This window comes from Ranitomeya imitator, chromosome 1, assembly GCF_032444005.1.
Source record: "Ranitomeya imitator isolate aRanImi1 chromosome 1, aRanImi1.pri, whole genome shotgun sequence".
Lineage (NCBI taxonomy): Eukaryota > Metazoa > Chordata > Amphibia > Anura > Dendrobatidae > Ranitomeya > Ranitomeya imitator.
This window is the reverse complement of record NC_091282.1, coordinates 804,680,726-804,752,814: the sequence shown is the minus strand read 5'-3', so window position 1 is coordinate 804,752,814 and position 72,089 is coordinate 804,680,726.

Below are 72,089 nucleotides of genomic sequence, written 5' to 3'. Positions count from 1 at the left end.
ATGGGGGTGCTGCCTTATTACAGGGTCTGACTATGGGGGTGCTGCGTCATTACAGGGTCTGACTATGGGGGTGCTGCCTCATTACAGGGTCTGACTATGGAGGTGCTGCCTTTTTACAGGGTCTGACTATGGGGGCTGCCTTATTACAGGGTCTGACTATGGGGGGGCTGCCTTATTACAGGGTCTGACTATGGGGGCTGCCTTATTACAGGGTTTGGCTATGGGGGTGCTGCCTTATTACAGGGTCTGCCGCCTTATTACATGGTCTGCCTATAGGGGTTCTGCCTTATTACGGGGTCTGACTATGGGGGCTGCTTAATTACAGGGTCTGACTATGGGGGTGCTGCCTTATTACAGGGTCTGCCGCCTTATTACAGGGTCTGCCTATGGGGTGCTGCCTTATACTACAGAGACTGCCTATGGGGGTGCTGCCTTATTATAGGGTCTGCCTATATGGGGGTGCTGCCTTATTACAGGGTCTGCCTATGGGGGCTGCCGTATGCTATAGAGTCTGCCTATGGGGAGTGCATTATACTATATTGTGGACTATTTGGTGCATTATGCTACTGTATATGGAGGCTATCTAGGGGGCCATCATACAGTATGGAGATTACAGTGTGGGGGTCATTATACATTGTTGGAGCCATCAAACAGTTTGGGGACTACTAAGGAGTCAGTATACTGTGTTACATAGTTACATAGTTACATAGTTATTAAGGTTGAAGGAAGACTATATGTCCATCTAGTTCAACCCATAGCCTAACCTAACATGCCCTAACATGTTGATCCAGAGGAAGGCAAAAAAAACCCATGTGGCAAAGAGTAAGCTCCACATTGGGGAAAAAAATTCCTTCCCGACTCCACATACGGCAATCAGACTAGTTCCCTGGATCAACGCCCTATCAAGGAATCTAGTGTATATACCCTGTAACATTATACTTTTCCAGAAAGGTATCCAGTCCCCTCTTAAATTTAAGTAATGAATCACTCATTACAACATCATACGGCAGAGAGTTCCATAGTCTCAATGCTCTTACAGTAAAGAATCCGCGTCTGTTATTATGCTTAAACCTTTTTTCCTCCAAACGCAGAGGATGCCCCCTTGTCCCTGTTTCAGGTCTATGATTAAAAAGATCATCAGAAAGGTCTTTGTACTGTCCCCTCATATATTTATACATTAAAATAAGATCACCCCTTAGTCTTCGTTTTTCCAAACTAAATAGCCCCAAGTGTAATAACCTATCTTGGTATTGCAGACCCCCCACTCCTCTAATAACCTTGGTCGCTCTTCTCTGCACCCGCTCCAGTTCAGCTATGTCTTTCTTAAACACCGGAGACCAGAACTGTGCACAGTATTCTAAGTGTGGTCGAACTAGTGACTTGTATAGAGGTAAAATTATATTCTCCTCATGAGCATCTATGCCTCTTTTAATGCATCCCATTATTTTATTTGCCTTTGTAGCAGCTGCTTGACACTGGCCCCTGAATATGAGTTTGTCATCCACCCATACACCCAGGTCTTTTTCATTGACGGTTTTGCCCAGAGTTTTAGAATTAAGCACATAATTATACATCTTATTACTTCTACCCAAGTGCATGACCTTACATTTATCCCCATTAAAGCTCATTTGCCATTTATCAGCCCAAGCTTCTAGTTTACATAAATCATGCTGTAATATAAAATTGTCCTCCTCTGTATTGATTACCCTGCAGAGTTTAGTGTCATCTGCAAATATTGAAATTCTACTCTGAATGCCCCCTACAAGGTCATTAATAAATATGTTAAAAAGAAGAGGGCCCAATACTGACCCCTGTGGTACCCCACTGCTAACCGCTACCCAGTCCGAGTGTGCTCCATTAATAACCACCCTTTGTTTCCTATCCCTGAGCCAGCTCTCAACCCACTTGCACATATTTTCCCCTATCCCCATTATTCTCATTTTATGTATCAACCTTTTGTGGGGCACCGTATCAAAAGCTTTTGAAAAGTCCATATACACTACATCCACTGGGTTCCCTTGGTCCAATCCGGAACTTACCTCTTCATAGAAACTGATCAAATTAGTCTGACATGAACGGTCCCTAGTAAACCCGTGCTGATACTGGGTCATGAGGTTATTCCTCTTCAGATACTCCAGTATAGCGTCCCTTAGAATGCCCTCCAGGATTTTACCCACAGTAGAGGTTAAGCTTACTGGCCTATAATTTCCGAGTTCAGTTTTTGTTCCCTTTTTGAATATTGGCACCACATTTGCTATACGCCAGTCCTGTGGCACAGACCCTGTTATTATGGAGTCTTTAAAGATTAAAAATAATGGTCTATCAATGACTGTACTTAATTCCTGCAGTACTCGATGGTGTATCCCATCCGGGCCCGCAGATTTGTCAATTTTAGTGATTTTTAGCCGCCGCCGCACTTCCTGCTGGGTTAAGCAGGTGACATTTAATTGGGAATTTTTATCACTAGACATTTTGTCTGCCATGGGATTTTCTTGTGTAAATACTGATGAAAAAAAGTCATTTAGCATATTGGCTTTTTCCTCATCCTCATCCACCATCTCACCCAGACTATTTTTAAGGGGGCCAACACTATCATTTTTTAGTTTCTTGCTATTTATGTAGTTAAAGAATATTTTAGGATTATTTTTACTCTCTCTGGCAATGAGTCTCTCTGTCTCAATCTTTGCTGCCTTGATTTGCTTTTTACAGAATTTATTTAATTTTTTGTATTTATTTAATGCCTCCTCACTACATACTTCCTTTAATTCTCTAAATGCTTTCTTTTTGTCACTTATTGCGCCCCTTACAGCTCTATTTAGCCATATTGGTTTCCTCCTATTTCTAGTATGTTTATTCCCATATGGTATATACTGTGCACAGGTCCTATCCAGGATGCTAATAAACGTCTCCCATTTTCTTTGTGTATTTTTGTGTCTCAGGATATCGTCCCAGTTAATTGCACCAAGATCCTCTCTCATCCGTTGGAAATTTGCCCTCCTGAAGTTTAGTGTCCTTGTAACCCCTCTACTACACATCTTTTTAAAGGATACATGAAAACTTATTATTTTGTGATTGCTATTTCCCAAGTAACCCCCAACACTTATATTTGATATGCGGTCTGGCCCGTTGGTTAATATTAGGTCAAGCAGTGCCCCCTTTCTTGTTGGGTCCTGAACCAGTTGTGAAAGGTAATTGTCTCTCATAGTTGTCAAAAACCGATTACCTTTGCTGGAACTGCAGGTTTCTGTTCCCCAATCTATTTCAGGGTAGTTGAAGTCCCCCATAATAATGACTTTTCCTTGAGTCGCAGCTTCATCTATTTGCTTTACAAGGATATTCTCCATTGCTTCCATTATTTTTGGAGATTTATAACAAACCCCTATCAGTAATTTATTATTTTTTCCCCCTCCCCTTATCTCCACCCACAGGGATTCTAAATTTTCATTAAATTCACCTATATTATCGCGCAGGATGGGTTTTAAGGACGATTTTACATATAGACACACCCCTCCCCCTCGCTTATCTGTACGGTCATTTCTGAACAGGCTATAGCCCTGCAAGTTAACAGCCCAGTCATGGCTCTCATCCAGCCACGTTTCAGATATCCCCACCATGTCATAATTATGCTCCAACAACATTAGTTCTAATTCGTCCATTTTGTTGGCGAGGCTTCTGGCATTAGTATACATGCACTTTATGTTCCTCTCTGTACTTTTATTTCTTAAATTATTAACTGTTCTGACCCCACCCCCCATGCCACCGCCACCCCCAACTTCCTTATTTGTGCCCAAGTCTCTGTCTGCACTATCTTCCCCTCCTATAAAATGAATACCCTCCCCCCCAATTCCTAGTTTAAACACTCCTCCAACCTTCTAGCCATTCTCTCCCCCAGCACAGCTGCACCCTCCCCATTGAGGTGCAGCCCGTCCCTAGCGTAGAGCCTGTAGCCAACTGAGAAGTCGGCCCAGTTCTGCAGGAACCCAAACCCCTCTTTCCTACACCAATTCTTGAGCCACTTATTAACCTCCCTAATCTCCCGTTGCCTCTCTGGCGTGGCACGTGGTACCGGCAGTATTTCGGAAAATACCACGTTGGAGGTCCTTGCTTTCAGCTTGCAGCCTAATTCCCTGAAATCATCTTTAAGGACCTTCCACCTACCTCTAACTTTGTCATTAGTGCCAATGTGCACCATGACCGCTGGGTCCTCACCAGCCCCTCCCAATAATCTGTCCACCCGATCAGCGATGTGTCGGACTCGAGCGCCAGGTAGGCAGCACACCGTTCGACGATCCCTGTCTTTGTGACAGATTGCCCTATCTGTTCCCCTAATAATTGAGTTGCCCACTACCAGCACCTGTCTGGCCTGCCCTGCTCTCCTATTTCCCTCCTTACTGGGGCAGTCACTCCTCCGGCTTTCAGAGGACATGCCTGGCTGCAGCAGTGCTACCCCTGTACTGGCACCCCCCTCATCTTCCAACTTAGCAAACTTATTAGGGTGTGCCAGGTCAGGACTAGCCTCCCTGGCACTCTTCCCTCTACCCCGCTTCCTAACTGTCACCCAGCTTGCTACTTCATTGTCCTGCAGCTCCATCCCACCAACCCCCCCTCATCTGTCCCATTGAGCGTCTGCTCCGTGAGCAGAAGACTCCTCTCCATGTTGTCTATGGATCTCAGTGTTGCCAGCTGCACATTTAGAGTCAGAATCTGGGTTTCCAAATGCACATCTCACATCTCGCACAGCAGTAAGCACCCTCGATCGGCTGCTCAAGGATTGCATACATGTGGCAAGATGTGCACTGGATGGCATTAACAAGAGTGGAGCACATTTCCTAATGGGGATTGCACCAGACAGAACAGTTCAATAAAAAAAATAAAAAATAAATACAAAGTATTAATAAAAATCAGACAGCAATTCAGTAATTCCTCCCTTGGAAACTCCCTGACTCCAAAGTCACTGAATCACAAGTCACACTTACCGCCGTCCACACTTACACTCAGGCCACACTCAGCTCGCTCACACTCGCTATGCTGAAGAGTTAAAGATTTTTTTTTTTTTTTTTGGTGCATTATAATGTGTATAAGAGAGCATCATGCTGTGTATAGGGGAGCTGTACAGGGGGAGACTCGGAACTTTATTAAATGTAAAGTGGGCACTTATTGTTATAGGGGAACTCAGGTTATTGTGGCTATCAAAGGGGCACACAGGGCATTATTACTTTCTAGGGGCAAAATATGGGCACTTGCACCTGGCATTACTATATTGTAGAGAGTTGCTTTAGAATTTAGACGGCACAGAGAACCAAACAGCAGGTGCAGTAATAGGGACACATACGGCATCAGCGGCTCAGTATTGGGTTATCAGGGGAAGTAATAGGGACACATGCGGCACCAGAGGCTCAGTATTGGGGTATCGGGCAGTAATAGGGACACATACAGCAGCAGCGGCTCAGTATTGGGGTATCAAAGGCAGTAATAGGGACACATGTGGCACCAGCGGCTAAGTATTGGGGTATCAGGGGCAGTAATAGGGTCACATAAGGCAACAGCGGCTCAGTATTGGGGTATCAGGGGCAGTAATAGAGACACATACGGCAGCAGTGGCTCAGTATTGGGGTATCAGGGGCAGTAATAGGGTCACATACGGCAGCAGCGGCTCAGTATTGGGGTATCAGTGGCAGTAATAGGGACACATAGGGCAGCAGCGGCTCAGTATTGGGGAATCAGGTGCAGTAATAAGGACACATACAGCAGCAGCGGCTCAGTACTGGGGTATCAGGGGCAGTAATAGGGTCACATAGGGCAGCAGCAGCTCAGTATTGGGGTATCAGGTGTAGTAATAGGGACACATACAGCAGCAGCGGCTCAGTATTGGGGTATCAGGGGCAGTAATAGGGACACATGCGGCACCAGCGGCTAAGTATTGGGGTATCAGGGGCAGTAACAGGGACACATGCGGCACCAGCGGCTAAGTATTGGGGTATCAGGGGCAGTAATAGGGACACATACAGCAGCAGCAGCTCAGTATTGGGATATCAGGTGCAGTAATAGGGACACATACGGCAGCAGCGGCTCAGTATTGGGATATCAGGTGCAGTAATAGGGACACATACGGCAGCAGCGGCTCAGTATTGGGATATCAGGGGCAGTAATAGGGACACATGCGGCACCAGCAGCTCAGTATTGGGGTATCGGGGCAGTAATAGGGACACATACGGCAGCGGCGGCTCAGTATTGGGATATCAGGGGCAGCAATGAGGTCACATAAGGCAGCAGCGGCTCAGTATTGGGGTATCAGGGGCAGTAATAGGGACACATACAGCAGCAGCGGCTCAGTATTGGGATATCAGGTGCAGTAATAGGGACACATACGGCAGCTGCGGCTCAGTATTTAGATATCAGGTGCAGTAATAGGGACACATGCGGCACCAGCAGCTAAATATTGGGGTATCAGGGGCAGTAATAGGGTCACATAAGGCAGCAGCGGCTCAGTATTGGGGTATCAGGGGCAGTAGTAGGGTCACATACGGCAGCAGCAGCTCAGTAATGGGGTATCAGGTGCAGTAATAGGGACACATATGGCAGCAGCTCAGTATTGGGGTATCAGGTGCAGTAATAGGGACACATACGGCAGCAGCGGCTCAGTATTGGGATATCAGGTGCAGTAATAGGGACACATACGGCAGCAGCGGCTCAGTATTGGGGTATCAGGTGCAGTAAGAGGGTCACATACGGCAGCAGCGGCTCAGTATTGGGGTATCAAAGGCAGTAATAGGGACACGTGGCACCAGCGGCTAAGTATTGGGGTATGAGGGGCAGTAATAGGGTCACATAAGGCAACAGCGGCTCAGTATTGGGGTATCATGGGCAGTAATAGAGACACATACGGCAGCAGCGGCTCAGTATTGGGGTATCAGGGGCAGTAATAGGGTCACATACGGCAGCAGCGGCTCAGTATTGGGGTATCAGTGGCAGTAATAGGGACACATAGGGCAGCAGCGGCTCAGTATTGGGGAATCAGGTGCAGTAATAAGGACACATACAGCAGCAGCGGCTCAGTACTGGGGTATCAGGGGCAGTAATAGGGTCACATAGGGCAGCAGCAGCTCAGTATTGGGGTATCAGGTGTAGTAATAGGGACACATACAGCAGCAGCGGCTCAGTATTGGGGTATCAGGGGCAGTAATAGGGACACATGCGGCACCAGCGGCTAAGTATTGGGGTATCAGGGGCAGTAATAGGGACACATACAGCAGCAGCGGCTCAGTATTGGGATATCAGGTGCAGTAATAGGGACACATACGGCAGCAGCGGCTCAGTATTGGGATATCAGGTGCAGTAATAGGGACACATACGGCAGCAGCGGCTCAGTATTGGGATATCAGGGGCAGTAATAGGGACACATGCGGCACCAGCAGCTCAGTATTGGGGTATCGGGGCAGTAATAGGGACACATACGGCAGCGGCGGCTCAGTATTGGGATATCAGGGGCAGCAATAAGGTCACATAAGGCAGCAGCGGCTCACTATTGGGGTATCAGGGGCAGTAATAGGGACACATACAGCAGCAGCGGCTCAGTATTGGGATATCAGGTGCAGTAATAGGGACACATACGGCAGCTGCGGCTCAGTATTTAGATATCAGGTGCAGTAATAGGGACACATGCGGCACCAGCAGCTAAATATTGGGGTATCAGGGGCAGTAATAGGGTCACATATGGCAGCAGCGGCTCAGTATTGGGGTGTCAGGGGCAGTAGTAGGGTCACATACGGCAGCAGCAGCTCAGTAATGGGGTATCAGGTGCAGTAATAGGGACACATATGGCAGCAGCTCAGTATTGGGGTATCAGGTGCAGTAATAGGGACACATGCGGCACCAGCGGCTAAGTATTGGGGTATCAGAGGCAGTAATAGGGTCACATAAGGCAGCAGCGGCTCAGTATTGGGGTGTCAGGGGCAGTAGTAGGGTCACATACGGCAGCAGCAGCTCAGTAATGGGGTATCAGGTACCGTAATAGGGACACATACAGCACCAGCGGCTCAGTATTGGGGTATCAGGTGCAGTAATAGGGACACATGCGGCACCAGCGGCTAAGTATTGGGGTATCAGAGGCAGTAATAGGGTCACATAAGGCAGCAGCAGCTCAGTATTAGGGTATCAGGGGCAGTAATAGGGACACATACGGCAGCGGTGGCTCAGTATTGGGGTATCAGGTGCAGTAATAGGGACACATACGGCAGCAGCGGCTCAGTATTGGGGTATCAGGTGCAGTAATAGAGACACATACGGCAGCAGCGGCTCAGTATTGGGGTATCAGGGGCAGTAATAGGGTCACATACGGCAGCAGCAGCTCAGTAATGGGGTATCAGGTGCAGTAATAGGGACACATATGGCAGCAGCTCAGTATTGGGGTATCAGGTGCAGTAATAGGGACACATACGGCACCAGCGGCTCAGTATTGGGGTATTGGGCAGTAATAGGGACACATATGGCAGCAGCGGCTCGGTATTGGGGTATCAGGTGCAGTAATAGGGACACATACAGCAGCAGCGGCTCAGTATTGGGGTATCAGAGGCAGTAATAGGGACACATGCGGCACCAGCGGCTAAGTATTGGGGTATCAGGGGCAGTAATAGGGTCACATAAGGCAACAGCGGCTCAGTATTGGGGTATCAGGGGCAGTAATAGAGACACATACGGCAGCAGCGCTCAGTATTGGGGTATCAGGTGCAGTAATAGGGACACATACGGCACCAGCGGCTCAGTATTGGGGTATCAGGGGCAGTAATAGGGACACATGCGGCACCAGCAGCTCAGTATTGGGGTATCGAGCAGTAATAGGGACACATATGGCACCAGCGGCTCAGTATTGGGGTATCAGGGGCAGTAATAGGGACACATACGGCAGCAGCGGCTCAGTATTGGGGTATCAGGTGCAGTAATAGGGACACATACAGCAGCAGCGGCTCAGTATTGGGATATCAGGTGCAGTAATAGGGAGACATGCGGCACCAGCGGCTAAGTATTGGGGTATCAGAGGCAGTAATAGGGTCACATAAGGCAGCAGCGGCTCAGTATTAGGGTATCAGGGGCAGTAATAGGGACACATACGGCAGCAGCGGCTCAGTATTGGGGTATCAGGTGCAGTAATAGTGTCACATAAGGCAGCGGTGGCTCAGTATTGGGGTATCAGGGGCAGTAATAGGGACACATACAGCAGCAGCGGCTCAGTATTGGGGTATCGGGTGCAGTAATAGGGACACATACGGCAGCAGCGGCTCAGTATTGGGGTATCAGGGGCAGTAATAGGGACACATGCGGCACCAGCAGCTCAGTATTGGGGTATCGGGCAGTAATAGGGACACATATGGCACCAGCGGCTCAGTATTGGGGTATCAGGGGCAGTAATAGGGACACATACGGCAGCAGCGGCTCAGTATTGGGGTATCAGGTGCAGTAATAGGGACACATACAGCAGCAGCGGCTCAGTATTGGGATATCAGGTGCAGTAATAGGGACACATGCGGCACCAGCGGCTAAGTATTGGGGTATCAGGGGCAGTAATAGGGTCACATAAGGCAGCAGCGGCTCAGTATTGCGGTATCAGGGGCAGTAATAGGGACACATACGGCAGCGGCGGCTCAGTATTGGGATATCAGGGGCAGTAATAGGGACACATACAGCAGCAGCGGCTCAGTACTGGGGTATCAGGGGCAGTAATAGGGACACATACGGCAGCAGCGGCTCAGTATTGGGGTATCAGGTGCAGTAATAGGGACACATACGGCACCAGCGGCTCAGTATTGGGGTATCAGGGGCAGTAATAGGGACACATGCGGCACCAGCAGCTCAGTATTGGGGTATCGAGCAGTAATAGGGACACATATGGCACCAGCGGCTCAGTATTGGGGTATCAGGGGCAGTAATAGGGACACATACGGCAGCAGCGGCTCAGTATTGGGGTATCAGGGGCAGTAATAGGGACACATACGGCACCAGCGGCTCAGTATTGGGATATCAGGTGCAGTAATAGGGAGACATGCGGCACCAGTGGCTAAGTATTGGGGTATCAGGGGCAGTAATAGGGTCACATAAGGCAGCAGCGGCTCAGTATTGGGGTATCAGGGGCAGTAATAGGGTCACATACGGCAGCGGCGGCTCAGTATTGGGATATCAGGGGCAGTAATAAGGTCACATAAGGCAGCAGCGGCTCAGTATTGGGGTATCAGGGGCAGTAATAGGGACACATACGGCAGCAGCGGCTCAGTATTGGGGTATCAGGTGCAGTAATAGGGACACATACGGCACCAGCGGCTCAGTATTGGGGTATCAGGGGCAGTAATAGGGACACATACGGCAGCAGCGGCTCAGTATTGGGGTATCAGGTGCAGTAATAGGGACACATATGGCAGCTGCGGCTCAGTATTGGGGTATCAGGGGCAGTAATAGGGACACATACGGCACCAGCGGCTCAGTATTGGGGTATCAGGTGCAGTAATAGGGACACATACGGCAGCAGCGGCTCAGTATTGGGGTATCAGGGGCAGTAATAGGGACACATATGGCAGCTGCGGCTCAGTATTGGGGTATCAAGGGCAGTAATAGGGACACATACGGCACCAGCGGCTCAGTATTGGGGTATCAGGGGCAGTAATAGGGACACATACGGCAGCAGCGGCTCAGTATTGGGGTATCAGGGGCAGTAATAGGGACACATACGCAGCAGCGGCTCAGTATTGGGGTATCAGGGGCAGTAATAGGGTCACATACGGCAGCAGCGGCTCATTATTGGGGTATCAGCAGGATGAGGAGTTTGTGCAGGTTGGGAATAGATGGAGATGGGGCTGGAATATGAGAAGTTAAATGTGTCTTTGTTGTTTACTGCAGACGAGTCCTGGCTGGAAGAAGTTGTCATGTCAGTCTGGGCCAGATGGAAAAGACGGGAAAGGTGAACGATTCCATCAGAAAGGACATCAGCGGTAAGACATTATCTATAACTGTGCAGTGATCTGTTATATGTTCTGTAGGGCTGGTATGTACCACTGACCATATGGTGGTAATATCCATATTGGTCGTTATATAGAGATTATCTTCAGTAACAGCGCCATCATCTGCTGAGGTTCTCCTCCAGTATTAGGGCGCGTCACCGAGTTGTAATCAAGGTTACCTGGTTAGGGGGCCACTCAGAAGCTTCGCCCCTCCTGAACCAAAACCCTAGCTACGCCTCTGTTTATATCCATCATTTTGATAGCGTTTTATTCCACTTTTTGTTCGGCAATATGATGATAAAGCATTGATTTTTGCCTGCTTTTTTATTTATTTTTTTATGGCGTTCACTAAAGGGGTTAAGCAGCGTGACAGTTTTATAGGTCGGGTCATTGTGGATGCGGTGATACCAAATATGTGTACTTTTATTGTTTAGATATTTTTTCATACAAATATTTATTTATGGTTATAATATCTTTTGATTTTATTATTAATTTTTATATATATTTTTACAGCTATTGGACTATCATTTTTGCTTGCTGATCGCTTCTATAGCATGGAGATGAAGCAACAGTCATCTCTGCGCATGATCAGCAAGTTTCCTAGCTCTGGTGACCCAGATGTCGTCATGACAACATCGGGTCACCATGGCAATGATTGGGACCCTGCGTGACGCAGCACGGTCTCCAATCCAAGGTCAGAGGGCCTGTCCGCCCTCTGCCAGCTTTCGGAATGCTGCATTTAGGGGTTTAAAGTTCCGGGAGCGGTGCAGGACTGATCCTGGCACTTAGTGCCAGGTGTCGGCTGTCAGAATCAGCTGACACCCGGTGATGTAATAATCTGTCCCTCGTCAATAAGGCCCAGGGCACATGGACGGATTATTAAGCCAGATGTAAGAAAGGGGTTAAAATAGATCTGATAGTTCGGGGATGTATGCCAGAAATCACGTTGGTTGAGTCTTTGAGTTTGGACCTTAACCGATGTGACGGGATATATGGATAAAACAGTATGAGAAAAATCCCAATGTAGTCTCCAATAAACAGTATAGAAAGCCTTATAGGCTTTTCTTTATGGAAGTTTTGTGCAGGGGCTGCATACACAAAACGGTAAACAATTTTTTTATTATAAATCAAAATCATACACAAAGTTGTGCAATTGGTTGAAAAAGTTGATATATCTATAAAGTTAGAAATATCCAAGTCTTCCATCTGCATGGAACAAATATATGTGTGTAATAATGTGCCAAAAAGAATAAAAGACTTAATCCCCAGCAAAGAATGTAAATCACACACACTCTGTATAAATGAGATTGCACGGCCATGTGCACGCCAGATATCCTGCCTGGGCTTAATGAATGCTGCCTGAGGATTTATGCATCTGGGATCTGGGACTGCAGCTCATTTCTGTGTACAACCATTGTCTTTGTGGGATGTTACTCTCCATCTGCACAGGATGCAGGCATCACTTGCTGCACATTTCCTTAATCATCCATCTGCCCAGTACACGAGTTTTACATGTTAGAACAGATCTCCACCTCTTATAGGAGCATGTAGAAAGATTCCTATAGAAAAAGTCAATATTGAGGGGACGTACTAAAAAGAATGAAGAAAAGGAATAAATAAAAAGAATGAACATAATAACTTATAGGTCCAAAGAGATGGAGAGGTGTTATAGATTTCTTATGCATCTGGGATATGAACTGAACATGAATTATATGTAAAAAATTAGGAAACCAACACATATCCCATATAAACAGGTGTATATTATATTCCCTGAGCCTGATAGGTGGGGAATGAACATGAAATATATGTAGATAATAGAGGAATGATCACATATCCCATATAAACAGGTGTATATTATATTCCCTGAGCCTGATAGGTGGGGAATGAACATGAAATATATGTAGATAATAGAGGAATGATCACATATCCCATATAAACAGGTGTATATTATATTCCCTGAGCCTGATAGGTGGGGAATGAACATGAAATATATGTAGATAATAGAGGAATGATCACATATCCCATATAAACAGGTGTATATTATATTCCCTGAGCCTGATAGGTGGGGAATGAACATGGAATATATGTAGATAATAGAGGAATGGACACATATCCCATATAAACAGGTGTATATTATATTCCCTGAGTCTGATAGGTGGGGAATGAACATGAAATATATGTAGATAATAGAGGAATTAACACATATTCCATATAAACAGGTGTATATTATATTCCCTGAGCCTGATAGGTGGGGAATGAACATGGAATATATGTAGATAATAGAGGAATGAACACATCTATAATATAACGCTGGGAGCGTCACTCTGTCCGAAGCCTCTATAGACTGCGCAAGCGCAAGCGCCGGCGCAGTCTGGGCCTCACAGAGCGACGCTCCCGGGAGATCGCGGTGTGCGTTCACACTGAACACACACCGCGATCTCCACCGCAGAAGCAGGGACTGCCAGGAGGGTGAGTATCGGCCTATATTCACCTGTCCCTGTTCCATCACTGAGCGGCGCCATCTTCTCGGTCTTCGGTCTGTGGCCTTCAGTTCAGAGGGCGCGATGACGCGCTTAATGCGCGCCGGCGCCGCCCTCTGACTGAACAGTCACAGCCAGGAGACCGGGAAGATGGCGGCGCTCAGCGATGGAACGCCGGACAGGTGAGTATAGTAAGTGCTGGGGGGGCCTGAGCTGGCGGCGATACCGGCACCTGACCCCCACAGCGTGCCGGTGTCCCCGCCTGCTCAGGCCCCCCAGCACTCGGCGCCGAGCGGGTCAGAGGCAGTATGGGGACGCAGGATGGAGCAGCACATAAGGATGGGGACGCAGGATGGAGCAGCACATAAGGATGGGGACGCAGGATGCAGCAGTACATAAGGATGGGGACGCAGGATGGAGCAGCACATAAGGATGGGGACGCAGGATGGAGCAGCACATAAGGATGGGGACGCAGGATGGAGCAGCACATAAGGATGGGGACGCAGGATGGAGCAGCACATAACAGTATGGGGACGCAGGATGGAGCAGCACATAAGGATGGGGACGCAGGATGGAGCAGCACATAAGGATGGGGACGCAGGATGGAGCAGCACATAAGGATGGGGACGCAGGATGGAGCAGCACATAACAGTATGGGGACGCAGGATGGAGCAGCACATAAGGATGGGGACGCAGGATGGAGCAGCACATAAGGATGGGGACGCAGGATGGAGCAGCACATAAGGATGGGGACGCAGGATGGAGCAGCACATAAGGATGGGGACGCAGGATGGAGCAGCACATAAGGATGGGGACGCAGGATGGAGCAGCACATAACAGTATGGGGACGCAGGATGGAGCAGCACATAAGGATGGGGACGCAGGATGGAGCAGCACATAAGGATGGGGACGCAGGATGGAGCAGCACATAAGGATGGGGACGCAGGATGGAGCAGCACATAAGGATGGGGACGCAGGATGCAGCATGAACATAAGGATGGGGACGCAGGATGCAGCAGCACATAAGGATGGGGACGCAGGATGCAGCATGAACATAAGGATGGGGACGCAGGATGCAGCAGCACATAAGGATGGGGACGCAGGATGCAGCAGTACATAAGGATGGGGACGCAGGATGCAGCAGCACATAAGGATGGGGACGCAGGATGGAGCAGCACATAAGGATGGGGACGCAGGATGCAGCAGCACATAAGGATGGGGACGCAGGATGCAGCAGCACATAAGGATGGGGACGCAGGATGCAGCATGAACATAAGGATGGGGACGCAGGATGCAGCAGCACATAAGGATGGGGACGCAGGATGGAGCAGCACATAAGGATGGGGACGCAGGATGCAGCAGCACATAAGGATGGGGACGCAGGATGCAGCAGCACATAAGGATGGGGACGCAGGATGCAGCAGCACATAAGGATGGGGACGCAGGATGCAGCAGCACATAAGGATGGGGACGCAGGATGGAGCAGCACATAAGGATGGGGACGCAGGATGGGAGCAGCACATAAGGATGGGGATGCAGGATGGAGCAGCACATAAGGATGGGGACGCAGGATGCAGCAGCACATAAGGATGGGGACGCAGGATGCAGCAGCACATAAGGATGGGGACGCAGGATGCAGCAGCACATAAGGATGGGGACGCAGGATGGAGCAGCGCATGACAGGATGGGGACGCATGATGGAGCAGCGCATGACAGGATGGGGACGCAGGATGGAGCAGCACATGACAGGATGGGGACGCAGGATGGGAGCAGCGCATCACAGGATGGGAGCAGCGCATCACAGGATGGGGACGCAGGATGGGAGCAGCGCATGACAGGATGGGGACGCAGGATGGGAGCAGCGCATGACAGGAAAGGGAATGCAGGATGGAGCAGCACATGACAGGAAAGGGAATGCAGGATGGAGCAGCGCATGACAGGATGGGGACGCAGGATGGGAGCAGCGCATGACAGGAAAGGGAACGCAGGATGGAGCATCACATGACAGGATGGGGACGCAGGATGGAGCAGCGCATGACAGGATGGGGACGCAGGATGGAGCAGCACATGACAGGATGGGGACGCAGGATGGAGCAGCGCATGACAGGATGGGGACGCAGGATGGAGCAGCACATACCATGATGGAGACAATATACCAATATAAATGCTCGCCACCCAGGCGTAGAACGGGTTCAATAGCTAGTATCCCATATAAACAGGTGTATATTATATTCCCTGAGCCTGATAGGTAGGGAATGAACATGAAATATATGTAGATAATAGATGAATGAACACATATCCCATATAAACAGGTGTATATTATATTCCCTGAGCCTGATAGGTGGGGAATGAACATGAAATATATGTAGAGAATAGAAGAATGAACACATATCCCATATAAACAGGTGTATATTATATTCCCTGAGCCTGATAGGTGGGGAATGAACATGAAATATATGTAGATAATAGAGGAATGAACACATATCCCATATAAACAGGTGTATATTATATTCCCTGAGCCTGATAGGTGGGGAATGAACATGGAATATATGTAGATAATAGAGGAATGAACACATATCTCATATAAACAGGTGTATATTATATTACCTGAGCCTGATAGGTGGGGAATGAACATGGAATATATGTAGATAATAGGAGAATTAACACATATCCCATATAAACAGGTGTATATTATATTCCCTGTGTCTGATAGGTGGGGAATGAACATGAAATATATGTAGATAATAGAGGAATGAACACATATCCCATATAAACAGGTATATATTATATTCCCTGTGTCTGATAGGTGGGGAATGAACATGAAATATATGTAGATAATAGAGGAATGAACACATATCCCATATAAACAGGTGTATATTATATTCCCTGAGCCTGATAGGTGGGGAATGAACATGGAATATATGTAGATAATAGAGGAATGAACACATATCTCATATAAACAGGTGTATATTATATTACCTGAGCCTGATAGGTGGGGAATGAACATGAAATATATGTATAGAATAGAGGAATGAACACATATCCCATATAAACAGGTGTATATTATATTCCCTGTTTCTGATAGGTGGGGAATGAACATGAAATATATGTAGATAATAGAGGAATGAACACATATCCCATATAAACAGGTGTATATTATATTCCCTGAGCCTGATAGGTGGGGAATTAACATGGAATATATGTAGATAATAGAGGAATGAACACATATCCCATATAAACAGGTGTATATTATATTCCCTGAGCCTGATAGGTGGGGAATGAACATGGAATATATGTAGATAATAGAGGAATGAACACATATCTCATATAAACAGGTGTATATTATATTCCCTGAGCCTGATAGGTAACTTTAACCCTAGCCCTAACCCTAATGGGAAAATAGAAATAAATACTTTTTTATTTTATTATTTTTCCCTAACTAAGGGGGTTTATAAAGGGGGGTTTGATTTACTATTTATAGTGGGTTTTATAGAGTTGTTTTGCTTGGCAGCTGTCACACACTAAAAGACGCTTTTTGCATCAGCACATTTTGAGAACTATAATTTTTCCATATTTAGTCATTTGAGGTCTTGTTTTTTTGCAGGACAAGTTGATGTTTTTATTGGTAACATTTTCGGGCACCTAACTTTTTTTTATCACTTTTTTATTACGATTTTTGGGAGGCAGAATGAACAAAAAACAGCAATTTATGAATTTCTTTTGCGGGGGGCTTTTATACCATTCCACGTTTGGTGAAATTGATAAGGCAGTTTTATTCTTCGGGTTAGTAGAATTACAGCGATACCTCATTAATATTTATTTTATGTTTTGGCGCTTTTATACAATAAAAACTATTTTATATTACAAAAAATTATTATTTTTGCATTTTTGCATTGTTTTATTCTGAGAGCTATAACTTTTTCATTTTTTTGCTGATGATGCTGTATGGTGGCTTGTTTTATGCAGGACAAGATTACGTTTTCAGGGATACCATGTTTAATTATATCCGTCTTTTTGATTGCGTGTTATTCCACTTTTTGTTCGGTGGTATGATGATAAATCATTGTTTTTTGCCTCGTTTTTTATTTTATTTTCACTGAAGGGGTTAACTAGTGGAACAGTTTTATAGGTCGGGTCATTACGGACGCGGCGATACTAAATATGTCTAATTTTATTGTTTTTTTCTTTTTATTTACATAAAGAAATGTATTTCTTGGAAAAATATTTATTCATTTTTTTCCCTTTATTTAGGAATTTGTGTAAAAATATTTTTCCACATGTTAATTTTTTTTTTTTTTTACTTTTTTACTTTGTCCCAGTGTGGGACATCACTGTATAATGTCAGATCGCTGCTCTGACACTTTGCAGAGCACTTTGTCAGATCAGCGATCTGACAAGCAGTGCTGGAGGCTTGCCGATGCCTGCTCTCAGCAGGCACTGACAAACCACCTCCCTACAGGACCCAAAAAGACCCCGCTGCCATCTTGGTTCCGGGGCCCGCAGGGAGGAGACCCTCAGGACAACGCAATCACATTGTGTTGTTCTGAGAGTCCCAAGGAAACACATTAGGAGCCCCCTCCCTGCGCGATGCTCCCCTATGCCACAGCAATGCTGCGATCTTGTTTGATCGCAGTGTTTCTGGGGTTAAAGTGCCGGGAACGGTCCGTGACCGCTCCTGGCACATAGTGCCGGATGTTTGCTGTGATAATCAGCTGACATCCGGCCGCCCTTCCTCCGTGAGCACGGCTGATTGGGGGTGACGTACTATCCCGTCCATGGGAATTAGGTCCCAGGTCACACAAACGGCATAGTGCATCTGATGGTAGAAAGGGGTTAAACAAATGTCCCTGGCAGAGAATAAATGGATATTTGAACTAGACACTCTAATACCTAGAGATCTCAAAAGTGAAGTAGAACTCTTAGCCTTCACTGATTAAATTCTATGTCACATGACACACTCTAAAGATAAAAGACAGCTCCGTCAATCAATGGACCATTCCTGACGAAGGAATTTGAGCTTTCCAAAAGACTTAGGAATTAGTCCACATAGAGCTCTGTACATTGTCACGTGCCTGGTCACGTGATTTCTAACGTCACGCTACGTCCTGCACGCTCACCGTGCGCTGCCGGCTTCTACCACGAGTGCTCCATGCTTGCGCAAGGGCCTACCAGAGAAGCAAGAGGGCATCTGTCACCGGCCGGGACAGCACTCCAGAAGACTTCCTGAACTCCAACCACTAACGCTTCTGCGAAACCCCCTCCCTTCTCCGGGACTATCTAGAGATCGAACACTGGATTACTCCCTAATTGCTGCTATATAAGGTAACCCATGAATCACTAACTGGAGCTTTGTTACCTTAGTATAACTTCATGTGCATAACTCTATGAATGAACTCTATGATTTTTATTTTCGAATATAATATACACCTGTTTTTATGGGATGTGTTTCATTCTCCTATTCTCTACATATATTTCATGTTCATTCCCCACCAATCAGGCACAGGGAATATAATATACACCTGTTTATATGGGATATGTGTTCATTCCTCTATTCTCTACATATATTTCATGTTCATTCCCCACCTATCAAGCTCAGGGAATATAATATACACCTGTTTATATGGGATATGTGATCATTCCTCTATTCTCTACATATATTTCATGTTCATTCCCCACCTATCAAGCTCAGGGAATATAATATACACCTGTTTATATGGGATATGTGTTCATTCCTCTATTCTCTACATATATTTCATGTTCATTCCCCACCTATCAAGCTCAGGGAATATAATATACACCTGTTTATATGGGATATGTGATCATTCCTCTATTATCTACATACTAGCTGAAGAGCCCGGCGTTGCCTGGGCATAGTAAATATCTGTGGTTAGTTATAGCACCTCACTTCTCTTATTTTCCCATCACGCCTCTCATTTTCCCAATCACATCTTTCATTTTCCCCCTCACATCTCTCATTTTCTCCCTCACATCTCTCATTTTCTCCCTCACTCCTCTCATTCCCCCCTAACACTTGTCATTTCAACCTCACATCTGTCATTTTCTGATCACTCCATTATTTTTCCTCACTCCTCTCAGTTTGCACTCACACCTTTTCATTTTCACCTCACACCTCTCATTTTCACCTCATCACCTCAGTATATACATGTTTGTCATCTCCCTTATATATAGTATACATCTGTATGTCATCTCCTGTATATAGTATATACCTGTATGTCATCTCCCCTGTATATATTATATACCTGCTGTGTGTCATCTCCCCTATATATAGTATATACCTGAATGTCATCTCCTTCTATATATAGTATATACCTGTATGTCATCTCCTCCTGTATATAGTATATACCTGTGTGTCATCTCCCCTGTATATAGTATATATCTGTGTGTCATCTCCTCTTGTATATAGTATATACCTGCATGTCATCTTCTATATATAGCATATACCTGTATGTCATTTCCTCCTGTATATAGTATATACCTGTAGGTCATCTGCTCCTGTATATATATGTACCTGTATGTCATCTCCTCCTCTATATAGTATATACCTGTGTGTCATCTCTCCTGTATACAGGTCCTTCTCAAAAAATTAGCATATAGTGTTAAATTTCATTATTTACCATAATGTAATGATTACAATTAAACTTTCATATATTATAGATTCATTATCCACCAACTGAAATTTGTCAGGTCTTTTATTGTTTTAATACTGATGATTTTGGCATACAACTCCTGATAACCCAAAAAACCTGTCTCAATAAATTAGCATATTTCACCCATCCAATCAAATAAAAGTGTTTTTTAATAACAAACAAAAAAAACATCAAATAATAATGTTCAGTTATGCACTCAATACTTGGTCGGGAATCCTTTGGCAGAAATGACTGCTTCAATGCGGCGTGCCATGGAGGCAATCAGCCTGTGACACTGCTGAGATGTTATGGAGGCCCAGGATGCTTCAATAGCGGCCTTAAGCTCATCCAGAGTGTTGGGTCTTGCGTCTCTCAACTTTCTCTTCACAATATCCCACAGATTCTCTATGGGGTTCAGGTCAGGAGAGTTGGCAGGCCAATTGAGCACAGTAATACCATGGTCAGTAAACCATTTACCAGTGGTTTTGGCACTGTGAGCAGGTGCCAGGTCGTGCTGAAAAATGAAATCTTCATCTCCATAAAGCATTTCAGCCGATGGAAGCATGAAGTGCTCCAAAATCTCCTGATAGCTAGCTGCATTGACCCTGCCCTTGATGAAACACAGTGGACCAACACCAGCAGCTGACATGGCACCCCACACCATCACTGACTGTGCGTACTTGACACTGGACTTCAGGCATTTTGGCATTTCCTTCTCCCCAGTCTTCCTCCAGACTCTGGCACCTTGATTTCCGAATGACATGCAAAATTTGCTTTCATCAGAAAAAAGTACTTGGGACCACTTAGCAACAGTCCAGTGCTGCTTCTCTGTAGCCCAGGTCAGGCGCCTCTGCCGCTGTTTATGGTTCAAAAGTGGCTTTACCTGGGGAATGCGGCACCTGTAGCCCATTTCCTGCACACGCCTGTGCACGGTGGCTCTGGATGTTTCCACACCAGACTCAGTCCACTGCTTCCTCAGGTTCCCCAAGGTCTGGAATCGGTCCTTCTCCACAATCTTCATCAGGGTCCGGTCTCCTCTTCTCGTTGTACAGCGTTTTCTGCCACATTGTTTCCTTCCAACAGACTTACCATTGAGGTGCCTTGATACAGCACTCTGGGAACAGCCTATTTGTTGAGAAATTTCTTTCTGGGTCTTACCCTCTTGCTTGAGGGTGTCAATGATGGCCTTCTTGACATCTGTCAGGTCGCTAGTCTTACCCATGATGGGGGTTTTGAGTAATGAACCAGGCAGGGAGTTTATAAAAGCCTCAGGTATCTTTTGCATGTGTTTAGAGTTAATTAGTTGATTCAGAAGATTAGGGTAATAGGTCGTTTAGAGAACCTTTTCTTGATATGCTAATTTATTGAGACAGGTTTTTTGGGTTATCAGGAGTTGTATGCCAAAATCATCAGTATTAAAACAATAAAATACCTGACAAATTTCAGTTGGTGGATAATGAATCTATAATATATGAAAGTTTAATTGTAATCATTACATTATGGTAAATAATGAAATTTAACACTATATGCTAATTTTTTGAGAAGGACCTGTATAGTATATATCTGCGTGTCATCTCCCCTGTATATAGTATATACCTGTGTGTCATCTCCCCTGTATATAGTATATATCTGTGTGTCATCTCCTCCTGTATATAGTATATACCTGCATGTCATCTTCTATATATAGCATATACCTGTATGTCATCTCCTCCTGTATATAGTATATACCTGTAGGTCATCTGCTCCTGTATATAGTATTTACCTGTGTGTCATCTCCTCCTGTATATAGTATATACCTGTATGTCATCTCCTCCTGTATATATATGTACCTGTATGTCATCTCCTCCTCTATATAGTATATACCTGTGTGTCATCTCTCCTGTATATAGTATATACCTGTAGGTCATCTGCTCCTGTATATAGTATATATCTGTGTGTCATCTCCCCTGTATATAGTATATACCTGTGTGTCATCTCCTCCTGTATTAGACCTCGTTCACACGTTATTTGCTCAGTATTTTTACCTCAGTATTTGTAAGCTAAATTGGCAGCCTGATAAATCCCCAGCCAACAGGAAGCCCTCCCCCTGGCAGTATATATTAGCTCACACATACACATAATAGACAGGTCATGTGACTGACAGCTGCCGTATTTCCTATATGGTACATTTGTTGTAGTTTGTCTGCTTATTAATCAGATTTTTATTTTTGAAGGATAAGACCAGACTTGTGTGTGTTTTAGGGCGAGTTTCGTTTGTCAAGTTGTGTGTGTTGAGTTGCGTGTGGCGACATGCATGTAGCGACTTTTGTGAGATGAGTTTTGTGTGGCAACATGCGTGTAGCAACTTTTTGTGTGTCAAGTTGCATGTGACAGGTTAGTGTAGCAACTTGTGTGCAGCAAGTTTTGCGCATGGCGAGTTTTGTGCGTGGCGAGTTTGTGTGGTGCCTTTTGAGTATGTGCAAGTTTTGTGTGAGGCAAATTTTGCACGTGTTGCAACTTTTGTGCATGTGGCAAATTTTCCGCGTGTGCAAGTTTTGCGTGTGGCGAGTTTTCCATGAGGTGAGTTTTGCACTTGTGGCGAGTTTTGCAAGAGCCTAGTTTTTGCATGTGGCGAGTTCTGCGCGTGGCGAGTTTTGAGCGGCGACTTTTGTGTTTCGACTTTTATGTGGCGAGGTTGGAGAATGTGTGGTGAAATGTGTGCTGAGGGTGATATGTGTTCAAGCACGTGGTAGTGTGTGGCGCATTTTGTGTGTGTGTTCATATCCCCGTGTGTGGTGAGTATCCCATGTCGGGGCCCCACCTTAGCAACTGTACGGTATATACTCTTTGGCGCCATCGCTCTCACTCTTTACGTCCCCCTTGTTCACATCTGGCAGCTGTCAATTTGCCTCCAACACTTTTCCTTTCATTTTTTCCCATTATGTAGATAGGGCAAAATTGTTTTGTGAATTGGAAAGCACGGGGTTAAAATTTCACCTCACAACATAGCCTATGACGCTCTCGGGGTCCAGACGTGTGACTGTGCAAAATTTTGTGGCTGTAGCTGCGACGCCTCCAACACTTTTCCTTTCACTTTTTCCCCATTATGTAGATAGGGGCAAAATAGTTTGGTGAATTGGAAAGCGCGGGGTTAAAATTTCACCTCACAACATAGCCTATGACGCTCTCAGGGTCCAGACGTGTGACTGTGCAAGATTTGGTGGCTGTAGTTTCGACGCCTCCAACACTTTTCCTTTCACTTTTTTCCCCATTATGTAGATAGGGGCAAAATTTTTTGGTGAATTGGAACGCGCGGGGTTAAAATTTCGCCTCACAACATAGCCTATGACGCTCTCGGGGTCCAGACGTGTGACTGTGCAAAATTTTGTGGCTGTAGCTTCGACGCCTCCAACACCTTTCCTTTCACTTTTTTCCCCATTATGTAGATAGGGGCAAAATTGTTTGGTGAATTGGAACGCGCCGGGTTCAAATTTCGCCTCACAACATAGCCTATGACGCTCTCGGGGTCCAGACGTGTGACTGTGCAAAATTTTGTGGCTGTAGCTTTGACGCCTCCAACACTTTTCCTTTCACTTTTTTCCCCATTATGTAGATAGGGGCAAAATTGTTTGGTGAATTGGAACGCGCGGGGTTAAAATTTCACCTCACAACATAGCCTATGATGCTGTCGGGGTCCAGACGTGTGACTGTGCAAAATTTTGTGTCTGTAGCTGCGACGGTGCAGATGCCAATCCCGGACATACATACACACATACACACATTCAGCTTTATATATTAGATATTCCATGTTCATTCCCCACCTATCAGGCTCAGGGAATATAATATACACCTGTTTATATGGGATATGTGTTCATTCCTCTATTATCTACATATATTTCATGTTCATTCCCCACCTATCAGGCTCAGGGAATATAATATACACCTGTTTATATGAGATATGTGTTCATTCTCCTATTCTCTACATATATTTCATGTTCATTCCCCACCTATCAGGCACAGGTAATATAGTATACATTTGTTTATATGGGATATGTGTTCATTCCTCTATTATCTACATATATTCCATGTTCATTCCCCACCTATCAGGCTCAGGGAATATAATATACACCTGTTTATTTGGGATATGTGTTAATTCCTCTATTATCTACATATATTTCATGTTCATTCCCCACCTATCAGGCTCAGGGAATATAATATACACCTGTTTATATGAGATATGTGTTCATTCCTCTATTATCTACATATATTCCATGTTAATTCCCCACCTATCAGGCTCAGGGAATATAATATACACCTGTTTATATGGGATATGTGTTCATTCCTCTATTATCTACATATATTTCATGTTCATTCCCCACCTATCAGGCTCAGGGAATATAATATACACCTGTTTATATGAGATATGTGTTCATTCTCCTATTCTCTACATATATTTCATGTTCATTCCCCACCTATCAGGCACAGGTAATATAGTATACACCTGTTTATATGGGATATGTGTTCATTCCTCTATTATCTACATATATTCCATGTTCATTCCCCACCTATCAGGCTCAGGGAATATAATATACACCTGTTTATTTGGGATATGTGTTAATTCCTCTATTATCTACATATATTTCATGTTCATTCCCCACCTATCAGGCTCAGGGAATATAATATACACCTGTTTATATGAGATATGTGTTCATTCCTCTATTATCTACATATATTCCATGTTCATTCCCCACCTATCAGGCTCAGGGAATATAATATACACCTGTTTATATGGGATATGTGTTCATTCCTCTATTATCTACATATATTTCATGTTCATTCCTCACCTATCAGGCACAGGTAATATAGTATACACCTGTTTATATGAGATATGTGATCATTCCTCTATTATCTACATATATTTCATGTTCATTCCCCACCTATCAGACACAGGGAATATAATATACATCTGTTTATTTGGGATATGTGTTCATTCCTCTATTATCTACATATGTTTCATGTTCATTCCCCACCTATCAGGCTCAGGTAATATAATATACACCTGTTTATATGGGATATGTGTTCATTCTCCTATTCTCTACATATATTTCATGTTCATTCCCCACTTATTGGGCTCAGGGAATATAATATACACCTGTTTATATGGGATATGTGTTCATTCCTCTATTATCTACATATAGTCCATGTTCATTCCCCACCTATCAGGCTCAGGGAATATAATATACACCTGTTTATTTGGGATATGTGTTAATTCCTCTATTATCTACATATATTTCATGTTCATTCCCCACCTATCAGGCACAGGTAATATAGTATACACCTGTTTATATGGGATATGTGTTCATTCCTCTATTATCTACATATATTCCATGTTCATTCCCCACCTATCAGGCTCAGGGAATATAATATACACCTGTTTATTTGGGATATGTGTTAATTCCTCTATTATCTACATATATTTCATGTTCATTCCCCACCTATCAGGCTCAGGGAATATAATATACACCTGTTTATATGAGATATGTGTTCATTCCTCTATTATCTACATATATTCCATGTTCATTCCCCACCTATCAGGCTCAGGGAATATAATATACACCTGTTTATATGGGATATGTGTTCATTCCTCTATTATCTACATATATTTCATGTTCATTCCTCACCTATCAGGCACAGGTAATATAGTATACACCTGTTTATATGAGATATGTGATCATTCCTCTATTATCTACATATATTTCATGTTCATTCCCCACCTATCAGACACAGGGAATATAATATACATCTGTTTATTTGGGATATGTGTTCATTCCTCTATTATCTACATATGTTTCATGTTCATTCCCCACCTATCAGGCTCAGGTAATATAATATACACCTGTTTATATGGGATATGTGTTCATTCTCCTATTCTCTACATATATTTCATGTTCATTCCCCACTTATTGGGCTCAGGGAATATAATATACACCTGTTTATATGGGATATGTGTTCATTCCTCTATTATCTACATATAGTCCATGTTCATTCCCCACCTATTAGGCACAGGGAATATAATATACACCTGTTTATATGGGATATGTGTTCATTCTCCTATTCTCTACACATATTTCTTGGTCATTCTCCACCTATAAAGCTCAGGGAATAAAATATATACTTTTTTTCCGGGATCTATTTTTTTCCGGGATCTATTTTTTTTTTTACATATAATTCATGTTCAGTTCATATCCAAGATGCATAAGAAATTTATAACACCTCTCCATCTCTTTGGACCTATAAGTTATTATGTTCATTCTTTTTATTTATTCCTTTTCTTCATTCTTTTTAGTACGTCCCAATATTGAGATGTCTACTGGCAAGTATTGATCCCTGGTCTTCCAGTAGGCTACGCTTCCATAGGGGTCTGTCTGGAATCACCCCTGCAACGGATTTCCTTAGTATTGCACAGGTTATTGAATGCTTGCCTGCCCAGGTGACGCAATTATCACTTGTGCAATACTAAGGAAATCCTGAAAACATGGCCTGTTGATGGCTCTTGAGGACCAGACTTGGGGATCACTGGTCTAGGGGCTAAAATAGAAGATAGCATGGCCAGGCATCTTAGTATGACTTCACTACTAAAATAAGGAAATTGTTGATATGGCTGTATTGATCCCAGTACAACCATCAAAACCATACCTGTGTTGTAGCACCGACGTGTAAATGCTGAGAAACCAAGCTTTAAAGCTATATGCAAATTACCCTGGAAGTGCATTTGGGGTGTGTTATTGACACGCCCCAAGTGCACTTTGTTTATATTGTATGTGGCTTTAACACTTGTTTTCTCAGAACTGCCGCATCTGATCACTGCAAAACAATTTTTATTGTACATGAATCTATACACCCATACCACTAGTTTTAGTAGAAAATCATCTTGACTGGTTCCCTTTAAAGACTCACTATTTTTTTATTTAATCATTGATCGGTCTTTGCAAAATATTAAATCACAAGCAACACTTAAGGGACGTTTTATCAGCCTCATTTTTTATGTGAGAGTCCGTTTTTTCTGCCTCATTTGTGCAGCAAGAGCAGCTGTTTTATCTGCTCATTTGTGCAGCGAGAGTAGCTGTTTTATCTGCCTCATTTATGCAGTAAGATTAGCTGTTTTACCTTCCTCATTTGTGCAGCGAGAGTAGCTGTTTTACCTGCCTCGTTTGTGCAGCGAGAGTAGCTTTTTCTGCCTCGGCTGTGTAGCAAGAGCAACTGTTTTATCTGCCACATTTGTGCAGTGAGAGTATCTGTTTTATCTGCCTCATTAGTGCAGCAACAGTAGCTGTTTTATCTGCCTCGTTTGTGCAGCGACAGTAGCTGTTTTATCTGCCTCCTCTGTGCAGTGAGAGCAGCTGTTTTATCTGCCTCCTCTGTGCAGTGAGAGCAGCTGTTTTATCTGCCTCCTCTGTGCAGTGAGAGCAGCTGTTTTATCTGCCTCGTTTATGCAGTGAGAGTAGCTGTTTTATCTGCCACATTTGTGCAGCGAGAATAGCTTTTTTCTACCTCGTCTGTGTAGCAAGAGTATGTTTTATCTGCCACGTTTGTGCAGTGAGAGTAGCTGTTTTATCTGCTTCATTAGTACAGCGAGAGTAGCTGTTTCATCTGCCTCGTTAGTGCAGCACATTAGCTGTTTTATCTGCCTTCTCTGTACAGCGAGAGCAGTTGTTTTATCTGCCTCATTTGTGCAGTGACAGTAGCTGTTTTATCTGCCTCCTTAGTGCAGCGACAGTAGCTGTTTTATCTGCCTCCTCTGTGCAGCGAGAGCAGCTGTTTTATCTGCCTCATTTGTGCAGTGACAGCTGTTTTATCTGCCTCGTTTGTGTTGTGAATGTAGCTGTTTTTTCTGCCTCATTTGTGCAAGAGTAGCTGTTTTATCTGCCTCGTTTGTGGAGCAAGAGATGTGGTTTTATCTGCTTCATTAGTGCAACAACAGTAGCTATTTTAGGCTGCTTTCACAAATCAGTTTTTTACAGTCAGTCACAATCCAGCAAATTTTTTAAAAAACGGATCCAGCAAAAGTTGCCGCCGGATCCGTTTTTTTCTCATAGACTTGTATTAGCGACGGATTGTGACGGATGGGCTCACTTTTCATCTGTTTTTCGCCGGATCCATTGAAAATTGTTTTTCCGGCGGCCAGAGAAAATGGACATAGTAATGTTTTTTGTGTCCACTGAAAAAACGGACAGTAACGTATCTGTCGCCGTCTGTCGTTTGCTAGAATGGAACCCTATGGCGTCTTATCCATCAAATGACAGAATCCGGCGAAGGATTCCTTTTTTTTTTTAACTGATCATGCTCCGATTTTTTAAGGATCCAATTAGCTGGATCAGGTAGTCGGATCCGTTGAAAAAACGGATCTGTCGCATCAGTTTTTCACTATCTGTGACGGATCTGTTTTTTTCAACATTCGACGGATTGTGACTGATGTAAAAAAAAACTGATGTGTGAAAGCAGCCTTACCTGCCTCGTTTGTGCAGCAACAGTAGCTGTTTTATCTACCTCGTTTGTGCAGCAAGAGTAGCTACAGGTGTATGAAATATCCTGACTCCTGTTTGGGGCATCTCTGCTCTCCTTTCCTAGGCTCAGCCCCGAAGATTGATTAAAAATATTGTCCGAGCGTGAAAGAGGGGAGCAAAGAGGCCGGTACAGGAGTATGGATAACTTATAGAACTGCAGTTCAAATCAGCTACTCTAAGTGCATGCAGATGAAACAGGACTTTAACCCCTTCATGACCCAGCCTATTTTGACCTTAATGACCTGGCCGTTTTTTGCAATTCTGACCAGTGTCCCTTTATGAGGTAATAACTCAGGAACGCTTCAACGGATCCTAGCGGTTCTGAGATTGTTTTTTCGTGACATATTGGGCTTCATGTTAGTGATAAATTTAGGTCAATAAATTCTGCGTTTATTTGTGATAAAAAGGAAATTTGGCGAAAATTTTGAAAATTTCACAATTTTCACATTTTGAATATTTATTCTGTTAAACCAGAGAGTTATGTGACACAAAATAGTTAATGAATACCATTACCCACATGTCTACTTTACATCAGCACAATTTTGGAAACAAAATTTTTTTTGCTAGGAAGTTATAAGGGTTAAAATTTGACTAGCGATTTCTCATTTTTACAACGAAATTTACAAAACCATTTTTTTTAGGGACCACCTCCCATTTGAAGTTTGAGGGGTCTATATGGCTGAAAATACCCAAAAGTGACACCATTCTAAAAACTGCACCCCTCAAGGTGCACAAAACCACATTCAAGAAGTTTATTAACCCTTCAGGTGCTTCACAGCAGCAGAAGCAACATGGAAGGAAAAAATGAACATTTAACTTTTTAGTCACAAAAATGATCTTCTAGCAACGTTTTTTTATTTTCCCAATAGTAAAAAGAGAAACTGAACCACGAAAGTTGTTGTCCAATTTGTCCTGAGTACGCTGATACCTCATATGTGGGGGTAAACCACTATTTGGGCGCATGGCAGGGCTTGGAAGGGAAGGAGCGCCATTTGACTTTTTGAATGAAAAATTGGCTCCACTCTTTAGCGGACACCATGTCGCGTTTGGAGAGCCCCTGTGTGCCTAAAAATTGGAGCTCCCCCACAAGTGACCCCATTTTGGAAACTGGACCCCCCAAGGAACTTATCTAGATGCCTAGTGAGCACTTTAAACCCTCAGGTGCTTCACAAATTGATCCGTAAAAATAAAAAAGTACTTTTTTTTCACAAACAATTTCTTTTCGCCTCAATTTTTTCATTTTCACATGAGCAATAGGATAAAATGGATTCTAAAATTTCTTGGGCAATTTATCCCGAGTACGCCGATACCTCACATGTGGGGGTAAACCACTGTTTGGGCACACGGCAGGGCTCGGAAGGGAAGGCGCGCCATTTGACTTTTTGAATGGAAAATTAGCTCCAATTGTTAGCGGACACCATGTCGCGTTTGGAGAGCCCCTGTGTGCCTAAACATTGGAGCTCCCCCGCAAGTGACCCCATTTTGGAAACTAGACCCCCCAAGGAACTTATCTAGATGCATATTGAGCACTTTAAACCCCCAGGTGTTTCACAGAAGTTTATAACGCAGAGCCATGAAAATAAAAAATAATTTTTCTTTCCTCAAAAATTATATTTTAGCCTGGAATTTCCTATTTTGCCAAGGGTATTAGGAGAAATTGGACCCCAAATGTTGTTGTCCAGTTTGTCCTGAGTACGCTGATACCCCATATGTGGGGGTAAACCACTGTTTGGGTGCAAGGCAGGGCTCGGAAGGGAAGGCACGCCATTTGGCTTTTTAAATGGAAAATTAGCTCCAATCATTAGCGGACACCATGTCGCGTTTGGAGAGCCCCTGTGTGCCTAAACATTGCAGATCCCCCACAAATGACCCCATTTTGGAAACTAGACCCCAAAGGAACTAATCTAGATGTGTGGTGAGCACTTTGAACCCCCAAGTGCTTCACAGAAGTTTATAACGCAGAACTATGAAAATAAAAAAAAAAAATTTCTTTTCTCAAAAATTATTTTTTAGCCCGCAATTTTTTATTTTCTCAAGGGTAACAGGAGAAATTTGACCCCAAAAGTTGTTGTCCAGTTTCTCCTGAGTACGCTGATACCCAATATGTGGGGGTAAACCACTGTTTGGGCACATGCCGGGGCTCAGAAATGAAGTAGTGACGTTTTGAAATGCAGACTTTGATGGAATGCTCTGTGTGCGTCACGTTGCGTTTGCAGAGACCCTGATGTGGCTAAACAGTAGAAACCCCCCACAAGTGACCCCATTTTAGAAACTAGACCCCCAAAGGAACTAATCTAGATGTGTGGTGAGCACTTTGAACCCCCAAGTGCTTCACAGAAGTTTACAACGCAGAGCCGTGAAAATAAGAAATCATTTTTCTTTCCTCAAAAATGATGTTTTAGCAAGCAATTTGTTTATTTCACAAGGGTAACAGGAGAAATTGGACCCCAATAATTGTTGCGCAGTTTATCCTGAGTATGCTGGTACCCCATATGTGGCTCGGAAGTGAGGGAGCACCATTTGACTTTTTGAATACAAGATTGGCTGGAATCAATGGTGGCGCCATGTTGCGTTTGGAGACCCCTGATGTGCCTAAACAGTGGAAACCCCCTCAATTCTACCTCCAACACTAACCCCAACACACCCCTAACCCTAATCCCAACTGTAGCCATAACCCTAATCACAACCCTAACCACAACCCTAATTCCAACCCTAACCCTAAGGCTATGTGCCCACGTTGCGGATTCGTGTGGGATTTTTCCGCACCATTTTTGAAAAATCCGTGGGTAAAAGGCACTGCGTTTTACCTGTGGATTTACCGCGGATTTCCAGTGTTTTTTGTGCGGATTTCACCCGCGGATTCCTATTGAGGAAGAGGTGTAAAACACTGCGGAATCCGCGCAAAGAATTGACATGCTGCGGAAAATACAACGCAGCGTTTCCGCGCTGTATTTTCCGCACCATGGGCACAGCGGATTTGGTTTTCCATAGGTTTACTTGGTACTGTAAACCTGATGGAACTCTGCTGCAAATCCGCAGCGGCCAATCTGCTGCGGATCCGCAGCCAAATCCGCACCTTGTGCACATAGCCTAATTCTAAAGGTATGTGCACACGCTGCGGAAAACGCTGCGGATCCGCAGCAGTTTCCCATGAGTTTACAGTTTAATGTAAACCTATGGGAAACAAAAATCGCTGTACACATGCTGCGGAAAAACTGCACGGAAACGCAGGGGTTTACATTCTGCAGCATGTCACTTCTTTCTGCGGATTCCGCAGCGGTTTTACAACTGCTCCAATAGTAAACCGCAGTTGTAAAACCGCAGTGAAATGCGCAGAAAAACCGTGGTAAATCCGCGATAAATCCACAGCGGTTTAGCACTGCGGATTTATCAAATCCGCTGTGGAAAAATCCGCAGAGGACCAGAATACGTGTGCACATACCGAAACCCTAACCCTAGTTCTAATCCCAACCTTAGTGGAAGAAAAAAAAAATTTCTTTATTTTATTATTGTCCCTACCTATGGGGGTGACAAAGGAGGGGGGGTCATTTAGTATTTTTTTTATTTTGATCACTGTGAGGTTTTATCACAGTGATCAAAATGCACTTGAAACGAATCTGCCGGCCGGCAGTTTCGGGTGGCGCACTGCGCATGCGCCCGCCATTTTGGAAGATGGCGGCGCCCAGGAAAGAAGATGGACAGACCCTGGGAGGCTCGGTAAGTATGATGGGGCGGGGGGGGAGCACGGGGAGGTGGATCGGAGCATGGGGGTTGGATCGGAACACGGGGGGGTGGATTGGAGCATGGGGGGGTGGATTGGAGCACGGGGGGGTGGATCGCAGTGCGGGGGGTGGATCGGAGGGCGGGGGTGGATCGGAGTGCAGGGGGGTGGATCGGAGTGCGAAGGGGTTGGATTGGAGCACGGGGGGTGGGATTGGAGCACAGGGGGAGCGGAGCACAGGACGGGGGAGCGGAGCACAGGATGGAGGGGAGCGGACCACAGATCGGAGGGCTGGGGGGGGGGGCGATCGGTGGGGTGGGGTGGGGGCACATCAGTGTTTCCAGCCATGGCCGATGATATTGCAGCATCGGCCATGGCTGGATTGTAATATTTCACCAGTTTTTTAGGTGAAATATTACAAATCGCTCTGATTGGCAGTTTCACTTTTAACAGCCAATCAGAGCGATCGTAGCCACGGGGGGTGAAGCCACCCCCCCTGGGCTAAACTACCACTCCCCCTGTCCCTGCAGATCGGGTGTAATTGGAGTTAACCCTTTCACCCTATCTGCAGGGATGCGATCTTTCCATGACGCCACATAGGCGTCATGGGTCGGATTGGCACCGACTTTCATGACGCCTACGTGGCGTCAAAGGTCGGGAAGGGGCTAAATGTTGGGTTTGGGAGAAATGAAAGCAAAATACGGTAATGGAGTTCATTACAAAGATTCAGAACTTTGCAAAGTACTTTAAGAAAAATTAGCTACTCGTTAACTTTTGTGTCCTCCATAAAGACTTTTCTGCCCATGTCTGTTGGTACAATTCATGCACACTACTGAGGATTCCAAGGTACATGGTAAACACATTAAGTCAGGGGTGGGGAATCTTTTTTCTGACAAGGGCCATTTGGATATTTATACCATCCTTCGGGGGCTGTACAAACTCTGCCCACAAAGTACCTTCAGGAGCAGGTCGGGTAACCCCGGATAACTTTTCAGGAAGCACTGCACCACCAGGTTTAAGGTGTGAGCCAGCCAAGAAATGTGTTTCAGTTGTGAAAGGGCTATGGCAGCCATAAAATTCCTTCCGTTATCACTCACTACCTTGCCTGCCTCAAGATGTACACTGCCCATCCATGACAAAGTTTCTTGCTGCAAAAACTCGGACAGAACTTCCGCGGTGTGTCTGTTGTTGCCCAAACACTTCATTGCCAAAACAGCCTGCTGACGCTTGCCACTAGCTGTTCCATAATGGGACACCTCGTGTGCAACACTGGCAGCTGCGGATGGAGTGTGCGTGCGACTGCTGTCTGTGGACGAGCTCTCGCTTCTGCTGGAGGATGAGGAGGAGGAGGGGGGGCGAACGCCTACAGCCAACTGTTTCCTAGACCGTGGGCTAGGCAGAACTGTCCCAATAGGGCTGTACCCTGTGGACCCTGCATCCACCACATTAACCCAGTGTGCCTTGATGGACACGTAACGCCCCTGGCCATGCCTACTGGTCCATGCATCTGTTGTCAGGTGCACCTTTCTACTCACAGATTGCCTGAGTGCATGGACAATGCGGTCTTTTACATGCTGGTGGAGGGCTGGGATGGCTTTTCTAGAAAAGAAGTGTTGACTGGGTAGCTCGTAGCGTGGTACAGCGTAGTCCATCAGGGCTTTGAAAGCTTTGCTTTCAACTAACCGGTAGGGCATCATCTCTAACGAGATTAGTCTAGCAATGTGGGCGTTCAAACCCTGTGTACGCGGATGAGAGGATGAGTACTTCCTTTTCCTAACGAGAGTCTCTTGTACGGTGAGCTGGACTGGAGAGCTGCATATGGTGGAACTAGCGGGGGTGCCGGTGGACATGGCAGACTGAGAGAGGGTTGGTGATCATGGTATTCTTGCAGTTGGCCTACATACAGTGTTTCCTAACACGAACCTGGTGATTCCCTGACAGCTTTGGCCTTGCGACGAAACCTCCACATTTGCTGCAGGTGGTGTAGTAAACGGTGGGCTTACAGTGAGGGAAGGAATGTAGCGTTGCTGACTAGCTTCATTGTGAGAGGCTGCAACAACATTAAGGGACGTTTGGTAGTTAGTCCAGGCTTGCAAGTGCATGGTGGTTAAATGTCTACGCATGCAACTTGTATTTAGATTTTTAACATTCTGACCTCTGCTGAAGGTCCTTGAGCATTTCTTACAGATGACTTTGCACTGATCATTTGGATCTTGTTTAAAAAAGTGCCAGACTGCACTCTTCCTACTATCGGATACCTTTTCAGGCATTGCACACTGAGCTACTTTAACCGGATGGCCACGCTGTTCTACAACTGTTTTAGGTTTTGACACACGTTTTTGGCCAGATACGGGCCTGCCAGATGGAAGCTGTTGCGATCTTGATGCCTGCTGCGGCTCCTCCTCCTCCGCTTCAGAGCTACTTCTGGCTGCACCCTGTTCCCCCAATGGCTGCCAATCGGGGTCAACAACTGGGTCATCTATGACCTCCTCTTCTATTTCCTGTGCACCTTACTCTGTGTCACCGTGTAAGCCGGTGCTATAGCGTTCGTGACGGGGCTCCATAGTCTCATCAGGGTCAGATTCTGAATCAGTACACTGCGAGGGCAATGTTGTGATCTGAGTCAAAGGAACAGCATTATAATCTGGCTGTGGCTGTGCATCTGTGCACTCCATGTTCGATTCATCTTGTAATGGGCATGGCCTGTTAACAATTTCCCTTTATAACCCAGGCACAGTATGTGTAAAGAGCTCCATGGAGTAACCCGTTGTGTCACCTGACGCATCCTTCTCTGTTATTCTGGGTGAAGAACACAAGGAAGCGACTTGTTCCTGACCGGGAACATCCACTGACGACGCGCTGCTTTTAAATTTTGAAGAGGAGGCGAAAGAGCTACAGGCAGAGTCAGCAAGGAAAGCCAAAACTTGTTCCTGCTGCTCTGGCTTTAAAAGCGGTTTTCCTATTCCCAGAAAAGGGAGCGTTCGAGGCCTTGTGTAGCCAGATGATGACGCTGGCTCAATAACTCGAGACTTAGGTGCTATATTGCTTTTCCCATGACCACCTGATGCTCCACCACCACTACCATCATTATCAGCTGGCAATGACCGCCTACGGCCACGACCTCTTCCACCAGACTTCCTCATTCTTGGAAAAATGTAACCAAACTAACAAACGTTATATGGTACTGTAAAACCAGTTAGAAGGTGTACGCAAACTTGTCGTGAATTTAAATCTCCCTTTATAGGTGTGTGAGACTGCAGGGAAAATCAGGCCCACTGTATTACAGTACACAGTTCAGTGGCAGACAGTGGCTGACAGATATGCCACTAACAGGACTGACGCAGATGCACACCCTGGCAATAAAAATCTCCCTTTTTTATATGGGAGACTAGTGAATAATCAGGCCCACTGTATTATAGTATAGTTTCTGTGGCAGAAAATGACTGACAGATACCACAGACGGGACTGGCACAGATGCACAGATTAGGCAATATTAATCTCCACTTTTTTTATATGGGAGACTAGTGAATAAATCAGGCCCACTGTATTACAGTATAGTTTCTGTGGCAGAAAATGACTGGCAGATACCACAGACAGGACTGGCACAGATGCACAGATTTACATAGTAACATATTAACATAGTTAGTAAGGCCAAAAAAAGACATTTGTCCTGTTGTGAATTCTGTTGTCAAGCTCCCTTCTGTGGTCGTGAATGGTACTTCGGCGAGTTCCGTCTATGGGCTCCCTCTGGTGGCTATGAGTGAAGCTGCGGCTTCTGAGGTTCCTTACACAGGTGACGTGGTTTATCCTTTAGTTGGCTCTGCTATTTAACTCCTCTCAGATCGTTACTCCAGGCCAGCTGTCAATGTTTTTGCATTTGTTCAGTTCGCTCCTGGATCTCTCTGGTGACCTGCCTTCTCCTGCAGAAGCTAAGTTCCTGATAGTCATTATTTGTTCTCTGTTTTCTTGTCCAGCTGGTTATCATGATTTTGTCTTGCTAGCTGGAAGCTCTGGGATGCAGAGTGGCCCCTCTGCACCGTGAGTCGGTGCAGAGGTCTTTTTTTTGCCCACTCTGCGTGGATATTTGTAGGATTTTGTGCTGATCACAAAGTTATCTTTCCTATCCTCTGTCTATTTAGTAAGTCTGGCCTCCCTTTGCTAAACCTGTTTCATTTCTGCGTTTGTGACTTTCATCTTTACTCACAGTCATTATATGTGGGGGGCTGCCTATTCCTTTGGGGAATTTCTCTGAGGCAAGGTAGGCTTTATTTTCTATCTCTAGGGATAGCTAGTCCTTAGGCTGTGACGAGGCGCATAGGGAGCGTCAGGAGCGCTCCACGGCTATTTCTAGTGTGTGCGATAGGATTAGGGCTTGCGGTCAGCAGAGTTCCCACATTCCAGAGCTTGTCCTGTATGAGTTTAACTATCAGGTTGGGTGCTCCTAACCACCAGGTCATAACATTGTCCATCCAGTTCAGCCTATATTCCATCATAATAAATCCCCAGATCTACGTCCTTCTACAGAACCTAATAATTGTATGATACAATATTGTTCTGCTCCAGGAAGACATCCAGGCCTCTCTTGAACCCCTCGACTGAGTTCGCCATCACCACCTCCTCAGGCAAGCAATTCCAGATTCTCACTGCCCTAACAGTAAAGAATCCTTTTCTATGTTGGTGGAAAAACCTTCTATCCTCGAGACGCAAAGAATGCCCCCTTGTGCCCGTCACCTTCTTTGGTATAAACAGATCCTCAGCGAGATATTTGTATTGTCCCCTTATATACTTATACATGGTTATTAGATCGCCCCTCAGTCGTCTTTTTTCTAGACTAAATAATCCTAATTTCGCTAATCTATCTGGGTATTGTAGTTCTCCCATCCCCTTTATTAATTTTGTTGCCCTCCCTTGTACTCTCTCTTGTTCCATTATATCCTTCCTGAGCACCGGTGCCCAAAACTGGACACAGTACTCCATTTACGGTCTAAATAGGGATTTGTACAGAGGCAGTATAATGCTCTCATCATGTGTATCCAGACCTCTTTTAATGCACCCCATGATCCTGTTTGCCTTGGCAGCTGCTGCCTGGCACTGGCTGCTCCAGGTAAGTTTATCATTAACTAGGATCCCCAAGTCCTTCCCCCTGTCAGATTTACCCAGTGGTTTCCCGTTCAGTGTGTAATGGTGATATTGATTCCTTCTTCCCATGTGTATAACCTTACATTTATCATTGTTAAACCTCATCTGCCACCTTTCAGCCCAAGTTTCCAACTTATCCAGATCCATCTGTAACAGAATACTATCTTCTCTTGTATTAACTGCTTTACATAGTTTTGTATCATCTGCAAATATCGATATTTTACTGTGTAAACCTTCTACCAGATCATTAATGAATATGTTGAAGAGAACAGGTCCCAATACCGACCCCTGCGGTACCCCACTGGTCACAGCGACCCAGTTAGAGACTATACCATTTATAACCACCCTCTGCTTTCTATCACTAAGCCAGTTACTAACCCATTTACACACATTTTCCCCCAGACCAAGCATTCTCATTTTGTGTACCAACCTCTTGTGCGGCACGGTATCAAACGCTTTGGAAAAATCGAGACATACCACGTCCAATGACTCACCGTGGTCCAGCCTATAGCTTACCTCTTCATAAAAACTGATTAGATTGGTTTGACAGGAGCGATTTCTCATAAACTCATGCTGATATGGAGTTAAACAGTTATTCTCATTGAGATAATCCAGAATAACATCCTTCAGAAACCCTTCAAATATTTTACCAACAATAGAGGTTGGACTTACTGGCCTATAATTTCCAGGTTCACTTTTAGAGCCCTTTTTGAATATTGGCACCACATTTGCTATGCGCCAGTCCTGCGGAACAGACCCCGTCACTATAGAGTCCCTAAAAATAAGAAATAATGGTTTATCTATTACATTACTTAGTTCTCTTAGTACTCGTGGGTGTATGACATCCGGACCCGGAGATTTATCTATTTTAATCTTATTTAGCCGGTTTCGTACCTCTTCTTGCGTTAGATTGGTGACCCTTAATATAGGGTTTTCATTGTTTCTTGAGATTTCCCCTAGCATTTCATTTTCCACCGTGAATACCGTGGAGAAGAAGGTGTTTAATATGTTAGCTTTTTCCTCGTCATCTACAACCATTCTTTCCTCACTATTTTTTAAGGGGCCTACATTTTCAGTTTTTATTCTTTTACTATTGATATAGTTGAAGAACAGTTTGGGATTAGTTTTACTCTCCTTAGCAATGTGCTTCTCTGTTTCCTTTTTGGCAGCTTTAATTAGTTTTTTAGATAAAGTATTTTTCTCCCTATAGTTTTTTAGAGCTTCAATGGTGCCATCCTGCTTTAGTAGTGCAAATGCTTTCTTTTTACTGTTAATTGCCTGTCTTACTTCTTTGTTTAGCCACATTGGGTTTTTCCTATTTCTAGTCCTTTTATTCCCACAAGGTATAAACCGCTTAAAGGGCCTTTTTAGGATGTTCTTAAACATTTTCCATTTATTATCTGTATTCTTATTTCTGAGGATATTGTCCCAGTCTACCAGATTAAGGGCATCTCTGTTATGACCTGGTGGTCAGGACAATAATGGACCTGGTGGTTAAGAGCACACGGAATGACCTGATAGTTACTGATAACAAGGACGAGCTCTGGGACGTGGGAACTCTGCTGACCGCAATCCCTAAACCTATCAACCACACTAGAAATAGCCGTGGATTGCGCCTAACGCTCCCTATGCAACTCGGCACAGCCTAAGAAACTAGCTAGCCCTGAAGATAGGAAAATAAAGCCTACCTTGCCTCAGAGAAATTCCCCAAAGGAAAAGGCAGCCCCCCACAAATAATGACTGTGAGTAAAGATGAAAATACAAACACAGAGATGAAATAGGTTAAGCAAAGTGAGGCCCGACTTACTGAACAGACCGAGGATAGGAAAGGTTACTTTGCGGTCAGCACAAAAACCTACAAAAAGACCACGCAGAGGGCGCAAAAAGACCCTCCGCACCGACTCACGGTGTGGAGGCACTCCCTCTGCGTCCCAGAGCTTCCAGCAAGCAAGACAACAAATTAAATAGCAAGCTGGACAAAAAAAATAGCAAACCAAAGAAATACAAGCTGGAACTTAGCTTCTGATGGGAAGACAGGTCACAAGAACGATCCAGGAGCGAACTAGACCAATACTGGAACATTGACAGGTGGCGTGGAGCAAATATCTAAGTGGAGTTAAATAGAGCAGCAGCTAACGAATTAACCTCGTCACCTGTGGAAGGAAACTCAGAAACACCCACCAGAGGAAGTCCATGGACAGAACCAGCCGAAGTACCATTCATGACCACAGGAGGGAGCCCGACAACAGAATTCACAACAGTACCCCCCTCTTGAGGAGGGGTCACTGAACCCTCACCAGAGCCCCCAGGCCGACCAGGATGAGCCAAATGAAAGGCACAAACCAGATCGGCAGCATGAACATCAGAGGCAAAACCCCAGGAATTATCTTCCTGACCATAACCCTTCCACTTGACCAGGTACTGGAGTTTCCGTCTCGAAACACGAGAATCCCAAATCTTCTCCACCACATACTCCAACTCCCCCTCAACTAACACCGGGGCAGGAGGATCAACGGATGGAACCACAGGCGCCACGTATCTCCGCAATAACGACCTATGGAACACATTATGCATGTCAAAAGAAGCAGGAAGGGCCAAATGAAATGACACAGGATTGATAACCTCAGAAATCTTATACGGACCAATGAAACGAGGCTTAAACTTAGGAGAGGAAACCTTCATAGGAACAAAACGAGACGACAACCAAACCAAATCCCCAACACGAAGTCGGGGACCCACACAGCGCCGGCAGTTAGCGAAACGTTGAGCCTTCTCCTGCGACAATGTCAAATTGTCCACCACATGAGTCCAAATCTGCTGCAACCTATCCACCACAGTATGTACACCAGGACAGTCTGAAGACTCAACCTGCCCTGAAGAGAAACGAGGATGGAAACCAGAATTGCAGAAAAACGTCGAAACCAAAGTAGCCGAGCTGGCCCGATTATTAAGGGCGAACTCAGCCAACGGCAAAAAGGACACCCAATCATCCTGATCAGCAGAAACAAAGCATCTCAGATATGTTTCCAAAGTTTGATTAGTTCGTTCGGTTTGGCCATTTGTCTGAGGATGGAAAGCCGAGGAAAAAGACAAATCAATGCCCATCCTAGCACAAAAGGATCGCCAAAACCTTGAAACAAACTGGGAACCTCTGTCAGAAACGAAGTTCTCCGGGATACCATGTAAACGAACCACATGCTGGAAAAATAATGGCACCAAATCAGGGTAGGAAGGCAATTTAGACAAAGGTACCAAATGCACCATCTTAGAAAAGCGATCACAAACCACCCAAATGACCGACATCTTTTGAGAGACGGGGAGATCCGAAATAAAATCCATAGAAATATGCGTCCAGGGCCTCTTCGGGACCGGCAAGGGCAAAAGCAACCCACTAACACGAGAACAGCAGGGCTTAGCCCGAGCACAAGTCCCACAGGACTGCACAAAAGAACGCACATCCCATGACAAAGACGGCCACCAGAAGGATCTAGCCACCAAATCTCTGGTACCAAAGATTCCAGGATGCCCAGCCAACACTGAACAATGAATCTCAGAGATAACTCTACTAGTCCATCTATCAGGGACAAACAGTTTCTCCGCTGGGCAACGGTCAGGTCTATCAGCCTGAAATTTTTGCAGCACCCACCGCAAATCAGGGGAGATGGCAGACAAAATTACCCCCTCTTTGAGAATACCCGCCGGCTCAGGAACACCCGGAGAGTCAGGCACAAAACTCCTTGACAGGGCATCAGCCTTCACATTCTTAGAGCCCGGAAGGTACGAAATCACAAAATCAAAACGGGAGAAAAACAACGACCATCGAGCCTGTCTCGGATTCAACCGTTTGGCAGACTCAAGATAAGTCAAATTCTTGTGATCTGTCAAGACCACCACGCGATGCTTGGCTCCTTCCAGCCAATGACGCCACTCCTCGAATGCCCACTTCATGGCCAACAATTCACGATTACCAACATCATAGTTACGCTCAGCAGGCGAAAACTTTCTAGAAAAGAAAGCACATGGCTTCATCACCGAGCCATCAGAACTTCTTTGTGACAAAACAGCCCCTGCTCCAATCTCAGAAGCATCAACCTCAACCTGAAACGGAAGCGAAACATCTGGCTGGCACAACACAGGGGCAGAAGAAAAACGACGCTTCAACTCCTGAAAAGCCTCTACAGCCGCAGAAGACCAATTGACCACATCAGCACCCTTCTTGGTCAAATCAGTCAACGGTTTAGCAACAGTAGAAAAATTAGCGATGAAGCGCCGATAAAAATTAGCAAAGCCCAGGAACTTTTGCAGCCTCTTCACAGATGTCGGCTGAGTCCAATCGTAAATGGCCTGGACTTTAACAGGGTCCATCTCGATGGTAGAAGGGGAAAAAATGAACCCCAAAAATGAAACCTTCTGAACTCCAAAGAGACACTTTGACCCCTTCACAAACAAGGAACTCGCACGAAGGACCTGGAACACCATTCTGACCTGCTTCACATGAGACTCCCAATCATCCGAAAAGACCAAAATATCATCCAAATACACAATCAGGAATTTATCCAGGTACTCTCGGAAGATGTCATGCATAAAGGACTGAAATACTGATGGAGCATTGGAAAGCCCGAATGGCATAACCAGGTACTCAAAATGGCCCTCGGGCGTATTAAATACTGTTTTCCATTCATCGCCTTGTTTAATATGCACAAGATTATACGCCCCTCGAAGATCTATCTTGGTGAACCAACTAGCCCCTTTAATACGAGCAAACAAATTAGACAGCAACGGCAAAGGATACTGAAATTTGACTGTAATTTTATTAAGAAGGCGGTAATCAATGCAAGGTCTCAAAGAACCATCCTTCTTGGCCACAAAAAAGAACCCTGCTCCTAACGGTGATGACGACGGGCGAATATGGCCTTTCTCCAAGGATTCCTTCATATAACTCCGCATAGCGGCGTGTTCTGGCACAGATAAATTGAACAATCGGCCCTTAGGAAACTTACTACCAGGAATCAAATTAATTGCACAATCGCAATCCCTATGAGGAGGTAGGGCACTGGCTTTGGGCTCATCAAATACATCCCGATAATCCGACAAAAACTCTGGAACTTCAGAAGGAGTGGAAGTCAAAATAGACAAAAATGGAACATGACCATGTACCCCCAGGCAACCCCAGCTGGACACAGACATAGATTTCCAGTCCAATACTGGATTATGAACCTGTAGCCATGGCAACCCCAAAACGACCACATCATGCAGATTATGCAACACCAGAAAGCGGATATCCTCCTGATGTGCAGGAGTCATGCACATGGTCAATTGGGTCCAATAATGCACATGGTCAATTGGGTCCAATACTGAGGCTTATTCTTGGCCAAAGGCGTAGCATCAATTCCTCTCAATGGAATAGGATACTGCAAGGGCTCCAAGAAAAAACCACAGCGCCTAGCATACTCCAAGTCCATCAAATTCAGGGCAGCGCCTGAATCCACAAATGCCATAACAGAATAGGATGACAAAGAGCAAATCAGAGTAACAGACAATAGAAATTTAGACTGTACCGTACCAATGGTGGCAGACCTAGCGAACCGCTTAGTGCGCTTATGACAATCGGAGATAGCATGAGTGGATTCACCACAGTAAAAACACAGCCCATTCCGACGTCTGTGTTCTTGCCGTTCAGCTCTGGTCAAAGTCCTATCACATTGCATAGGCTCAGGCCCATGCTCAGCTAGTACCGCCAAATGGTGCACAGCTTTACGCTCACGCAAGCGTCGATCGATCTGAATGGCCAAGGACATAGACTCATTCAGACCAGCAGGCATGGGAAACCCCACCATGACATCCTTAAGGGCTTCAGAGAGACCCTTTCTGAAGATTGCTGCCAGAGCACATTCATTCCACTGAGTGAGCACAGACTACTTTCTAAACTTCTGACAATATATCTCCGCTTCATCCTGACCCTGACACAGAGCCAGCAAGATATTCTCTGCCTGATCCACTGAATTAGGTTCGTCATAAAGCAATCCAAGCGCCAGGAAAAACGCATCAACATCACGCAATGCCGGATCTCCTGGCGCAAGGGAAAATGCCCAGTCTTGAGGGTCCCCACGTAACAAAGAAATAATGATCCTAACTTGTTGAACAGGGTCACCTGAGGAGCGAGGTTTCAAGGCAAGAAACAATTTACAATTATTTTTGAAATTCAAGAACTTAGATCTATCACCAAAAAACAAATCAGGAATAGGAATCTTAGGCTCTGACATCGGATTCTGAACCACAAAATCTTGAATGTTTTGTATCCTTGTAGTGAGATTATCCATCCAAGAGGACAGACCTTGAATGTCCATGTTTACACCAGTGTCCTGAACCACCCAGAGGTAAAGGGGAAAATTGAGACAAAACACACTGCAAAGAAAAAAAAATGGTTTCAGAACTTCTCTTATCCCTCTATTGAGATGCATTAGTACTTTGGGCCACCTGTACTGTTATGACCTGGTGGTCAGGACAATAATGGACCTGGTGGTTAAGAGCACACGGAATGACCTGATAGTTACTGATAACAAGGACAAGCTCTGGGACGTGGGAACTCTGCTGACCGCAATCCCTAAACCTATCAACCACACTAGAAATAGCCGTGGATTGCGCCTAACGCTCCCTATGCAACTCGGCACAGCCTAAGAAACTAGCTAGCCCTGAAGATAGGAAAATAAAGCCTACCTTGCCTCAGAGAAATTCCCCAAAGGAAAAGGCAGCCCCCCACAAATAATGACTGTGAGTAAAGATGAAAATACAAACAGAGATGAAATAGGTTAAGCAAAGTTAGGCCCGACTTACTGAACCGACTGAGGATAGGAAAGGTTACTTTGCGGTCAGCACAAAAACCTACAAAAAGACCACTCAGGGGGCGCAAAAAGACCCTCCGCACCGACTCACGGTGCGGAGGCGCTCCCTCTGCGTCCCAGAGCTTCCAGCAAGCAAGACAACAAATTAAATAGCAAGCTGGTCAAAAAAATAGCAAACCAAAGAAATACAAGCTGGAACTTAGCTTCTTCTGGGAAGACAGGTCACAAGAACGATCCAGGAGTGAACTAGACCAATACTGGAACATTGACAGGTGGCGTGGAGCAAATATCTAAGTGGAGTTAAATAGAGCAGCAGCTAACGAATTAACCTCGTCACCTGTGAAAGGAAACTCAGAAACACCCACCAGAGGAAGTCCATGGACAGAACCAGCCGAAGTACCATTCATGACCACAGGAGGGAGCCCGACAACAGAATTCACAACACATCTCTAAGCTGGTCAAACTTTGCCTTCCTAAAGTTCAGTGTTTTTGTGACTCCCTGACAAGTCCCCCTAGTGAAAGACAGGTGAAACTGTACAATATTGTGGTCGCTATTTCCTAGATGCCCGACCACCTGCAGTTTTGTTATTCTGTCAGGTCTATTAGATAGTATTAGGCATGGGCGGACATACCGCCGGTTCAACCTGTGCAACTGCACCAGGGCCCAGAGCGGGAGGGGGCCCCCGACGGACATACACAGCAATGAGGTGAATGACAGCCGGCGGCAGGATTACTGCTAACAGGAGAAGAAGGGGGCCCGCTCTGCTGCACACGTGATATGACGGTCAAAAGGGGCCCCCTGCCTGACCTCACCTGTTAGCATACATTACGCTGCTGTCCGGCTGTCACTGGTGCAGTGTGGTGAGGGGCGGCAGACGCTGGAAGAGGAGTGAGGGAGTCACTGAACCTGCTGTGCAGGTACACATTCTTCCCAGAGCCCCAGTCATCTGCAGGACTCGGACACACGTGAAAATAGGGGGATGGGAGGAGGAATTATCACTCTAGGTAGGAGATAGGAGAAGGCCTGGCCCGCCGGGATCTGCAGGTGCAGGGATGAGAGCTGACAGTCTCCATGTCTCCCCTGCTCATTTCCTGTGTTCTGGGCCTGACCAGCTCCCTCCAACTGCACTCTCTGTAGGTACTGTACATATTCCATGTTATGGATGTTGATCTGTCTAGTGTGTGTTTGTGTATACTGCTGTTTGTATATATAGCTAGTGTGTGTGTGTGTGTATGGTGCTGTGTGTGTATATAGGGCTAGTATGTGTGTGTATACTTCTGTGTGTGTATATAGAGGCAGTGTGTATACTGCTGTGTGTGTGTGTATATAGGGCTAGAATGTGTGTGTATACTGCTGTTTGTATATATAGCTAGTGTGTGTGTGTATACTGCTGTGTGTATATATATATGCTAGTGTGTGTGTACTGCTCTGTGTGTGTGTGTATATATATATATATATATATATATATATATATATATTGCTAGTGTGTGTACTGCTGTGTGTGTGTGTATATAGGGCTAGTATGTGTGTATACTGCTGTGTGTATACTGCTGTGTGTGTATAGGGCTAGTATGTGTGTATACTGCTGTGTGTGTGTGTATATAGGGCTAGTGTGTGTGTATACTGCTTTGTGTATGCAGGGCTAGTATGTGTGTGTATACTGCTGTGTGTGTATATAGTGCTAGTATGTGTGTATACTGCTTTGTGTATGCAGGGCTAGTATGTGTGTGTATACTGCTGTGTGTGTATATAGGGCTAGTGTGTGTGTATACTGCCGTGTGTGTATACTGCTGTGTGTGTTTGTATACTGCTATGTGTGTATATAGGGCTAGTATGTGTGTATACTGCTTTGTGTATGCATGGCTAGTATGTATGTGTATACTGCTGTGTGTTTATATAGGGCTAGTGTGTGTGTATACTGCTGTGTGTGTATAATGCTATGTGTGTATATAGGGCTAGTATGTGTGTATACTGCTTTGTGTATGCAGGGCTAGTATGTATGTGTATACTGCTGTGTGTTTATATAGGGCTAGTGTGTGTGTATACTGCTGTGTGTGTGTATACTGCTATGTGTGTATATAGGGCTGGTATGTGTGTATACTGCTTTGTGTATGCAGGGCTAGTATGTATGTGTATACTGCTGTGTGTGTATATAGGGCTAGTGTGTGTATATACTGCTTTGTGTATGCAGGGCTAGTATGTATGTGTATACTGCTGTGTGTATACTGCTATGTGTGTATATAGGGCTAGTGTGTGTGTGTATACTGCTGTGTGTGTGTATACTGCTGTGTGTGTATATACTGCTGTGTGTATATAGGGCTAGTGTGTGTATTTTCTGCTGTGTATACTGCTGTGTGTGTATAGGGCTAGTATGAGTGTATATACTGCTGTGTATACACATGTTATTATAGGTATTTTATATACAGTGTACATGCATGAGGGGGGCCCCAAATGTATTTCCTGCACAGGGGCCCATTGCTGCTTGTGTCCGCCCCTGGTATTAGGTCTAAAAGTGCTGCTCCTCTGCTTGGATTCTGCACCAATTGTGAAAGATAATTTTTCTTGGTTATTAGCAGAAACCTGTTGCCTTTATGGGTTTCACAGGTTTCTGTTTCCCAGTTAATATCCGGGTAGTTAAAGTCCCCCATAACCAGGACCTCATTATGGGTTGCAGCTTCATCTATCTGCTTTAGAAGTAGACTTTCCATGATTTCTGTTATATTTGGGGGTTTGTAACAGACCCCAATGAGAATTTTGTTACAATTTTTCCCTCCATGAATTTCGACCCATATGGACTCGACATCCTCATTCCCTTCGCTAATATCCTCCCTTAAAGTGGACTTTAGACAAGACTTTACATAGAGACAAACCCCTCCTCCTCTCCGATTTTTACGATCCTTTCTAAACAGACTGTAACCCTGTAAGTTAACTGCCCAGTCATAGCTTTCATCTAACCATGTCTCGGTTATTCCCACTATCTCAAAGTTACCTGTAGATATTTCTGCTTCTAGTTCTTCCATCTTGTTTGTCAGGCTTCTGGCGTTTGCAAGCATGCAGTTTAGAGGATTTTGTTTTGTTCCAATCTCCTCGCTGTGGATTGTTTTAGAAATGTTCTTACCTCCCTTCTGAGTATGTTTTCCTGGGTCTTCTTTGTTCGAGTCTAATGTTTTTCTTCCTGTCCCCTCTTCTTCTAGTTTAACGCCCTCCTGATGAGTGTAGCGAGTCTTCTGGCGAATGTGTGTTTCCCAGGTTTGTTGAGGTGTAGTCCGTCTCTGGCGAGGAGTCCATCGTACAAGTAATTCACACCGTGGTCCAGGAATCCGAATCCTTGTTGTCTGCACCATTGTCTTAGCCAGTTGTTCGCATCAAGGATCCTGTTCCATCTTCTGGTACCATGCCCGTCTACTGGAAGGATAGAAGAAAAAACTACCTGTGCATCCAGTTCCTTTACTTTCTTCCCCAACTCTTCAAAGTCCTTGCAGATTGTCGGTAGGTCCTTCCTTGCCGTGTCATTGGTGCCAACATGTATCAGAAGAAATGGGTGGACGTCCTTCGAGCTGAAGAGCTTTGGTATCCTATCGGTCACATCCTTGATCATCGCACCTGGAAGGCAGCATACTTCTCTTGCGGTTATGTCCGGTCTGCAGATGGCTGCTTCTGTGCCTCTCAGTAGTGAGTCTCCCACCACCACCACTCTTCGTTGCTTCTTGGCTGTACTTTTTGCTGTCACTTGTTGCTGTGTGCCCTTTTCTTTTTTGCTTGCTGGTATTGCTCCATCCTTAGGTGTGCCATCTTCATCCTCTACAAAGATTTGATATCGGTTCTTCAGTTGTGTGGTTGGTGATTTCTCCATGGTCTTCTTGCTTCTTTTGGTCACATGCTTCCACTCATCTGCTTTTGGAGGTTCTCTGACACTTTTTTCACCTTCTGTGACCAGTAGAGATGCTTCTGTTCTGTCTAGGAAGTCTTCATTCTCTTTGATGAGTTTCAAAGTTGCTATTCTTTCTTCCAGACCCCGCACCTTTTCTTCTAAAAGGGCCACTAGTCTACACTTCTGACAGGTGAAATTGGAGTCTTCTTCTGGTCGATCTGTGAACATGTAGCACATGCTGCAGCTCACCATGTAGGTTGTCACATCTGCCATGTTGCGCCTAGATCCTGCTGACTTGCTGTGTGTTTTCCTTCTTGTGTAATCTACTCAGCCAAGCTTTGCCAATATTAATCTCCCCTTTTTTATATGGGAGACTAGTGAATAAATCAGGCCCACTGTATTACAGTATAGTTTCTGTGGCAGAAAATGACTGACAGAGATACCGCAGACAGGACTGGCGCAGATGCACTGATTGGCAATATAAATCTCCCTTTTTAGGTGTGGGACAGTGCAGAAAAATACAGGCCCATTGTTTTACACTACACAGTTTCAGGGGCAGAAAGTGGCTTGAAGATATATTAAAAAAAAAGGGACTATACTACAATTACTATCTCCCTACAATAATCTCAGAAAAGTATGGCAGGCAGCAATTAAAAGGACTGCTGCACACAAAAGTGTGGACAAACAAACAAGATAGCTGTGCAGAAAGGATGGAGCAACAGGATTTGTGCTTTGAAAAAAGCAGTTGGTTTGCACAGCGGCGTACAAACAGCAATGCAGCTAAGAGCCTTCTAGGGCAGCCCAATGAGCTACAGCGCTGATGAAGAAAAACCTAGCCTCCACTGTCCCTGCAAAGAAAAGGTGGTGTTGGAGAGTGGAAATCGCTACAGCACAAGCGGTTTGGGGGTTAATGGACCCTGCCTAACGCTATCCCTGCTTCTGACGAAGCGGCAGCAACCTCTCCCTATGCTCAGATCAGCAGCAGTAAGATGGCGGTCGGCGTGCACGCCCCTTTATAGCCCCTGTGACGCCGCAGAAAGCAAGCCAATCACTGTAATGCCCTTCTCTAAGATGGTGGGGACCGAGACCTATGTCATCACGCTGCCCACACTCTGCGTCCACCTTCATTGGCTGAGAAATGGCGCTGAACGCGTCATATGAAACGCGACTTTGGCGCGAAGATCGCCGACCGCGTGGCCGATCCCATGCTGGGATCGGGTCGGGTTTCATGAAATGACCGATCCATTTCGCTCAACCCTATTCCCCACCCCTGCTTTAAGGAGTGAAACATATATGTTGTCAACTCCACCACCTCCTCACCTGTAATATGGTGTGAACCCCTGCCCAAACCCTCTAAGTAAAGCACTTATTAACAGGATCCTACCCCAATTGAAATAAAGGATCCACTAAACAAGGTGAGCCCCTTTCATAAGAGTCACATGAGCTTTAATTATGCACCAATTCCCTCAAAAAATAATTAGATAGCTCATAATTTCAGTGCTATGGGAAATACAGTATAGTAAAATAACAGTGGGTTTCAAAATTATTTATGCTGTACAGGTGGCTGTTTCTTTTCAATAAAACCATTCTTGCCCAATGTCAGAGGTTGTCCCTGTTCATCATAAATAAAACCTCATTACAAGGACATTTACAGCTCAAATTTATCAGCACATCTGCAATTTATCAGTGGAGTGCAATACCCTCTCCTAGACTGGAGAGGTCACTGGTGTCCACCATAAAGAAAACGTATGAGCGAAGACACTGTGTTTTTCATGTTCAACGCCGTTCTTATGCATGAGGCCAGGGACGGCTTAAGGTTTTCCTGGGGGGTCCTTAGCGTTTAGTTTTCACTCCTCGTTTCTCAATAGCCATGTTGACGTGTTTTATAGCGTTGTATTGGGCTTATTTTTTGATTTTCGATTTTGATTTTTTTGTTTCGGCGTTCACAGTATTGGATAAATATTTTGATATTTTATTAGTTCTGCAAATTACGTACACGGTTATATCATACAGTACAGATTTTTATGTATTTTCATGGCTATAAAAATTGTACATTCACACTGAAGGCATCAAAACTATGAATTAACACATGTGGAATTATATACTTAACAAAAAAGTGTGAAACAACTGAAATTATGTCTTATATTCTAGGTTCTTCAAAGTAGCCACCTTTTGCTTTGATGACTGCTTTGCACACTCTTGACATTATCTTGATGAGCTTCAAGAGGTAGTCAAGGGAAATGGCTTTCACTTCACAGGTGTGCCCTGTCAGGTTTAATAAGTGGGATTTCTTGCCTTATAAATGGGGTTGGGACCATCAGTTGTGTTGAGCAGAAGTCTGGTGGATACACAGCTGATAGTCCTACTGAAAAGACTGTTAGAATTTGTATTATGGCAAGAAAAAAGTAGCTAAGTAAAGAAAAACGAGTCGCCATCATTACTTAAGAAATGAAGGTCAGTCAGTCCAAAAAATTGGGAAAATTTTGAAAGTGTCCCCAAGTGCAGTGGCAAAAACCATCAAGCGCTACAAAGAAACTGGCTCACATGAGGACCGCCCCAGGAAAGGAAGACCAAGAGTCACCTCTGCTTCTGAGGATAAGTTTATCCGAGTCACCAGCCTCAGAAATCGCAGGTTAACAGCGGCTCAGATTAGAGACCAGGTCAATGCCACTCAGAGTTCTAGCAGCAGACACATCTCTACAACTGTTAAGAGGAGACTTTGTGCAGCAGGCCTTCAGGGTAAAATAGCTGCTAGGAAACCACTGCTAAGGACAGGCAACAAGCAGAAGAGACTTGTTTGGGCTAAAGAACACAAGGAATGGACATTAGAACAGTGGAAATCTGTGCTTTGGACTGATGAGTCCAAATTTGAGATCTTTGGTTCCAATCACCGTGTCTTTGTGCGACGCAGAAAAGGTGAACGGATGGACTATACATGCCTGGTTTACACCGTGAAGCATGGAGGAGGAGGTGTGATGGTGTGGGGGTGCTTTGCTGGTGACACTGTTGGGGATTTATTCAAAATTGAAGGCATACTGAACCAGCATAGCTACCACAGCATCTTGCAGCAGCATGCTATTCCATCCGGTTTGCGTTTAGTTGGACCATCATTTATTTTTCTACAGGACAATGACCTCAAACACACCTCCAGGCTGTGTAAGGGCTATTTAGTAACATAGTAACATAGTAACATAGTTAGTAAGGCCGAAAAAAGACATTTGTCCATCCAGTTCAGCCTATATTCCATCATAATAAATCCCCAGATCTACGTCCTTCTACAGAACCTAATAATTGTATGATACAATATTGTTCTGCTCCAGGAAGACATCCAGGCCTCTCTTGAACCCCTCGACTGAGTTCGCCATCACCACCTCCTCAGGCAAGCAATTCCAGATTCTCACTGCCCTAACAGTAAAGAATCCTCTTCTATGTTGGTGGAAAAACCTTCTCTCCTCCAGACGCAAAGAATGCCCCCTTGTGCCCGTCACCTTCCTTGGTATAAACAGATCCTCAGCGAGATATTTGTATTGTCCCCTTATATACTTATACATGGTTATTAGATCGCCCCTCAGTCGTCTTTTTTCTAGACTAAATAATCCTAATTTCGCTAATCTATCTGGGTATTGTAGTTCTCCCATCCCCTTTATTAATTTTGTTGCCCTCCTTTGTACTCTCTCTAGTTCCATTATATCCTTCCTGAGCACCGGTGCCCAAAACTGGACACAGTACTCCATGTGCGGTCTAACTAGGGATTTGTACAGAGGCAGTATAATGCTCTCATCATGTGTATCCAGACCTCTTTTAATGCACCCCATGATCCTGTTTGCCTTGGCAGCTGCTGCCTGGCACTGGCTGCTCCAGGTAAGTTTATCATTAACTAGGATCCCCAAGTCCTTCTCCCTGTCAGATTTACCCAGTGGTTTCCCATTCAGTGTGTAATGGTGACATTGATTCCTTCTTCCCATGTGTATAACCTTACATTTATCATTGTTAAACCTCATCTGCCACCTTTCAGCCCAAGTTTCCAACTTATCCAGATCCATCTGTAGCAGAATACTATCTTCTCTTGTATTAACTGCTTTACATAGTTTTGTATCATCTGCAAATATCGATATTTTACTGTGTAAACCTTCTACCAGATCATTAATGAATATGTTGAAGAGAACAGGTCCCAATACTGACCCCTGCGGTACCCCACTGGTCACAGCGACCCAGTTAGAGACTATACCATTTATAACCACCCTCTGCTTTCTATCACTAAGCCAGTTACTAACCCATTTACACACATTTTCCCCCAGACCAAGCATTCTCATTTTCTGTACCAACCTCTTGTGCGGCACGGTATCAAACGCTATTTGACCAAGAAGGAGAGTGATGGGGTGCTACGCCAGATGACCTGGCCTCCACAGTCACCAGACCTGAACCCAGTTGAGATGGTTAGGGCTGAGCTGGACCGCAGAGTGAAGGCAAAAGGGCCAAAAGTCCTAATCATCTCTGGGAACTCCTTCAAGATTGTTGTAAGACCATTTCCGGTGACTACCTCTTGAAGCTCATCAAGAGAATGCCAAGAGTGTGCAAAGCAATCATCAAAGCAAAAGGTGGCTACTTTGAAGAAACTAGAATATAAGACATATTTTCAGCTGGTTCACCCTTTTTAGTAGTGGCCGGAGCTGGAGCCCCCCCTCCCTCCAGCGGCGTAAGTGGAGGCGAACATGACCATGGGATGGAGGGAGGGGTTAGGGTTAATAGGGAGGAATAGTTGAAAGAGCGGGAGCTTATATAGTGGTGGGGGGTGGGGTGGGGCCAAGCAGTTCCCGCTCTCCAGGCATCATGAGTACACCTTACCTGACAATGGCTGCGGTGGACCAGATCCTGGAGAGCCTGAGGGCTGCGGCTGCCTCGCACCCTCCTGACTGGCTACAGCAGCAAGTGGCGGGCATCCTGGGGAGCGGCGGTCAGGCTGCGGCGGCTTCCCCGCTGCGGCGCTCGCGCTGCGCCAGGCCGCCGGACCGACTCTCACCCGACTCTGCACCTCGGCCCCCCGTAGGCGTAGGAGCCCCTCCAGGGACCCTCCAGGCGGGCGCCAGCGGGTCGCGGTGCTAGGGGGCCCCGGCCTGGGAGGAATCCATTGGCCACGAGGGGTCCATCTTCGGCTGCTAGGCCTCCGCCTTGCAGCACTGTGGGGGCGGAGCCTGTGCGAGCTGGGCAATGTGGGAGGACTTGTGCGACGGGGGGCCACAGCGGTGATGTCCCTGCCGCGTGGCCTGCCTCAGCGTCACCGGTGGCTACGCAGAGCGGAGGTTTCGGTACGGGCGGCTTGGGGTCTCATGCCCTGGGGCCGGCCCCGAGTACTGCAGCAGGATACTCTCCTGCCCCGGGAGTGCAGGATGGGATGGCGTTTTCACCAGGACCGGTTGGTGGCTCCGCAACTTCGTCGGTGCAGTCATTTGGAGGGCGGCTGGCACCAGATCTGACACCCTCATCGGCTGGAGCATCACAGGGATCGCAACTGGATTCAAGCCAGGGGCCCAGCACGGCATCCCCCTATGATGGATCGTCTGCAGCGGGACAGAGTCGTCAGGATCCTGGTACTCCGGCTGGAGGGATCACAGCTCCTTCGCAGCCTGGTGAGTGTGCGTCTTTGTCTTCAATATCTGCTCAATTGTTATCCACGCCAGTGGTTCGGGGTCTGCAAGGCGATGGAGGGTCTGTTTTTGGGGCCGTGGGCCCGAGTGCAGGGGATACAGGGGGGGGGGGTAAGTGCGCTTTTGGAGAATGTGAGGGATTTATTGACAAGATTGGAGAGGGGTATGAACGATCAGGGCATTTGGCAGCATGGATAGGTGCTGGCGGTGTGGGTATGGGAACGAGGGAGGTAGCGGTTAGCCCTGTGGCTCCGGTTTCAGTACAGACGGAGAAGGAGAAAGAATGCCGTATTCACTTGGATGATAGGGCGCATGGGGAGGTGTATGTCTGTTTTGAGGGCCCCTTGGGGGCGCACCTTAAAAAAGAGGTGAGAGAAAAAAGTGTAAAAGAGGAGTATGTGGAGATATTTTCGTTACTTCCCCTTGAAAAATTTAACCTGGATAAAAGGAAGAAAGAGGACAGTAAAAAGGAGGAGGAGGAGAAGCGCAGATGGTGTTTAATTCCTCAGACTTTTGTTAACTGGCTGCAAGCCTTTGCTATTTTGGCTAGTGTGATTGGGGAGAAGGCGCCGGAGAATTGTTCGGGCCTGTTCTGTTACATGGATTCTATTGGGGAAGCCCATAGAGTGTATGGGGGGCAGGCTTAGTTGAGGTATGACGAACAATTTCGTCAGCGTAAAGCGATTCGGCCGACATTGCGGTGGGACCAAAAGGATATAGGACTATGGCTGCGCGTGATGGCGCAGTATAAATTCGGTCATTCCTTTCAAGGGGGGGCCGGATCTTCCGGTCAAGGTAACCAGTCCACCAGTACAGGGGCGTCAAGCCAGTCCGGTCAGTCAGGGGGGCATAAGGCAGGTCTGTGTTGGCAGTACAACGACGGACAGGGTAAGTACGGGGTCAATTGCAAATTCAAGCATTTGTGCTCCCATTGCAATGGATCCACACACGGGGCAACAAAATGCTTTAAAAAAGGCAAGTCAAAGACAGGGGCAGGGAATTCCTATGGGGGTGACGCCGGTGAGGCTGGAAAGGATGGCCCCTTATCTAAGTAGATATCCTGAGAGGGAGGCGGCAGAGTTGTTATTCAGTGGTTTCCAGGTTGGTTTTGTTATCCCAGCTCCGTCGTTTGAGGTGCCTCGGGTCCTTAAGAATTTACGTTCGGCTTTGGTTCATAAGGAGATTGTGTCGGAAAAATTGAGTAAGGAGGTGGCGCTAGGGAGGATGTCGGGCCCGTTTTCGTCATCGCCGTTTAAGGATTTGGTAGTCTCCCCGCTGGGTGTGGTCCCTAAGAAGGAGATGGGTAAGTTTCGGCTCATTCACCATCTTTCTTACCCGCGTGGACTATCGGTTAACGATGGTATCGCTCCTGAGCTTTGCTCGGTGGTGTATGCATCATTTGATGAAGCCATTGGGTGGGTGCGTAAGTTTGGGAAGGGGGCGCTGTTGGCAAAAACGGATATTGAGGCAGCATTCCGGTTACTGCCTGTTCATCCGGATAGCGTAAGACTTCTTGGTTGTTTTTGGGAAGGGGGGTTTTTTGTGGATCGATGTTTGCCCATGGGTTGCTCGTTATCATGTGCATTGTTTGAAACTTTCAGTTCGTTTCTGGAATGGGCAATTAAGGACGTGTCAGATTGTGATTCGGTGATACACTATCTGGATGATTTCTTGTGTGTGGACCCGGCTGGGTCTGATCGTTGCCATAGGCTTCTGAAGGCAGTGGAATGGGTGGCGGAGCGGTTTGGAGTACCGTTGGCTCCTGGTAAAACGGAAGGCCCGTGCACGTGCTTGAGTTTTCTGGGCATTGTCATTGATACTGTGGAGTGGGAGTTTCGGCTGCCTGTTGAAAAGATTGAGGGGCTTCGCCAGGATTTGGTCAGAGCGCGTCGGGTGAAAAAATTGTCATTGCGGGATCTGCAGTCATTGTTGGGAAAACTCAATTTTGCGTGCAGGGTGATGCCGATGGGGAGAGTTTTCTCCAGACGGCTGGCAAGTGCTACTGCGGGTGTTCGAGCCCCGCATCATTTTGTGCGGTTGTCAGCTGATTTAAAAGAGGATTTGGCGGTATGGAGCACCTTTTTGGAAACTTACAATTGTCGTTCATTGGTGATGGAGGAGGTTGTGGACAATGACTCGTTGGATTTGTTCACGGACGCGGCTGGCAGCAGTGGTTTCGGAGCGTACTTTCGAGGGCAGTGGTGTGCGGCACCTTGGCCGGCGGAATGGTTCTCGGAAGGGTTGGTGCGTAATGTTGCGTTATTGGAAAATTTTCCTATTTTGGTGGCAGTGCATTTGTGGAAGCAGGAATTCCGTAACAGGCGCATTCGTTTCAACTGTGATAATATGGGGGTGGTGTGTGCGGTTAATGGTCTCACTGCATCGTCACCTCCGGTGGTAAAAGTGTTGAGACAGCTGGTTCTTTGTTGTTTGGAGTTGAATTCTCAGGTTACGGCTACTCATGTGCCTGGGGTGTGTAATTCAATAGCGGATTCTCTTTCTCGTTTCCAGTTCGACCGTTTTCGGTCCTTGGCTCCAGAAGCGGAGAGCAGCGGTTTGGAATGCCCGGCGGAACTTTGGCTAGTGGTATCCGGGACGCAGAAGATCTGATAAGATCGTCATTGGCTCCCAAGACGTGGGAGGCTTATCAGGCGGCTTGGTTGTTATGGGAAAGAGAGTTGTCTTTTCACCATGGTGAGGGTGATCCGGATGGACAGGTGGGGGTCTTGTTGTCATGGTTGAGCCGGGGGTTTTCTGAAGGTTGGTCCTGGTCTAAAGCGTCGCGTTTGTTAGCTGCTTTAGCTTTTGGTTTTAAGCTAAGAGGACAGCGGGATTTATCAAAAGTGTTCCTGGTAAAACAGGCAGTTAAGGGTTTTCGCAGACAATATAATTGTCTGGATTCTCGGCGTCCAATTTCTTTCGTGATGTTGGAGCGGTTAGGCGAGGTGTTAGGTGAGTGTTGTGAGGCGGAATTTGAACACTGTTTGTTCAGACTGGCGTTTTCTTTGGCCTTTTTCGGCGCCATGAGAATTGGAGAGTTAGTGTCTCCCAATAAGAGAGTAGTGGGGGGCATTTTGGCACGCGACGTAATTTTGTATGACGGGCGTGTGGAATTTTGGTTACATCGATCTAAGACGGATCAGGCGGGTCGAGGTAAGAAGATTGTGCTCGGCTCAGTTAGTGGTTCAAGAATGTGCCCAGTTGATTGTTTGAGAGTTTTTTGGGGACGGGGTTCGTCCAGGGCGGGTTCGTTGCTCTGCCACGGGGACGGTTCCTCGCTGTCGCGATATCAGTTTCATATGGTCTTTAAAAGGGCGATTAGAGCCTTAGGTCTAGATTACTCTCGATTCGCTCCTCACTTGTTTTGGATTGGGGCAGCAACCGCTGCAGCGGAAGGGGGTCTGGATTCTGAGGTCATCAAGCGCATTGGTAGATGGAAGTCTAACAGATATCGCAGTTATGTTAGGAATTGATGGTAGGGTGTTGGGTGACATCAGGTTTGGTGTCTGGGTCGTTTTAGCATTGGTTTAACTGCATGTGTTTGTATTTTTCAGATTCCCCCCCACTGCTTGTGTGGATTTTCGGCCATTCTTATGTCCATTGGGGAGCCCTGAGAGCTGACATGCGGTCGGAGGGTAGACAGCTGGGATTCGATCGCTCGGTGGCGGTGGTTCGATGGATCAGATTTAGGGGCTTGGTCTGGAACAAGGTGCTGAAGGAAATCCACAAGGCAGTTATTTTGGATAAGTCACCTGATATTTTGGTGTTGCATGTGGGGTGTAATGATTTGGGGGCAAGACCCTTCAGAGAGTTAATCAGGGATATTAAGCAAGATTTGCTTCGGGTATGGCTTTTATACCCGGGTGTGGCAATGGTTTGGTCCGAGATAGTGCCGCGTAAGCATTGGCGGAACATGAGATCTTTGGACAAGCTTAACAAAGCTAGAATTAAAGTAAACAGAGCGGTGTCTGCTTTTGTTGTACGGAATGGGGGAGTTGCCGTGCGGCATTTTGAATTGGAAAAAGGTGACGGGGCTTTTTGGTTGGCAGATGGTGTCCATCTGAATGCAGTCGGAATGGATTTCTGGGCACTGGGACTGCAAGAAGGTGTGGAGAAGGCCATAGCGTTTCGTTCTGGTGGGGTCTTGGGTCTTTGAGGTGTTCAAAGCCCCTCGTTGTGGTGGCTGGGGGGAGTCCTTGGAGTTGGTGGAAATTGGGTTGGGGGAGCCATTGGCTGATGGCTCCTCTGTATTTAGAGGTCAATTGGTTTTGGATCTGGTGACTGGGGTGGGGGTTCCGGCAGGGGTGGTCGGTTCCCCTGGAATATTAGCGTGAACAGTTAACCCTATGGGGTTCTTTGTTGCTCCCGAGCCAGTAGGGTAATGGCTGGGAGTAATTTTGGTTTGGATAAAGTCACGCTATGCTGTGTTGGTCACCAGATTCTTGGGAGCTCCAAGGACTCCTTCACAGTTTTAATGATTGGTGTTTTTTATATATTCAATGTTTGTTTTATGTTAAATAAATAAAAAGGCTGCTGTAGCCAATACTATTCCAAAGAATATGTTGTAAGTGTGTTATTGGTGGGCAATGGGGTTGGCAAACAGAGGTATGTACAAGTTAAGTAAGATGGGGTGTTTTCCCCGTTACCCCAATCGCTCAACATTACCAGGGTCAAGTAGTGGCCGGAGCTGGAGCCGCCCCTCCCCCCAGCGGCGTAAGTGGAGGCGAACATGACCATGGGATGGAGGGAGGGGTTAGGGTTAATAGGGAGGAGTAGTTGAAAGAGCGGGAGCTTATATAGTGGTGGGGGTGGGGTGGGGCCAAGCAGTTCCCGCTCTCCAGGCATCGTGAGTCCCAATATACGAAAACGTGGAAACTCCAGCTCAAAAAATGGTGAAAATCTTTATTAGTCCATCTTCATTTAAAAGGACATCCTTACAGGTTACTAAGGACACCGGTGGTTACATGAATGTAGGCAACGCGTTTCGATCACGCAGGATCTTATTCATGCCCATATACATTCCACGTTTAGTCTTGCTTATATATATACTATGGACCTATCACATATTCCATTGAAATCACATGACAAATAGACAGGTCCTGCAGGTCACTGCTGCATAAATTCTATCGCAAGACAAAGCGGAAAATAGCAGAAAATATATACAAATAGTAAATACTAATATAAAATATTAACAATGATAATATAAAATGTCATTCCTTCTATTTTGACCCCAAAAAGAGAAATGGAAAACAAAATTTTAGCCACTATACCAGAGTCACATGATGGTGCATAAGGTCCTAAAGACCGCAGTCAAATGAGCTTAAATACAGGAGACATGTATAGAAATAACATCAAAAAAATTCTTATAATAAAGATATTAACAGTAATGATACAAAATTTCATTTCTTTTATTAAGACCTGCAGGGGAACGGGTATTTAAATTATACATCCAAAAGGCTTCTCTGGTAAGTAGCCGCCTTTTAGTGTCACCTCCTACATATTATTGCAAGTGGACTATTGGACTTTCGGGTGTGTTACTTGTTTTTTTTTTTCCTTTGTGCTCCATATGGCCACTATGCTATCCCAGGACAGATTGGCGAAAGCGGCACAGGTGTTTGGTAATATGGGTTCTGACCCTACAAAAAATGTTGATTTCACCATACATTTAAATGAAGTCGAAAAACTCATGAAAATGGAAACTAAAATATGGTGGAATTATACAACTTTGCAAAACTATGTGGCAAAAGAAATGATTCCAAGGGGGTTGAGAATTAAAAAGGTATCCACTATTATTTATTCAGATGTTTTTAAAAAAGAATGGAACCAAATTCTCACTAATTGCTATATAAATTTAATGAAATTAATCATTAAAAATGAGGAAATGAGGAAGTCCAGAAAAATGTGAGCGATATGAAAAAAACCCTGGAAGAATATAAAACACAGCTGCAGTATGATTTGTCAATTAAACAAATGCAGGATAATGTGTGTGCCTTTGAGGATGAAATTACAGATCGTAAAAGACGCAAATTTGAAAGAGACCTGAACGACTATTCAACTGATAATGTTTATGAATGAGGGAAATGGGAAAATAAATACAAATCACCCAAATCCATCCTGAAAAATAGTCGAGCACGCCAGAGACCAACCAATAGACCTCAGGTGTATTTTTCCTCTACTGAGCCCGAGTCATCAGACACTAATGCTAGTATATCGGATCTGGCTACAACCAGTAACACGCATGAAAGAAGAAAGGGAAATTATAAGGTGTCAAAAAACGGAAAAGACGTGGCGGAAGGAAACACAAAAGAACATCTAGGGGTAACGACACGTCACAGGAGGAAATACAGACAATAGAAAGAAAAAATAATGTATTGAACCTATCGTCACATGAGTTTACTCAGGATCATTTGGATGTACTGGCCTTGGGTCTCAACTTCGTTCCTGATGCTAATTTCAACTTATTTTTAACAATTTTGGATATTAATAAATTTATTAGGAATATGACAATAAAGAAACATTTTTTCTCAGACCATGAAGTAGTATCGGAGGATATGGGGAATCCAAGAATTAATGAATTTGAGAGTCTAGATTTTAGGGAACAAGTTGCCCTGAATTGTTTACTGAAATTATCGAAAGAACAACAAGTAACATCGGTAGAGGGACCTGAGAATTTTTCAAGAACTTTCAAAACAAAAAATCCTTACTTTTACCCGATTCAATCAAGAGCTGAATGTATGGACAGATTTCAGGAATTAATTGAAAAGGATCTTAAGAATCTTCAAGATTCTAGCCCTATTAGAACCCATAAGAATAACTTGTCACATAAACAACGTAAAGCATTGGAGGAGTTAAAAAATATGAAGGATATTGTTATAAAAAAGAGTGACAAAGGGGGACTTATTGTAATTATGGACATAGGGGATTATAAAGAAAAAATGACTGAACTTTTGTCTGACATTGCCACGTATAAAAAATTGAAAGAAAATCCAACTAAAAAAATCAATGAGCAAACAGCCAATTTAATTGCTGAAGGTGTTAGTTTGGCAGTGCTAGACAAAAAACAAGCAGATTATATTTACGTACAATACCCAAAACTTCCTGTTATGTATGGCCTCCCAAAGGTGCACAAAAGGGATGGCTTTCCATCAATGCGTCCTATAGTTTCGGGTATTGGATCAGGTCTGGAACATCTATGTGAATGGGTGGACTCTTTGCTTCAGCCCTTGGTATTGAGAATGTCAGAGTATATTAAGAACTCACGAGAAGTATTGAAAATCTTTAAACATAAAAAATGGGAACAAAGTTACACATGGCTCAGTTGTGATGTTGTATCTTTGTATACAAGTATACCACATGAGGTGGCAATAAGAGCCTTACAATTTCACCTCACTGAATGTGGAGATTACTCTCAGAATTTAATTGATTTCTGTTTACAGGTTATATCTTTTCTTATGAAACATAAAGTGTTCACATTTGGGGATGAGATATATGTGCAGACATCAGGAGTTCCAATGGGAGCGAAATATTCCCCATCTTTGGCTAATCTAACCATGGCTTTATGGGAACAGGAGTATATTTACTCAGCCAGTAATCCATTCATTGATTACATCTCCTGGTATGGCAGATACATCGATGACACCCTCATTATTTGGGGGGGGCGATGTGTCTGCCATACCGGGATTTGTAGAATATATAAATAATAATAACTTTGGTATAAAGTTCACTTATGTCTGGGACCCTTGCAGTATCTCATTTTTGGATCTTGACCTGTGCGGTATAAATGGTGAATTCATTGTAAGTAAGACGCACATTAAACCGGTAAGTGGGAATACTATCTTGCATGCTGCTAGCAGTCACCCTGCTCACACAATCAAAGCTATACCAGTTGGCGAATTCACCAGATCTAAACGTAATTGCAGTAGGGAGGAAGACAGACTCAAGGAATATGGGGATTTAAAGAAAAAATTCAGTGACCGTAAATATCCGTATTGGTCGCTTGATAGAGCCAAAAAAATAGTGAACAAGAAATGCAGGGATGATTTATTAACATCAAATAAAAATAACCTATCTGCGAGACACAATTATAATAATAAGCCCCATGTATGTCTTCAGTACAGCCCCCAATTTGGACAAATTAAGAATATTATTAATAATAGATTACCCATCCTCTATGAGGATCATATTCTTACGGATATCCTGAAGGATGGAGTTAATGTGGTTGCAAGAAAAGCTCAAACTATAGGGGATATTGTTGCTCCAAATACTATTACAATTAAACCTGAAGGGAGTACATGGTTGGAGTATAAATGTTTCTTTAAATGCGGCACAACAGCGTGTAGTACGTGTGCACACTCTATAACTGGGAACACATTTACGAACTCAGAAAAAAATAAGAGTTATAAAATAAATAACTATATCAATTGCCATACAAAAAATGTAGTATATAAAGTGGAGTGCACGGCCTGTCAATTAGCATATATAGGCTGCACAACACGTAAACTTAAAACGCGCATTACGGAACATATCAGAGACGCTAATATCTCTAATTTTACCACCAGGAATGTATCCATGGTTTCCAAACATTTTAATACAGTACATAGGGGAGACATTAAAACGTTAAAAGTTCAGGGTATTGAAAAAGTTCACTCACATAGACGTGGAGGTGACACTAAAAGGCGGCTACTTACCAGAGAAGCCTTTTGGATGTATAATTTAAATACCCGTTCCCCTGCAGGTCTTAATAAAAGAAATGAAATTTTGTATCATTACTGTTAATATCTTTATTATAAGAATTTTTTTGATGCTATTTCTATACATGTCTCCTGTATTTAAGCTCATTTGACTGCGGTCTTTAGGACCTTATGCACCATCATGTGACTCTGGTATAGTGACTAAAATTTTGTTTTCCATTTCTCTTTTTGGGGTCAAAATAGAAGGAATGACATTTTATATTATCATTGTTAATATTTTATATTAGTATTTACTATTTGTATATATTTTCTGCTATTTTCCGCTTTGTCTTGCGATAGAATTTATGCAGCAGTGACCTGCAGGACCTGTCTAGTTGTCATGTGATTTCAATGGAATATGTGATAGGTCCATAGTATATATATAAGCAAGACTAAACGTGGAATGCATATGGGCATGAATAAGATCCTGCGTGATCGAAACGCGTTGCCTACATTCATGTAACCACCGGTGTCCTTAGTAACCTGTAAGGATGTCCTTTTAAATGAAGATGGACTAATAAAGATTTTCACCATTTTTTGAGCTGGAGTTTCCACGTTTTCGTATATTGCTGCTGCTTGGCGTCTTGGTCTGGACGCATCTCCGTGCTCAATCATCTATGGTCTGGTTGGTGAGCTGGCTACGGCTTTGTGCCGTTTTTTTCTCTTTATTATATATCGTAAGTCCCGCCCGCCCGCCCTATTTGTTATGGTTAGTGGGGGTGGAATGTTATTTTATGGGGAGTTTTGTACCGGGTAACAAGGGTCACTGTGGCTTTGGTGGCTGGGGGGAGTCCTTGGAGTTGGTGGAAATTGGGTTGGGGGAGCCATTGGCTGATGGCTCCTCTGTATTTAGAGGTCAATTGGTTTTGGATCTGGTGACTGGGGTGGGGGTTCCGGCAGGGGTGGTCGGTTCCCCTGGAATATTAGCGTGAACAGTTAACCCTATGGGGTTCTTTGGTGCTCCCGAGCCAGTAGGGTAACGGCTGGGAGTAATTTTGGTTTGGATAAAGTCACGCTATGCTGTGTTGGTCACCAGATTCTTGGGAGCTCCAAGGACTCCTTCACAGTTTTAATGATTGGTGTTTTTTATATATTCAATGTTTGTTTTATGTTAAATAAATAAAAAGGCTGCTGTGGCCGATACTATTCCAAAGAATATGTTGTAAGTGTGTTATTGGTGGGCAATGGGGTTGGCAAACAGAGGTATGTACAAGTTAAGTAAGATGGGGTGTTTTCCCCGTTACCCCAATCGCTCGACATTACCAGGGTCATGTTAAGTACAGGTCCTTCTCAAAAAATTAGCATATAGTGTTAAATTTCATTATTTACCATAATGTAATGATTACAATTAAACTTTCATATATTATAGATTCATTATCCACCAACTGAAATTTGTCAGGTCTTTTATTGTTTTAATACTGATGATTTTGGCATACAACTCCTGATAACCCAAAAAACCTGTCTCAATAAATTAGCATATCAAGAAAAGGTTCTCTAAACGACCTATTACCCTAATCTTCTGAATCAACTAATTAACTCTAAACACATGCAAAAGATACCTGAGGCTTTTATAAACTCCCTGCCTGGTTCATTACTCAAAACCCCCATCATGGGTAAGACTAGCGACCTGACAGATGTCAAGAAGGCCATCATTGACACCCTCAAGCAAGAGGGTAAGACCCAGAAAGAAATTTCTCAACAAATAGGCTGTTCCCAGAGTGCTGTATCAAGGCACCTCAATGGTAAGTCTGTTGGAAGGAAACAATGTGGCAGAGAACGCTGTACAACGAGAAGAGGAGACCGGACCCTGAGGAAGATTGTGGAGAAGGACCGATTCCAGACCTTGGGGAACCTGAGGAAGCAGTGTACTGAGTCTGGTGTGGAAACATCCAGAGCCACCGTGCACAGGCGTGTGCAGGAAATGGGCTACAGGTGCCGCATTCCCCAGGTAAAGCCACTTTTGAACCATAAACAGCGGCAGAGGCGCCTGACCTGGGCTACAGAGAAGCAGCACTGGACTGTTGCTAAGTGGTCCCAAGTACTTTTTTCTGATGAAAGCAAATTTTGCATGTCATTCGGAAATCAAGGTGCCAGAGTCTGGAGGAAGACTGGGGAGAAGGAAATGCCAAAATGCCTGAAGTCCAGTGTCAAGTACCCACAGTCAGTGATGGTGTGGGGTGCCATGTCAGCTGCTGGTGTTGGTCCACTGTGTTTCATCAAGGGCAGGGTCAATGCAGCTAGCTATCAGGAGATTTTGGAGCACTTCATGCTTCCATCAGCTGAAATGCTTTATGGAGATGAAGATTTCATTTTTCAGCACGACCTGGCACCTGCTCACAGTGCCAAAACCACTGGTAAATGGTTTACTGACCATGGTATTACTGTGCTCAATTGGCCTGCCAACTCTCCTGACCTGAACCCCATAGAGAATCTGTGGGATATTGTGAAGAGAAAGTTGAGAGACGCAAGACCCAACACTCTGGATGAGCTTAAGGCCGCTATTGAAGCATCCTGGGCCTCCATAACATCTCAGCAGTGTCACAGGCTGATTGCCTCCATGCCACGCCGCATTGAAGCAGTCATTTCTGCCAAAGGATTCCCGACCAAGTATTGAGTGCATAACTGAACATTATTATTTGATGGTTTTTTTGTTTGTTATTAAAAAACACTTTTATTTGATTGGATGGGTGAAATATGCTAATTTATTGAGACAGGTTTTTTGGGTTATCAGGAGTTGTATGCCAAAATCATCAGTATTAAAACAATAAAAGACCTGACAAATTTCAGTTGGTGGATAATGAATCTATAATATATGAAAGTTTAATTGTAATCATTACATTATGGTAAATAATGAAATTTAACACTATATGCTAATTTTTTGAGAAGGACCTGTATATAATTCCACATGTGTTAATTCATAGTTTTGATGCCTTCAGTGTGAATTTACAATTTTCATAGTCATGAAAATACAGAAAAATCTTTAAATGAGAAGGTGTGTCCAAACTTTTGGTCGGTACTGTATATTAGTTTTATTTTTTAGACTTTATTATTTTTATTTTGAAACAATATTTTTAATTGTTTATTTTTAAAAAAAAAACAGGATTTTTGGTTGCTTACCATAAAATCTGTTTCTCGGAGACTTCATTGGGGGACACAGGAACCAAGGGTGTATGCTGCTGCCACTAGGAGGCTGACACTATGCAAATAAAAAAGTTAGCTCCTCCTCTGCAGTATACACCCTACCGACAGGAAGTAGGATATTCAGTTAGTGAGAAAGCAGTAGGAGAAGCAACATCTAAAAGATAGAAACTCAAACTGTAACAATATAACACAATAAAGCAGAGCTGTTCAACTTGGGAGGGTGCTGTGTCCCCCAATGAAAGCTCCGAGAAACAGATTTTACGGTAAGCAACCAAAAATCCTGTTTTCTCTATCGCCTCATTGGGGGACACAGGAACCATGGGACCTCCCAAAGCAGTCCCTGGGCGGGAAAAACAGACTTCCATCAGGTCAGAGGACTCACCAATAGAGTTGAGCGACTTTTACTTTTTTAGGATAGAGTCGAGTTTCGCGAAACCCGACTGTCAAAAGTCGGGTCGGGTGAAATCGGCCGATTATTTCGAAAAGTCGGGGGCCAACCGAAACACGAAACCCAATGCAAGTCAATGGGGAATCAAAGTCGGCAGTGAGTGGAGGACAGGAAACCACCTACAGTGCCCATTTTAATGCCAAAAACATCAATTCTTATTTCTTAAGCTTGTCAATCTTAATTTTCTTTATAATAATAGTTAGGTATTGAAAACAGGGGGTCATTTGGCTAAAGTTGTGGGGGGGTAGGGCTGGCTCAAGATTTTCGTGGGCCCAGGAAACGCGGAATACATCACGGCGGTGGAGCAGGGAGAGGTAAGTATTTCAACTTTGCAAGTGCTGTGATCCTGAGCAAGCAGGGGGGGCCCACTCGTTGGCACTGGCACAGGGCCCCTTATAGTACGGCGGTGTGTTTGACAGCGGGTGGCGCCTCCCACTGCCAGAGACACTTTTGCGTACTATGAGGGGCCCTGTGCCAGTGATGTCGCCAAGGAGTATGCCCCTCCCACCTGATGAAGGAACCTGCACTTTCTTCTGCACCTTCCTCTTTGTCCCCGTGTAAGGTGGTATAGCATGCGGGAAGGGGAACCTGACTTTCAGCAGGGTCAGATTCAGGCTGTGTAGAGTGCAAGGGGAATGTAGTGGTCTGGGTCAATGTACCAGCAGTCTCATCTATCAGTGGCTGGACAAGGGGCAGGATGAGGAGGAAACACAGATATAGGCCCAAATAATAAAGTAGGCTAAATGCAGTTCAAAATTGGTAACAGGACTAAACAGGTGGCATAGCTTTGTTCAGTGGAGGACAACTGTAATGAGTGGCGCAGACACAGTTAGCAGGCCCAACTAAAAAAGTAGGCTAAATGCAGTTCAAAATTGGTAACAGGACTAAACAGGCGGCATAGCTTTGTTCAGTGGAGGACAACTGTAACGAGTGGCGCAGACACAGTTAGTAGGCCCAAATACAAAAGTAGGCTAAATGCAGTTCAAAATTGGTAACAGGACTAAACAGGCGGCATGGCTTTGTTCAGTGGAGGAAAACTGTAATGAGTGGCGCAGACACAGTAGGCACAAAATAAAAAAGTTGGCTAGATGCAGTTCAAAATTGGTAACATGACTAAACAGGCGGCATAGCATTGTTCAGTGGAGGACAACTGTAATGAGTGGCGCAGACACAGTTAGTAGGCCCAAAATAAAAAAGTTGGCTAAATGCAGTTCAAAATTGGTAACAGGACTAAACAGGCGGCATGGCTTTGTTCAGTGGAGGACAACTGTAATGAGTGGCGCAGACACAGTTAGTAGGCCCAAATATAAAAGTAGGCTAAATGCAGTTCAAAATTGGTAACAGGACTAAACAGGCGGCCTAGCTTTGTTCAGTGGAGGACAACTGTAATGAGTGGCGCAGACACAGTTAGTAGGCCCAACTAAAAAAGTAGGCTAAATGCAGTTCAAAATTGGTAACAGGACTAAACAGGTGGCATAGCTAGATACAGGGGTGGGCTCCTCTGCTGAGTAGCAGACAGTGGTAGTAGGCGCAAAGTATTAACTGGTCTAAATGGAGGCCAGGGCCCCTGTATATTTTAACTATCATCTATCATTTCAACTAATTTGTATTGGCAGTGCCATTGAAGGATTTAACAGCACAGACTACTCAGTGGTGGAGCAGGGAGAGGTAAGTATTGCAAGTGGTAGAGCACTGTTCGAGCTGGGGGGGGAACACTCTCTCGTGGGCGGCAGTACTGGCACAGGGCCCCTCATATTACGACGGTGTGTCTGACGTTGGTTGTGTACCACCACCTTCAGAGACACTTCATTGTACTATGAGGGACCCTGTGCCAGTGCCGTCGCCCAAGAGTGAGCGCACCCACCTGTCCAGGCAAAAGGCACTCGCACGGGTGCTTGCGCCAGGTGGTGACCACGGCCCTGTGGGGGGAGTCAGCCCATTTAGGGAGGCATAAAAATGGCCTATGATGGACATTCAGCAGCTGCAAATGGAGGAATTGGAGAAGTCAGGAAGAGGAGGCCAAAAGCAAGACATTTTTCAGGCAAGCTACGTGTCAGCAGGAGAAGGTGGAGCAAAATAATTTGAAATCCATGATTGGTTCATTTTAATGAAGGTTAGATCATCAACATTCTGGGTAGCCAGACGTGTCCTTTTTTTCGGTCAGTATTGAACCAGCAGCACTGAAGACTCTTTCTGATAGCACACTAGAAGCAGGGCAAGGGAGCTCCTGTAATGCATATTCTGCCAATTCAGGACAGGTGTCTATTTTAGATGCCCAGTAATCAAAGGGGAATGACCTGTGAGGTAGAACATCGATAAGGGAGGAAAAGTAGTTTGTAACCATACTGGACAAATGCTGTCTCCTGTCACTTTGAATCGGTGCAGCACTACCTGTCGTGTCAGCGGTCATTGCGAAATCACTCCACAACCTGGTCATAAAGCCCCTCTGTCCAACGCCACTTCGGATTTGTGCACCTGGAGCGCCCCCAGACACAGGGCCACGAGTTCTCGGTACCGGGCCTCTCTGGTTCGGTTCTGAGGCTGTCACGGTGGCTAGACCCGGTCTGTGACCCTGCTAAGGGGCGTCCAATAAAGGTGGATGCAGTCTGTCAAGGGTTCGTGACGCCACCTGTGGTGTTCGGTCAGGGTGACCGACGCTGCTGTGGGGTCCACTGGGGTGATGGAATGGCAGCTGGATGGTATACCTTCCCACAGGTGAAGTATGTCCCCTGGGCCTCCCAGTCAGGTAGATGGTGATGGTGTAAGGCGCAGTCAATGACGAGGACACAAGGTTGCAGTCTCTTTACCTCTTTACTGAAGGCTTCAGGATCCTCAATCCAGAGTACGTTTAACAGGGCTCTCTGAGACCGGCCGGTCTGATGGGCACATCCAGAGTTTCCCTCGCAGATGGAAATCGTTGCCTACCACTAGCGCCTGTGTGTTGTAGTCCTACCCTGCTGAGCATTCGGAATAGTCCTCACAATTGCTGTTCTCGTTCGTTCTCTACAGCTCTCTCGTTCTTTGGTTCCAGATGTTACTAGTTTCTAACGTCCCCCAGGTATGTTAAGGCTAGGACGCCACCCGTTTGACGGGAAGGCTCGGAGCTCTTCCGGGACCCTAGAGACGCCCCTCTCCACGCGTTGCCCCCTATGTCTTTGTAGGTGTAGTAAGGTAGACAGCCAACCTATAATTAACTGTCCTGCGGAGTTTGAAGTAAGGCCTGAAGTCAGTTACTCCCGCGGTGTTCCGGCCACCGGCTACGCGCCTCAGTAAGATGTTGCCTCGGTCTCACGGCACGACTCCTACTGGCTCTCCTTTGTGCTTGATCTCATTTACACTGTTCCACAATATCTTTCCCTTCGTGTTTCTCTCCTGGATACCGCCGCAGGGTGTGCAGGTGCAGTTCCGTTACGTTCTGTTCTGTCGCTAGGCACCTGCCAGGTTCCCACGCCTGACAGGGACCTCCCTGTGCCTTCTCCCTGCAACACCCCCTGCCACGGGATGTTGCCTGAATCCAACCCAGTCAGCTTCTGACTAACTTCCTCCCCAGCCCCTAGTTTTACCAATGTGAGGAGTGGCCCAATAAATAAGGCCTTTTGCTCCCCCTAGTGGTCGGAGTGTGAAGTGTAATGTGTTCTGGTGATACCTGGTCAGGAGAACTCCTTAGTGCCATCAGACGTACCATCACTCCCCTTAGTGGCAGAGTGTCATACTGCAACAACCAGGTCTCTGGGGCGCTGCACTCCCCCCCGGTTAAATCCAGTACTCCTGGACTGGGAAGAAGAACAACAAAATAAGACAGCAAAAGACATACAAAATTTTTGGAATGCTTAGAACAAATAAATAGAAAAGGTGCTTCCCTTTATGGGAGGTGAGGACACTTGAACGTTACAAACAAAAACAAGATTAAATATTTTCAAATAACATTTTTGACTATAAATAACTCTCAGTACCCAGCCGGGTATTCTACTAAGTGCAAACTCTGATTTAACTTTTCCTTTAAGGGCGTATAAGCTGAACCCACTAAAGGCCTACAATGAAATTCTATATAAATAACTCAACGTTTCTTTCCGTTCCAATTTCACCAATGCAGGACCGCCTAGGTCCTTGGCTGAGCCTACTGTCATTGTGCCGAACATCTTTCTACAGTTCTCAGGAGGACCCTCTCTCTAACCCCTACGGGTTCACTTTCAAGCTTTCCTGTCCTCAGTCTCTATCAACATTATCAAACTTTCTAAATTTCAACATTATTAACGTTTCAACTTTTATTAAGGCAATCATGTAAACATTCCCTTTAAGAGGGACCCAAGTCTCTAGTAAGTAGTGCAGATCCTCTCTCTGTCTGCAAGTCCACTGAAAGCAAGACCTTCTGCGTCATGTCCAGAAGCATTGTCTTTGCAAAGTCTTCTTTCGCTTGTAAAACCAGTAGGGAGCACCTTTAAGAAGGTGCAAACTATATACAAAAACAGTTTTGAATCATTCACCGTCCATGATCCGGCAGTCTTTAGAAACAATTTTGAACTCTGTGCAACAGTAGGAAAAGCAATAGAAAACAATAGGGATCCCGGGTAAACAAAGGGACCCCTTTAAGAAATAACCCTGGACGGGTTTAAAGCAGCAACAGCAGGAAACAGTTAACTATGTACATATTCAGGTTTTTGAGGTTTAGTGCTATAATAGGTTGCAAGGCATCCATTGGTAACGAACACTTCCCGGCCGTGGAAGCTCTGGTTCCGTGTTCTCGCCTGTTGCGGTGTCAGTGTCATGGGTTCGTCTCTCAGGTGCGGCCAGGTCACCCGGTGTCTGGATCCGAATGTCAGCTTTGGTTGCAAGTTCAGTAGCAGCGATAATGCACACTGTGGTAACAGGGGTGGAATTAGTCAAATCCGGGTTAGTCGTCGTCAGGACAGCAGGTGGCGCCACAACCGGCTCGCATCGTTGGACGTTCTGAGCGCACCACCCTTGCGCACTCCGATGGCGGGTGTACGTCACCTGGTCCCCTCTATGTAGCAGCTGATTATCCCATCTGTCGTGGTGTGGGGTCTTCACGTTGTAGCTAGCAAAGAAGATTTCCGTCGGTAGCCCAGGTTCCTGTATATAGCCCCAACCCCGCTTTGGGTGAAAGGCTAGCACAGTTCCCTGCTTACCGGACTTCCCTTACTGCGTCCTGTCTTTAGTCCTTGTACTTTCGGTGGGTCACTTTGTTCGGTCTCTTTTCGATCTTTCCAGTGTAAAATCAGGCATTGTTTATATTGTTCCCAAGTGAGCGCAGCGATGCTGAGGCCCTCCTGCCTGGTCCCGTCTGGCTCAATTCTCAGGTTATCCCATTGGAAGATCACCCCCTCGGAGCTTACACACAGGGGTGTCCCCATAGTTGTCGGTAGCGGAGGCACCAGCTTCTCCATCGTGCCGGGGACGATAGCCACCAGCTCGGGAGCAGGGAATCGGTCACTGTCAGGACGGGGAGCGGTCACAGGAACTGGATCGGTCAGGAGGGCAGGGGCGTTTTCCATACCTCCGTCGGATGTGGTTCCACCGATGCCGATCGGTTCCGTTGATAAGAACACTGGAGTCGGCTGCGGCCCAAACTGCAGTTCTTCCGAGGCGGTTCTCGGTGACAGTTCCGACCTCCATTGCTTCACATCGGCTGGCTCCACGCTCAGGATAGGCTGACTCGGCTCCTCCGCCCGCGGCCCCAAGAAGTCCGAATCCTCCAGCTGCGGTAGATTCGAGTCCGGGTCCACCTCCGGCTGAGGGGGACAGGCCAGGATCGCTCCTTCGTCGTTTGGGTACCCGCTGGTCGTCATCCCCACTCCGGGATCTGCGATGGCACCCACACGCTGCTCCTCCATTTTCTGGGGGTGGAGATCCTTCTTGTCTTGGTTCCCGCCGTTGCA